The 72089-nt window shown below is 39.2% G+C and overlaps 2 protein-coding genes and 1 long non-coding RNA gene across 4 annotated transcripts; 1 reads left to right on the top strand and 2 right to left on the bottom strand.

Moving 5' to 3' along the window:
• Positions 1–2511: 2511 nt before the first annotated feature.
• Positions 2512–4324, bottom strand: LOC104238546 (uncharacterized). The gene is made up of 3 exons (XM_009792932.1): positions 4019–4324; positions 3136–3753; positions 2512–2730 (listed from the first exon to the last, which is right to left on the bottom strand). Exons 1-3 carry the CDS (start codon positions 4322–4324, stop codon positions 2512–2514), a joined length of 1143 nt encoding a protein of 380 aa, XP_009791234.1.
• A 16288-nt stretch (positions 4325–20612) lies between these two features.
• Positions 20613–29542, top strand: LOC104238544 (probable WRKY transcription factor 26). 2 transcript variants are annotated; one of them, XM_009792929.2, is made up of 5 exons: positions 20613–20841; positions 21023–21173; positions 22011–22684; positions 28373–28531; positions 28819–29542. In XM_009792929.2, exons 2-5 carry the CDS (start codon positions 21075–21077, stop codon positions 29387–29389), a joined length of 1503 nt encoding a protein of 500 aa, XP_009791231.2. In that variant the 5' UTR covers positions 20613–20841; positions 21023–21074; the 3' UTR covers positions 29390–29542. The 2 variants fall into 2 exon arrangements, with proteins under 2 accessions (XP_009791231.2, XP_009791230.2); XM_009792928.2 differs by having other exon boundaries at positions 21018–21173.
• Positions 23560–26740, bottom strand: LOC104238543 (uncharacterized). Its single transcript, XR_713904.2, has 3 exons — positions 26567–26740; positions 24267–24386; positions 23560–24196 (listed from the first exon to the last, which is right to left on the bottom strand). It is a non-coding gene; the product is annotated as an uncharacterized lncRNA (long non-coding RNA).
• Positions 29543–72089: the final 42547 nt, after the last annotated feature.

Here is a 72089-nt window from a genome sequence, read left to right as displayed (position 1 = left end):
TCTTGTGTCCCTTTGAGATACCTCAAGATTCTCTTGGCCGCCTTCAGATGAGTCTCCTTTGGATTAGATTGAAACCTGGCACACAGTCCCACACTAAAAACGATATCTGGTCTACTTGTTGTGAGATATAAGAGTGACCCATTGATAGCTCTATACATGGTCTCATTCATAGGAGAACCAGGTTCATCCATGTCGAGATGAGTGGCAGTGGCAATAGGGGTATCAGTGACCTTTGAATTTTCCATCTCAAATCTCTTTAGAAGCTCTTTGATGTACTTCTGTTGACTTATGTGCTCCTTTGAGTTTGCTTAACTTGCAGACCTAAGAAGAAATTTAATTCCCCCATAATGCTCATCTCAAACTCGCTTCCCATGAGCTTTGAAAATTCTTCACACAGAGAGTCATTTGTTGCACCAAAGATGATGTCGTCAACATAGACTTGCACAATGAGCAGGTTCCTCCCCTGTTTCTTTAGAAATAAGGTGTTGTCAATTTTTCCTCTTATAAAGCCATTTTCTAGGGGAAATTTGGACAACGTTTCATACCATGCGCGAGGAGCTTACTTCAGCCCATACAAAACCTTTTCAAGTGTAAAGACATGTTCAAGATGCTCATGGCATTCGAAGCGAGGAGGTTGTTTGACGAAAACTTCTTATTTTAGAAAACCATTCAGAAATGCACTTTTGACATCCATTTGGAACAGTTTGAATTCCATATGAGATGCAAATGCAATAAGGATTCTAATAGTGTCCAATCGAGCAACTAGACCAAAGGTTTTATCATATTCAATTCCTTCTTCTTGATTGTATCCTTGAACTACTAGCCTTGTATTATTCCTTGTCGTGTTTCCAAACTCATCCAGTTTGTTTCTAAATATCCACCTGGTTCATATAACAGTTCTGTCAGTAGGTCAAGGAACCAGGTGCCATACGTTGTTCCTCTTGAATTGATGGAGTTTATCTTGCATGGCAGTGATCCAGTCAGCATCTTTCAATGCTTTCTTGATATTTTTTGTCTCAATTTGAGAGAGAAAGGCTGAGAAGGCAAGTGAGTTTCTTGACTTTGATCTAGTTTGAGTCCCTGAGTCAAGAGGCGTGATCACATTCTGAAGAGGATGTGAGCTCTTATGCTTCCAGTTGGACACCCGAATCTCATTATGAGAGGATCTAGGTTCTTCTGGATATGATTCATAAGTCCTGCTTATCACCTCAGCATCTAGGGTTCCTTGCACAACATCCACAACTCTATTCTCTGCTTCAGTTATTGTGATTGAGGAACCATGTTCCTCCACATCAGCTGGAGATTTAGCTGTGCCATTTTCATTTGATTCCTTGACCTGACTCATTATGTCGGCCTTTCCATTTGCCATATCAGTGACTTCACCAGGGACATTTGATAGCTCTCCATATTGATTAGCCTTATCATGGGCAACTCTTCCAAAAAGGTGGTATGATTCGTCAAAGATCACATGTATGCTTTCTTCAATATATTGAGTTCTTTTGTTGTACACCTTGTAAGCTTTGCTTTGTGATGAATATCTAAGTAATATTCCTTCATCACTTTTGGAATCAAATTTTCCCAGATCTTCCTTACCATTGTTGAGGACAAAAAATCTACAACTAAATGTCTTTAAGTGTGTTATCTTAGGCTTTCTCTCGTTTAGTAGTTCATACAGGGTTTTGTTCAGGAGAGACCTGATCATGCACCTATTCACCAAGTAGCATGCAATGTTGACTGCCTCTGCCCAGAAACCTTTTGCAACATCACTGTCAATCAGCATTGTCCTAGCCATGTCTTCAAGAGTCCTATTTTTCCTCTCTACAATACCATTTTGCTGAGGTGCTTTTGGAGCTGAATAATGACTTGCACCATTTTCAGCATAAAACTCGTCGAACTTTGCATTGTCAAATTCTGTGCCATGATCAGATCTTATATTCACAATATTATGGCTCATTTTTACTTGGATCTTCTTCACAAAAGCACCAAACACTAGAAAAGTCTCATCTTCGGTTCTGAGGAACAAGGTCCATGTAAATCTGGAGTAGTCATCCACTATGATGAAAATATACTTCTTTCCTCCTTTATTTGGCACTCTCATAGGTCCACATAGATCCATATGGAGGAGATCAAGTGGCCTTGAGGTGCTTAATTCCTTTTTGGGCTTGAAGGAGGACCTGATCTGCTTCCTTTTACACATGCATCACACACCTTGTGATCTTTGAAGCTTGACTTAGGCAGTCCACGAACCAGGTCCTTCTTGACCAATTTGTTCAGCAAAGTAAAACTTGCATGGCCCAACCTTCTATGACACGGTTAAACATCATCATCCACAACACTCAGACATGTGAGATCCCCATTATGTAGGGACTCAAAATCAGCAACATAGATGTTTTTGTATCTTTTTGCCATCAGGATCACTTCACTAGTCACAAGGTTTGTGACTGTGCAGATTTTGACACAAATTCCACCTTTGTTTCCTTTGTTGTAAATTTGATAAATACTTAGTAGGCTTTACTTCCACCCATTCACATAGTACATGTTCTCGATTGACTGAGTGAGAGACTTCCCAATTCTTCCTACTCCCAGAATGTATCCTATTTTGCCATTGCCAAAGGATACACTCCCTCCTTGCAGGTATTTGAGTGAAAGGAAATCATTAGTTCTTCCATTCATATTCTTTGAGCAGCCACTATCTATATACCATCTTTGGCTGCTTCCCTTCACTGGTCCCTGCACAAGAGAATCAAAGATTAGACTTAGGAACCCAAACAAGTTTGGGTCCCTTGTAATGAGGAAAAAGGTGAATCAAAGTTTTTTTTTTGTCCAAGTAGGCATCGTATATTTTTTATATGAGGGACCAGGTTCTTTAGAAGTAGTTATTTTTTCAGCAAAAACTTTATTTTTTTGTTGGACTGAAATCTGGCTTTACATGTTTCTTTAAAATGCCCAGTGTTACCACAGTGAGCGCAGAGCCAGTTATCGAGGACAGTAACATACTTGCTATGTAGGTTGTAAGGAGTTTTTTTTACTTTGGAACCCGATTCCCTGCCTGTTCCCCCCATGATTCTTATACATAGCAGTGATTGCATCAGAGGACCAGGTCCATTTAAGAGATTTTTCTAGGTCATCCTTCACTTTGCCTAGATCTTCCTGAAGTTGTCTGTTTCTCTCAAATTCAGCACACAGACTAGATTTCACTGATTTTAACTCATTTTCAAGCCTAAGGTGTCCCTCACTTGTAACTTCTTTTCCCTTTTGAGTGGTCTCATGCCTACTTTTCCTTCTTAGTTCCTTAATTGTTTCCTTTAGGTCTACAACTACGGCTAGTAAGTCATCTCTCTCATGCTCTATGTTTGTAATTCTCTTATCTAAGGTATCTTTTTCCTTTTTTAAACTCTCATAGGTCTTTTTTAGATCAACCACAACAACTACTAGATCATCTCTCTCATTTTCTATTTCTCTTAGTTCCATAGTTAGAGCATTCTTATCGTTAATAAGATTGTGATATGCATCAAATAGAACATTACCCAAAGATATAAGCTTCTTTTGAGAATAAGACTTCAAATTTCTTTGAACATCTGGAAAGTTTACTTCATCATCATCGTCATCTTCCTCATCCTCATCTACTTCTACCATTAGGGCAAAAATGGAGTTATACTCAGCTGCTTCACTTTCTACTGCCATCATATAGCTATCACCTTGCTCATCAACTTCTGCAGATTCGTTGGAAGACCCTCCCCATGCAGCAAGAGCCTATTTTACAACATTATTAGCGACATCTTTTCTTTTGAATCTTTTGTTACGAACCGGGTTCCTCTTGGCTGCTATATCTGTATTGTGTTGGTACTGGTCTTGCTTGTGGAGAGGGAAATCCTTGATGAAATGTCATGGCTTCTCGCACTTATGACATAAGTCATAGCCTCTTGGCTTGCTAGGGCTGCCCCTCTTTGGAATACCTCCATTTTTGAGAACCATCTTCTGAATTTTTTTGTTAGATAGGCCATATCAGCATCCTCACCACTTGATCGTTGTTGTCTATCTTGAGGACCATGTTTTTCTCCTTTTTGGGATCTCTTCTCTCATGATCCTTCTTCTTCTTCATCTCATAAGTCTTCAGATTGCGAATAAGTTCATCAATGGTCAGCTTTTGCAGATCCTTTGCCTCCGTGATAACATTAACTTTGCTTTCCCAGGAATCAGGTAATACACTGAGTATTTTCCTAACAGGTTTGTTCCTTGGAATAATCTCTCCTAGAGAATGAAGCTCATTGATGATAGAGGTGAAGCGAGTATGCATGTCTTGAATTGACTCATCATCCTTCATCCTCAAGAGTTCATACTCGGTGGTTAGCATATCAATCTTCGATTGCTTGACTTGAGTTGTCCCTTCGTGTGCTACTTGGAGAGCTTCCTAGATTTCTTTGGCAGATTGACAGGCAGAAATCCTGTTGTATTCGTCTGGTCCAATGAAACAAAAAAGGATCTTTTTTGCTCGTAAATTCTTCTCTATAGACTTGCAGTCAATATCATTGTATTCCTTTCTTGTTTTGGGAATTGTCACTACTGATTCACCAATGGTCTGTGTAGGAACAAAAGGACCATTACAGATAACATCCTAGAGCTTTGAATCTTCAACCATGATGAAGTTGTGCATCCTTATTTTTCACCATCTGTAGTATTGTCCATTAAACCTTGGTGGTATGTACGTAGACTGTCCTTCTTCAAATTTTGGTAGAGCAGCCATGAGGATCCTTTGTACGTGTTAGCCTGATAGAAAGAACCCGCTCTGATACCAATTGATACAAACTAGGGGTCCACCAAACTATATAGAGAACCGTGTTCTCTATTAGTTTCCACAGAATACACACACACATAACAGTAAGTAAATGACACAATATAGTTTTACGTGAAAAACTCCCAACTCACAGGATTAAAAATCACGACCTACACTCATAGGATTTCAACTTCACTACTGAGCAAACTTTAGATTACAAAATATTATAATCTAGGAACTAAACTCTTAATCCCCCACTAACTTGTAATAGCCCTATTACAAGCCCCTTTACAATAACTCAACTAACTCTAACCAAGACACAAATACAAGGTTTATGGTTTTACAAACGGTTTCCTACACAATGCGTCTTAACTAAGCTAAGTAGGAATTATAAGTAAATCACTTTATCAAAGGTGCAACACAACCAAGGACATCTAATGACTCAATAGAGGAAATTGGTCCTTTGTTATGTTGTTCTTTGTTCTTAAAGCCTTGAGAGTCACTTGCAAGATTGACACACTTTAGAGAAAGCTTGATCAATTTTGGAATGTGCAAGTGACTTATTTTTGCTTTGCTTCATGTTAATATTACCTAAGTGATGTCACTTGGATGATGCAATCATATTGGGTACAAAGACATTCCCCATAATGTGACTGCTGCAATATTTGCCTTGTTATGTGCGTGCAGAGGAATAGTTGCAGCAGCTTTACAACTGTGGGGAGTTGACTTAGTACAGTCAGCAAGGGAACTGATATCCATATGTTCCCTCTATTGTTTCTTTGACTCTGAATTGTTGAGACATGTCCCCGACTTGAGACTTGTTGTTCTTGAGCACCTGAGGATGTAAAGCAAGTTCCCCATCTAGTTCTTAAGTTTGTTAGATCATCAAAATATAGCAGGTCACATAACCTATCACTAAATAAAGCATTAAGAAATTAATTTCTGAAACAAAAATATAGTACATTCAAGTGATTATAGGAACCACTTGTTGCTCAAGTGAAAGGCCATGCATGTAGCCCTAGTTGGTACTCCCAGTTGTTAGGCCAAGTTGTTAGCTCCATATCAAAGTTGTGTTAGAAGAGCTTTAATTTGACACTTACATCCACTATATTATCACGACACGTAGTTTATGTGAATCTTAAGAAATTTTATAATTGACTCTACGTAAAGGCGAAAGAAGAAAGAGGTAAAGGTAGACTAAATAGAGGAAGAAACATACAGATAGACAATTGGGCTGATATTTGTAGCATATAGTTACTATTGATAATATATTATGAATTAATTAATATTAGTGGCATTTTTGCTCTGAAATGTCAAACTGGATAATTTTTTTAGAATTTATAGGGAGATGATTGGAAGCAACAGAGAAGAATAGCGGCTAAGCTCACTCTAAAATAAATATATTTAACAAATTGGGATGAGCTTGATTTTGGTACTATAATAAATAAATGAATATTGGTCTAACTCAACACTAAAAACTAACTATTGAGTTGGGGGTTTTAAGACCATATAAAGAGACGGTTCCATCCATAAATGTTGTGTAGGTTTGGCTAAGGATTCCGCAACTTACTTAAATTATCATTTAAACAGAGATTTCAAACGATTTTAATATGTCCCTCTAGATACTAATTCCTAAAGGAATGACTGTATGGAGTAAAATTGGTTGATAACAGGTGGCCAAATGGTAAGATGACACATGGAGCCAAATATAGACAAAAGACAAGTTGGAAAACAACTAGTACCGAATGCGGTCTGTGTGACCGATACCGGATGGATTCTGACGGGAACGTAGTCAACATTAGAAGTTCAAAGACTTTCCATCGAATATCATTCAATGTGGGAATATTCACTAGCATTAAGTAAGCAGCCGTTACAGAGAATATTAACATTCAAGGCATGCCATCACATGCTCATCAATGACCCTTTTATTATCATTTAAAGAGGAGTTTGATCCTAGTATCTTGTTTCACTAGGTAAAACTATAAATAGGGAAGTTCACTAGCTATTGTAGGGACATGAAAAATTGTATGCAAAAGGCTATATTTTACTATTTTGCTCTGAAATTAACAACTTTCTTTCACTTTATCGTTATTTCCATTTGTGCTTTTGGAGAAGCTGAGTTCGGAGCTAGACTTTTCATCTTCTTCAATTTCAATCGTTAAATCTCAAATTTAATCTTATCTCTTTATCATTATTGGATCAAATTAATTCGCTTGTTTATAAACCACATACAAATTTAAATCTACTGATGCAATGCAACATAATCTAATCAAAATAGTCAATCTAGGAGTTGGAAACTCGAGGAAGGTGATAGTTATTTGAGGTATTAACGAGAAGATAGCTCAATGAAGAAGAAATTAGAAAGAATAGAATTGTATTATCTTCAAAAGTAATCCTCAATTACATGTATATCAACTATATATGCTCAGCTGAAGATTCTAGAAGTAGTTATAACCTAACTGACTGTAACTAACATAACTAACTATTGTCACATCAGCCTCCAACTCAGATTCACTGCTCGATCTCTTCTTATGAATTGCTTGATTCTTCTTAACTTGTATCAATACCCTCCCCTAAAGGAAATCCTTGTCCTCAAGGATTGAAGGAGGAAAACCTTGTCTGCAGCTCTTGAAGATACTCCCAAGTGGCATGATCAACATCAAGGCCTGCCCATTTGACCTTAGCTTAACACGCAACTTTATTACCATGTTTGACTAACCTCCTTTCTAGGATGGACTCTGGTTGAGGGCTGTAGGGACTAGACAAATGGAGTATAGGAGGGTGATTGATGATGTTAGACACTTCATGACACCTTTTTAATTAATAAACATAGAAAGTTGGGTGGATAAGGATATCAGCAGGCATGAGTAATTTGTAACCTACTGAGCCAACCTTTGCTGCAATAGGATAAGACCCATAATACTTAGCAGTCAGTTTATTGAAAGGTCTTGTAGCCACTGAAATTTTTCTGTAGGGCTGCAGCTTCAAATAAACCCAATCTCCTACTTCAAACAATCTCTCAGACCTGTATTGGTTAGCAGTATCCTTCATCCTTTGTTGAGCTCTACACAAGTGGAACTTCAACAGTTGTATTACGACTTCTCTTGCTTCAAGAGATCTGTCAACCATCTCAACATCTGTATCTCCACTCAAATAAGGAAGATGTATGGAAGGTTTTTGACCATACAAAGCTTCATAAGGGGTGCATTTAATAGTGGAGTGATCGGTAGTATTATACCACCACTCTGCTAGACGCAAATATTTTGACCAATCGTTAGGACTATCTGAGCAAAAACATCTCAAATAGGTTTCCAAGGTTCTGTTCTTCACTTCTGATTGGCCATCTGTCTGTGTATGGTATGCTGTGGATCTTTGCAGTTGTACTCCTTGAAGTGAAAAGAGTTCCTGCCATAAGGAACTTAAGAACACTGGATCTATGTCACTGGTCATAGTAAGGGGCATACCATGTTGCTTGAAAATCTAGTCTAGAAAACATTGAGCCACAGTCTGAGCAGTGTAAGGATATTGCAGACTTAAGAAATTCCCAAACTTAGTTAACCTGTCTACTACTACCAGAATCACCTCCTTGTCATGTGACTTTGGAAGGCCTTCAATGAAATCTAGGCAGATATCAGTCCAAACACCTGTAGGAATCGGTAATGGCTGTAGTAGGCCTAGTGAAGCTGCAATATCATATTTATGTCTTGATAAACATCACACTTATTGATAAAATGTTTGACATATGTTATAAGAGATTTCCAATGGAACAAGGACTGTAGCCTCTTAATGGTAGCATCTATCCCAAAATGACCTCCCTGAGTAGTACTATGACAAAGTGTGATTATAGTCTTCCTCAGCTGCTGATCATTGCCTACAACTAACCTGCCCTTCAACCTAAGTTGGTTGTTACACCAAATATAGGATTTGTAAGATTGTGTTTGTAGTTTAGTTATTAACTCCTGCAAAACTGGATCATCTCTCCATGAAGTTCTGATCTGCACATATAGTGAGTCATTAGGAGTGAGCAAGGAGATAACTAAACGCTCAGCAGCAGGTTTTCTTGATAGTGCATCTGCAACCTTGTTCTTAGAACCTTTCTTATATTCAATAGTAAAGTCAAATGTTATCAGCTTAGAAATGCCATCAACTTGGAAGTCAGTATGCACATGTTGATCCAATAAATACTTTAGTGCATTCTGATCTGTCTTAAAAATAAAATGATTTCCCAATAAGTAGTGAGACCACTTAGTAATAGCAAAGATAAGAGCAAGTAACTCTCTGTCATAAACTGACAGAATTTGATGTCTGGGAGCTAAAAATTTGCTTATGTAAGCAATAGGATGTCTTTGTTGCATCAACACAGCCCCAATGCTTTTACCACTAGCATCTGTCTCCACTGTAAAAGGCTTAGAATAATCTGGCATAGCTAACACAGGTGTAGAGACCAAAGCCTGCTTCAAGTTGTTGAAAGTAGTAGTAGCTTCATCAGTCCACCCAAAGCTATCCTTCTTCAATAGATCATAAAGTGGTCTGCATATGGTTCCAAAGCCTTGAATAAACCTTCTATAATAGCTTGCAATACCTAAGAATCCCCTTAACTATTTGATATTCACAGATGTAGGCCATTCTTGTACAACAACAATTTTCCTTGGGTCTGTAGATACACCCTCAGCACTGATAAAATGCCCCAAGTATTCAACCTTAGCCATTCCAAATGCACACTTTGACATCTTGGCATACAATTGATGTTGCTTCATCAATTCAAACACAACCTTTACATTATCCACATGAGCAGTCACACTCTTGCTATATATCAGAATATCATCGAAAATACTAATACTAATTTTCTCAATAATGGTTTAAAGACAACATTCATTAAACTCTGAAATGAGGAGGGTGCATTGGTTAGCCCAAAGGCATTACCAAAAATTCATAATGTCCTTCATAAGTTCTGAATGCAGTCTTGTGAGTATCTCCTTCAGCCATTCTTAGCTGATGATATTCATCTCTAAGGTCTATTTTGGAAAAGATCTCATCACCACTTAGTTCATCAAGTAAGTCTTCAATAATGGAAATAGGAAATTTATCCTTGATAGTCATTTGATTCAAATCTCTATAGTCTACACAAAGTCTCCAACTACCATCTTTCTTTCCCACCAACACTACGGGAGATGCATAGGGGCTGGTGCTCGGTTGTATTACTCTTTGGTCCAACATTTCCTGCACTAGCTTTTCTATTATATCTTTCTTAATCCCCGGGTATCTGTAAGGCCTCTTATTGATAGGATTAGAAGCTTCTTTTAGAGGAATCCTATGATAATAAGAATCCCTGTGAGGAGGTAAAGTAGTAGGTAACTCAAAGATACATGAATACTGCTTTATAAGTGCTACTAAGTCTGGCAAGGTATCAGTACTTGGTATAGCTTGTATACTGTGGCAGTGAATGTTTTCATCCTCACTGGTTACTAAGGACATCATAAAGAATTGAGCCTCTGCTCCTTCCTTTCTTAATAAACTCTTAGCCTTAGTAGATTTGAGTTGGTCATTTGCACCCCTAAGTACATGCCTCTTTCCTAGATACATAAATTCAATGGTTCTCTTTCTGAAATCAAACAATATCCCCCCAAAGTATTCATCTATTGCACACCTAGCAAAATATCTACATTTCCCAATGGTAAGAGTAAGAAGTCGGATGAGAATGTTGTACCTTGTAGTAGCCATTGCAGGTCCTTACAAACTGAAGCAGTCTAGACTCTTCTGCCATAAGGTATACTCACAAACCATTTTTGAATAGAACAAGCTTTGCAGCCTAGCCTTGCAGCTACTTCCTCATCAATAATATTATGAGTACTCCTAGTGTCTATCAACACTTATAATGGCCTCTTTTCATGGTAACCTATAACTCTAATAGTTTGATAACCTGCTACACCTGTAAATGCTTGTAATGATATAGCCATAAACTCATCTGATAGTTCTTGTATCAGACCTTCTTGTTCATCTACTTCTATTCCTTCATCTTCTGTCACCTCTACCAAGTACAATTGTTTGTCTCTGCAGTTGTGGCCCGGTACATACTTATCATCACAGAAAAAACACAATCCCTTTGCTATCTTCTCATCCATTTCAGTTGCACTCAATCTTCTTCCAAGAGTCCTAGTGTTCTAGTTAAAAGTATGTTCAAAAGGCTTTTTATTTGTGAAGTTTGGTAAGGGATTCTTTTGGTTATTGATATTCTAAACGTCAATACCACACAAGAGGGGGTGATTTGTGTGGTACCCAATTTTCGCTCTAGAAGAACCTGATTCTTCTAGGTGTTCTAACTACTACTGTTTGCGGGATAAAAAATACATAAAATAAAGAACACAAAGATTTTTACGTGGAAAATACCTGGCTCAAAAGGTAAAAAAACCACGACCTACTACTCAGTAGGATTTTTCCTAACACTTCACTAAATCACTGAGCCAAAACAGCATTTACAAAACTCTTTGTAAATCTAAGGATTACCTCTAATCCCGTTGTAGCAACCGACTTCTAACTGTTGCGACAACTTCAAGTTAACTCTAACTTGAATACTCAAAATACCTATTACAATTGCTTCTAGATAAAGCTGAAAGGTACAATATGAAAACACCTACTACAATTGAACTAGAAATAAAGAAAGACACATAAAACTCTTTATGGAGCTGGTTCTTTAATCTGGTTCATGTAGCTTTAGGTTTGCACACTTGAATTACACACGAACTGCTTGCAAAAAGCCTTGCTATTTTGCCCCAATTCACGTTTAACTTCTACGTTTTGTGCAACACTGTAATGTGAGAACATCCTGCAATTTATAGAGTTAGTAGATGAAGAAATAACTAGAGTTCTGATGCAACTCTTCCTTGGTGGAAGAGTTCTAGTTGATTTCAACTTCTAACTCCTTCCCTATCTTGGATAGTGTTCTCTTTGATTAAGGAGTCCTTCTCTTTATCAATTATGCAACCTTTTCGATCAGGAGATATTAAATACACCAAGTTAAGCTTATCTCCTTCACGTGCAACTCACATGCTCGAATCTGGCCATTTTGTGCACCTGAGGGATGGACCTGGTTCATCCCGAGTTCCTTTGTCAGTCTTCAAAACTAACCTTTACTTGGGCCAACAAATTTCCCCTTTTTGATGATGACAAACTCTGTGCTTTTCATAAGCTTAGGCCTTGTTTCAACTCAGCTCAACATCAACATAATGTTAGAAATATTTTTTCTTTTTATCACTTATCATCAAGGACCAAGTACATTAGGTTATAAACATCACTTGTTTAAAGCACAACCTTTTCCCCCCCTTTTGGCATCATCAAAAATTTGCATAAAAAATGTGAGATAACCAGATTTTAAAGCTTACTCATGGCCACTGAGGCTACTTCAAATGCAATCATGGATTAATCATCATAGATCAAGCTAATAATTTTTACCATCAAAGAAATATAAACAAACAGTTAGAGCAAAAGACAATGAATTTTATTAATGATTGATAAGATTCTACCACAAAGCATAAGAAGAAATAAAAATACTAAAAACATGAGCAAAAGAAACAAAAATTCCGAACTGGGTCACTGGTTAATCTACACTAGGCTAGGAGGCTTAAGGCTGGGAAGAACTAGGTGCTTGGTTTTTAGCTTGGAGGAGTTTCAGCACATCTTGAAGAATGTTATCATTTTTCTCTTTTTCTCTTGCCAGCTCAGTTCTGAGAGCATCTCTCTTAGTCTCCATCTCAACCAACCTCTTCTTCAGCCTTTCAATCTCAGTATCCTTAGCCCCACTTTCTTGCACCAAGGCTCTGACCTTGCTATTCACTGGTACCTTTTTGGATGAACTAGGTTTTTTAGGAGTGACATTGACTTCATATCGCAAGCAAGCAGAGTATTAATCCAAAAATGATCCATGCTTGTACTAACCTCCCACCTTTTCATTGGTAAATTGAAATGTGCAAGCACAGTTGTGAGAATGAAGCCATAAGGAATGGTATGAGTTCTAGTTCCATTGATAACTCTATCAAGAAACTGGATTATAGCTTTCAGTCACTTTCTTCAGCAGGTCTGTGAGGGTTTCCTCTATAGATGAACCGGGTTCATCTCCCCAAACAACCATTGCACCTGCGTTTTTAGTTAAACTTATAGGAGTGGTGAAGAATCAACCACTCTTGTCCCCTTTCCCCTCACAGTACTCCTAGCACCCTTGCTCTCCTTTTTTTTTATTTTTACCACCAACTTCTCTAGATTTTGTAGTCTCAACACCTGCTATAGATCCTACAAATCTATTTTCCAAATTTGCAGCAATTTTAGAAATTGTCTCAAGAGAAACTTTAAAATCAGAAGATACCTATTCAGTTTCGAAAAAACCACTCTCTTCCCCCTGAGTAGCAGACTTAAAAGAATCTAGGTAGTTTAATACGATCAGGAGTCTTGAACATAACTGGTTCACTTGTAACAGATAAGTTCGCAAGAACTTTGGTATTTGGTAGGACTCTTCTCATGATCCAAATATAGTTATTTCAAATTATGCAGAGTGTAGAAAACATACCGTGTTATCTTGATGAACCAGGTTCTTCACTGATAACTCTCTTGTGTAAGTCTAAATTTGCCAAAATAGAGAAAATATCATTAGAGATTAATGAGTCATTTTAACACATGGCACAAGAGTATACTATGGAAAGTATGAGACTGAGCAAGATTTAATCTAACTATACACAATTTACAGACTTTCTAGCCAAATATATATTTTTTATTTTTTTTCATTTTTTTTGTTTAACCTTAAATCAGTTCTTTTAGGTGATCTTAATCATCCCTAATTTCAACCTGTTCCTCTCAAAGTGATCTCTATATAAGGCTTTTGTGAAGATGTCAACAATTTGTTTGTCAGTAGCACAAAACTCTACAGTGATCAAGCCTTTCTCATAGTTGTCCCTCTAAAAAAATGGTGTCTAACATCAATGTACTTAGTTCTCTTATGATGAATCGGATTCTTAGTCATACTAATAGCACTAGTGTTATCATAGAAAATAGGGACGCAACCAACTTCAATACCAAAATCCATCAACTGTTTCTTGATTCACAACAATTGAGCACAATCATGAAGCAGCAGCAACATACTCAGCTTCAGCAGTAGATAAGGCCACTGAATTTTGCTTTTTAGTAGCCCATGACACAAGACATGAACCAAGGAAGTCTACCATACCTGAGGTGCTCTTCCTATCCATAAGGAAACCTGCATAGTCAACATCAACATATCCCACTAGGTTAAAGTTACTACCTTTTGGATATCAAAGGCAAAGGTCAGTAGTGCCTTTCAAGTATCTCAATATTCTCTTGATAGCAGCCAAGTGGGATTCCTTTGGATTTGCTTAAAATCGAGCACAAAGCCCTACACTGAAAACAATGTCAGGTCTGCTAGCAGTAAGATACAAAATAGAACCAATCATTCCCCTATACAACTTCTGATCAATAGATGAACCAGGTTCATCTATATCCAATTTTGTGGATGTTGCAATAGGAGTGCCAATTTCTTTGGGTGTTCCTTCCTAGTATTGTTACTGAGGAATAGGTTCATGGACAGGTTCCCTTGAGGTTTGAGAATCAGTTCCTCTCTAGTCAGTTCCCCCTGTCATATTGCCCTGGGTGGAAGGACTTGTTCCATCACTTTTTCCTTCATGCGATACATCTTCAAGATAGACTGTGGTTTCACCATTTGAATTTCTTATCAGCCCAATCTCTTCATTATCTTGTTCCTGCCTCTCAGAAAGAATGTTAGTTTTTTTTTTAAAATAACATTTACATTTTTCTACACATATAGTTCTTTTACTGTATATCTTATAAGCTTTACTATGTGAAGAATATCCCGAGAATACTCCCTCATCACTTCTAGGATCACACTTACCTAGGGAGTCTTTGCCATTGTTGTGCACAAAGTACTTGCATCTAAATGCCCTAAGATGAGATATATTTAGCTTTCTCCCTTTAAGTGACTCATAGGGAATATTCTTAACAAGATGTCTAGTCATGCAACTATTTATGATGTAGAATGCAAAAATTCAGCAAATTTAGCATTTTCAAATTCAGTTCCATGATCAGACCTAATTGATGCAAGTTGATTACATAGTTATTTCTGAGTTTTTCTAACAAAAGAAGTAATATGTCAAATGCTTCATCTTTAGATGTTAAAAACAATGTCTAAGAAAATCTAGAGTAATCATCAACAAGCACCATCACATATCTTTTACCACCTCTGCTTAATGTTCTCATTGTAGAGATCCATATGGACCAGTTCCATCGTTCTGGTGGTGCTTACTACTTTCTTGCATTTAAAAGAGCATCTTACATGCTTCCCCCTTGAACAAGCCTCACAAACTTTGTCTTCCTTGAACTTGATGTTAGGCAGCCCTATCACCAGGTCCTTGGAGACTAATTTGTTGAGTTGACTCAGACTTGCATGTCCAAGTCTCTTGTGCCAAAGGAGGGGATCATTGTCCAATATACTTAAGCAGGTGAGTTCATTTTCTAAAAGTGTGGACAAATCTACAATGTATCTATTGTTTACTTTTTTTTCCTGCAAAACAATCTTGTCAGTGGTAAGATCAATAGCAAAACATTTGGTAGAGGTGAATGCTACCAAGTTACCTCTATCATATAATTGTGATACACTGATTAGACTGTACTTTAGGCAATCTATCAAGTAGACATTCTCAATAAAGTGAGAATCAGTCTTACCTACCTTTCCAACCTCAATGATCTCACCTTTCTTCCTATTTCCAAAGGAGACATTACCTCCTTTGAAGTCCTCAAGTGAAAGGAACTGGTTCTTACTTCTTGTCATATGTTTTGAGCAGCCACTATCCATGTACCATATTTGGCTGTTTCCCTTCACTTTGACCCGCAAAAGGAAATCAGGGGTTAGTCTTAGGAACCCAAACTAGTTTGGGTCCCTTTCTATAGGCAAAAGGGTGAATCAGATTATTTTTAGCCCAATCTGACAGTCTATTTTTCCCTTGAACAAATTATTTATTCTTTTGACTAGCCTTTTCTTTTGAAATACATTCAGATTTATAGTGACTAGTTTTACCACAATGTTTGCAAATTATGTTCTCAGGAAGTGTGAGGTACTTGCTTTTGGGATCCCACTTAGGTGCAGAGGTCCCGTAACCAAGTCCTCTCTTATTACTACTATGGTGCTCATGTAGCCATGAAAGTGCATTGGAGGACCTATTCCATTTACAGGTTCTATCTAGCTCGTGCTTAACCTTGTTTAGATCCTCCTTAAGGACTCTTATCTGCTCATCTCTTTTGTACAACTCATCTTTCATTTTTCCTACATTTTCTTCTAAAGTGAGTTATGTGTGATCAACTTTCTTTTTACTAGTTTCTAATTTCAATTTTAGATTTTCAGATCTAAGCTCTAGGATAGTGGTGTCAAGTTCATGAACCTGATTCTTTAGCTCAGCATTTTTACTTTCACTTTCACTAGTCCTAAGTTCCAGATTTTTGCACTTAGCTTTCAAAATCACACACTCATTAGACAACTGTTCCTTTTCATTAATTAGATCCTCAGATTCATAAATGAAATTCAGGAGTAACTCAGATAGCCTTTCTTTAGATAAAAACTTAATCTTGTCTTTAATATAAATTATACTTACCTCAGATTCCTCATCGAATTCTCCAATTGCCATAAGTGCTTGTTCATCTCCATCTTCACCCTCGAAGTCCTCATCTGAGCTTTCTCCCCAGGCAGCAACCATAGTCTTTGTTCTTCTTGGGTTGAACATGTTCCTTCATTCAGCTCTTTCCTTCTTCCATTCAATTTCCCATTGAGGGCAGTTTTTGATGTGGTGATCAGTCTTCCCACACTTGTAACACCCCTCATTGTTTTATTTTTCAAGAACCCTTGGTTTGTTGTATCTTCCACTTCTGGAAGGACCCTTTCCTCTCATTAGGTACTTCTTGAAGTCCTTTGTAATCATGGTCATTTCATCCTCCTCTAGATCAACACCTTCAGTGATTCTGAATGCCATGCTCCTTTCCTTCTTGGATGCATCCATCTTCTTGGTTTGCCTTCTAAGTTCATAGGCAGTGAGATTTCCAATTAGCACATCCAACATAAGAGTGGGAATATTCTTTGATTCCTGAATGACAGTGATTTTGCTTTCCCAAGTGACTGGCAGAACCTTTGTCAAAATTTTCTCAACTTTGTCCTCTTCAGGAATAATCCTTCCAAGAGACTTAAGTTCATTTGTCAGTGTGGTGAACCTTGTATACATCTCCTCGATGGTTTCCCTTCCTCCATGGTGAAATTCTCATATTGAGAATATAGCAGTATTCCTCTAGACCTCTTCACTTGAGGTATTCCTTCATGAGCCACTTGCAAAGTATCCCAGATTTCCTTAGCAGTGTACAACTTTGAATTCTACTGTACTCGTTTGGACCCAGTCCACACACAAGCCATTTCTTGACCTTGGCATTCTTCTCCCATTTCTTCAAATCTTCAGCAGTGCAGTCAGCTCTTGTCTTTCGCACATCCTCTCCTTCAGCATTCTTCTTTGTAGTTGCCAGAGGACCATCTGTGACTATGTCCCAGAGTTTATAGTCTTCTCCTATGATGTGATCTCTCATCCTATTCTTTCACTAAGAATAGTAGTGGCCATTAGAGAGTGGAGGCCTATCAGTGGATTGCCCTTCCTAGTTTCCAGGTGGTGCACTCATTTTGATCTTTTTTAAGGTGTTAGTCTCTTCAAGGATAACCCGCTCTGATACCAATTGATGTTCTAAACGTCAATACAACACAAGAGGGGGGTGATTTGTGTAGTACCCAATTTTCGCTCTAGAAGAACCTGGTTCTTCTAGGTGTTCTAATTACTACTATTTGCGGAATAAAAAATACATAAAATAAAGAATACAGAGATTTTTACGTGGAAAACACCTGGCTCAAAAGGTGAAAAAACCACGACCTACTACTCAGTAGGATTTTCCCCAACACTTCACTAAATCACTAAGTCAAAACAGAATTTACAAAACTCTTTGTAAACCTAAGGATTACCTCTAATCCCGTTGTAGCAACCAGCCTCTAACTGTTGCGACAACTTTAAGTTAACTCTAACTTGAATACTCAAAATACCTATTACAATTGCTTCTAGATAAAGCTGAAAGGTACAATATGAAAACACCTACTACAATTGAACTAGAAATAAAGAAAGACACATAAAACTCTTTATGGAGCTGGTTCTTCAATCTGGTTCATGTAGCTTCAGGTTTGCACACTTGAATTACACACGAACTGCTTGCAAAAGGCCTTGCTATTTTGCTCCCAATTCACGTTTAACTTCTGCATTTTTTTGCAACACTGTAATGTGAGAACATCCTGCAATTTATAGAGTTAGTAGATGAAGAAATAATTAGAGTTCTGATGCAAGTCTTCCTTGGTGGAAGAGTTCTAGTTGATTTCAACTTCTAACTCCTTCCCTATCTTGGATAGTGTTCTCTTTGATTAAAGAGTCCTTCTCCTTATCAATTATGCAACCTTTTCGATCAGAAGATATTAAATACACCAAGTTAAACTTATCTCCTTCACATGCAACCCACATGCTCAAATCTGGCCGTTTTTGTGCACCTGAGGGATGGACCTGGTTCATCCTGAGTTCCTTTGTCAGTCTTCAAAACTAACCTTTACTTGGGCCAACAGTTATACTAAGTTTTATTATGATTAGGGGTATGTAGTAGGGCAGTGTGGGTTCTCATGTTAGGCTTGAGACCTCAGGATTGGGCTTGAGCCTCAAATACTTCTTGCTGCAACCTAGCAATTCTATAGGCTTGCAGAAGTGTTCTAGGTGACTGAATTCTCACAGCCTTGTTCAATTCTAGATTAAGGCCGCCTAAGAAGCAACTAATTACATTTTTATTAGATAGATTAACCCCAGTCAACAATCTATCAAATTCAGTTTGATAGTCCTTAACACTGCTAGTCTGCTGGAAATTCTTTAAGGCTTCCATATGATCTTCAAACCCTTTCCCAAACCTTTTATTCAAGGCTACCACATACTCAGTCCAGGTAGGTTCTAAATGAAAGGTTTGATATTAACTATCAATAGCTTCTCCATCAAAATGAATAGAAGCCACCTTAACCCTCTGATCAAAAGCTACTTCATCCATAGAAAAGAATTGATCGACCTTGTACAACCAAGTCTTCAAATCATGGCCAGAAAATCGAGGAAATTCTAGCTTAGAGTATCGAGTAAAAAAGTTACCATTAGAAGTTGCACCTTGATGAACTTCTCTGATTCTTCTTTCTTGTTGAATCTCCGTTGAACCAGCTCTACCAGTAGCAGATTCTGCCTTAACTGGTTCCTTTTCCTTCCATTTTTGATTCATGGATTCCATGGTTTCCTTCAATTCTAGTAGTTCCTTATCAGTTTGTACATTATGCTCATTTATAATCATCATTCCATCCATCAACTTCTGCAACTGATCTTGAATATCTGTTAATTTGTCCTCCATTTCTTCAACAGGATTCTCTGAATTTTTGTTGCGAGTCATGATCGAAAATGCCAAGGACAGGAAGCTCTGATACCAATTGATGCAATGTAATAGAATCTAATGAAAAATAGTCAATCTAGGAGTTGAAAACTCGAAGAAGGTGATAGCTATTTCAGGGATTAACGAGAAGATAGCTCAATGAAGAAGAAATTAAAAAGAATAGAATTGTATTATCTTCAAAAGTAATCTTCAATTATATGTATATCAACTATATAAGCTCAGCTAAAGATTCTAGAAGTAGTTATCAACTAACAACTTGTAACTAACTCCTAACTGACTGTAACTAGCATAACTAACTATTGCCATGTCAGCCTCCAACTCAGCTTCACTCATACTGCTCACTGCTCGATCTCTTCTTCTGAGTTGGTTGATTCTTCTTAACTTGTATCAACTTGTATCATGTACCGTATTGCGGGTAAATAATGACAACACAACATTGAACGCCATGCACAATCTTAAACTTGAGAAAATAAAAAGGCATAAATTTAAAGAATCTAGATTACGAAAGAAAGGAAGAAGCATATATGCTCCTTGCACTCTGAAAAAAAGAAGTAAAAATATAATTTCAAACTAATTTTCTCTGAGTGCGGTATTAGTTCATGTAGATTTAAACGGGCTTTTAGGTTAAGTTAATCGGTTTGCCCTCGCAACAATAGTAAGCTAGCGATTAAGTTTGATATTGATATGTAAGGAATTTGCTTACTATAGGCTTGATCCATGCAAAACTAAAGATGTTATATACCCGACTCCTTGAAATTCTATAAAAAAAAAAAAATCCTTGTTTTTTCAAGATTTAGAAAATTATTGGAGCTCTTTTGATCTAAGTACTCTAATGTCAATTCGGTTGGTCGTTCCTTTTCCTACGAGTTCCCTGCCAAAATCCTTAATCTTGTTTATTCTTAACCTTAACAATCGTAGCCGCTGATTTAGATCACTTAATGGGAATTGCAAAACTTAACCGTTTCGCTAACTGCATCCAAACCAAGAGTCGACAAATATAATCTTATATAACAACTAGCGACTTTATCGATCTGTTATCCTTATTTACCTTTACTTTAGATAACAACTAGTAGATCGTAATGAAATACCTAACTTAATTTTTATTTTTTTAAGATAAGAAAGGAGTAGATACTAAAACGTGGCCATATGGTCCCTATATTACGCAACCTTCTAAAACCTTCTTTCTCACTTTTCTCGGCTAACCAAAGACGTTCCCTATTTTTATGCTAACCAAATACTTAAAAACTCATACCTAGTAGTTTTTCCTTTACAATAAACTAAAAATAATTCACTTTTCACTCACTCTAGTTATTGGAAATTTAGACTTCAACCAAAGCTTGAGTGTTGAGACTCAAGAAACTGCTCTTAATTAAAGGTGGGAAGTGAATAAATGACTAGTGAAAGTTCGATTGCTCTTAATTAATTATTTGAGGGAGAAATGATAAGCCTAGCATTGGTGAATGCTAGGCAGCCAAATGCGGTTTTAAGGCAATGAGTTCATACAACAAATTAAGGTACTTAAGAAACCATTTAACATTATTCGACTTTAGCAATGTATCATGTGTTGTGAGAATGAATATAAATTGACTACGTTCTATGTTGCTATCAATCTACTAATATACTTTTCTTTTATCTGAGCTTGAAACCTTTATTGTAGAAAACTCTCAATAATTTTTTTTTGGAATTGAAGCGCAGTTATTGTTGAACGTTACTTTCAGAAAGTTGCTAGCCTGGGTTACCTGTAGCCATGTCGTCACTCCCTTGTCGGCCGGCTGTCCTAACGATACCTCCCGGCATTAGTCCGGCAGCATTGCTTGATTCTCCGGTGATGTTTCCAAATTCAGTGGTATTGCCTTTTTTTTCCCTCGTTAAATTCAAATTGGAAATTAGCTTTTTTCTTTTCGAAAATTTGAAATTAGTTCAGCTAAAACAAAAATGAAATGGACAATAAGAACTAATTAAGTTCCTTGTACATGAATAGTCCTGAAAGAAAGGGAAAAGAAAGGAAAATGGAAAAGAAATTACGCATGCATGCTAGTCAACATCATATAGTTAGAATATTTGTTTGAAAGTAGTCTGAGCAATTTAACATTGTGCTGATGTTCTAGAAAATTTATTCCTAATATTTTTTTTTAATGTGATTTTTGAGTAATTTTGTGCTACCCCACTCCCTCCCTCCATCCCCCAACAAAGTAAATTCATAAGATAAGTCTTGCCTTTTGAAATAACTAAAGAAGTTCCTTTTTTTCACCTAAAAATTGAGATAAAGTATTATGGTCACTCCTCCATAAATTCACATATTGGTTTGGATAAAAAGCTACATATGTCGAGAAGAGGTCAATTGAATATGTATATATGTCAAATACTGCATTAATGCATATATATTAAATCTTGACACCCTAAATGAAATTCCTGACTTTGCCATTATACGTGACCACTCTCACTCTCATCCTTATTCCAGTCTAATATGATAAAACAATTGCACACTCTTTAAATGGATCGACTATCTTAATCCAATCTGATTTTGTTCTTTCCTATTAGAAATGGTCTAGGTTCTCAATGTTTTACTTATTATCAACTATATATCTCATTGATATGTTGCAATGTGTACCACATGCATGGAACTTTAGCTTAGTATATATATGTATTGGTATGTAAGTTTTTGTATTCCCCTCAATTGCAGACACCTACTGAAACAAATGTACAACAAACTTTGAACAGCATTGAGTTAACAAATAAACAAATCCCTCAGCAAGAAGAATTTACCAAGAAACAAAACCAATTTGAACAGAAGGGTGTTTTTATTTCTAACATTATTCCTAGCAGTTCAGATGATGGATTCACATGGAGAAAGTACGGACAAAAGCGCGTAAAAGGGAGTAATTTTCCAAGAAGTTACTATAAATGTACTCAGCAAAGTTGTCCTGTTAGGAAAAAAGTAGAGTGTGCACCAAATGGACAGGTTATAGAAATTGTCTACAATGGTGCTCATAATCACCCAAAAACTCAATCTATTCGACAACCAAGTATGGATAATTCTTATGCTGTTAGGGACGTGAAGGAAATAGGCCAAGAAAATGCATCAGTTTGGAGAAATCAGCAATTTGAGTGTAATAAGAATATTACAAATCACAGTGCTAATGGTCTAAAAAGAACATCCTCTGCATCTGTCTTGACTGAAGTTTCTGATCCAATGTCAACCAATCCAAAATCCATGAATGTGTTTGAATCAGCTGGAACTCCTGAGCTTTCTTCTACACTTACTAGTTATGATGGCGACGATGGAGATTGGGCCACTCAAGAAGGTACTTTCCTTGGTGATGATGTCAATGAGTATGAATTAGAGACAAAAAGAAGGTACCTTTTTCCTCCCACTATTCTTCTTTCGCTTTATCTATTTTTGAAATGAGTTTAAAAGGAGTTTTATACCACCAGATCGTTTAAAAGATAACTACACACAACCGTCTATGAAAAAATGGGATCACTAACCTAGAAAATAAGGCAGGTACTAGCCATAACATGTCAAAATACACTAATAGTAGTTAAAAAAGTTTTAGAGGAGGGTTATTGTGCGAGCGTTTACAACACTAATCGTTTAACACTACTAAAAATCAGGTGATTCCCGACCGAAATCGGTCGGAAATTGATAATTTTCGACCAAATTCCGACCCTTTTTAATTGGAAGGAAAAACAATGGTCGCAAATGCAGACCGACCGCAATTGGTCGCAAATTTCCGACCGAAATCGGTCGGAAAATATTGGTCGAAAATGTCCGACCGCAATCGGTCGATAAAATCCAATGCGCTGACTGGCAGTCAAACTTTATTTTCCGACCGAAATCGATCGGAAATTATTAAATATTTTTTTTAATTTTCAAATTTCCGACTGAAATCAATCAGAAATTATTATTATTTATTTATTTTTAATTTTAGTTTTCCGACCGAATTCGGTCGAAACTTTTAAAAAATAATAATATTATCTAATTAAATAATTATTTGTAAATTGTTAATTTATTTAAAAAATAAATATAAATTTATAATTTCTGGGCAAAAAAAATAATTTCCAACCGTACTCGGTCGGAAAACTGGGTAAAAACTAGGCAGAAAATGGTTGTTTTTAAGCTACACTACCTGCCAATTTAAACCAATATACATCCTATAATGGCAGCTTACATTGCTGCCATTCAACCATGAAAACTCAATAAAATAACTAATAACCACCAACAACAACAATTAACCAACAACTAATAACCACAACCACAACAACTAATAACCACAACAACAACTACTAAAGTGTTCAATAACAATATAATCATCATTCAAATAACCAACAACAAAATACTGACAAGTTCACAACTTTGTTTAACAATACACAACATTCAATGAGTTTTTTATGTAGCATCATCTTCATCTTCGGTCCTAGGACCTTCATCGCCGGCAGGTGGGGAAGGAGGAGGAGACCGGGGAATGGGGAAAGCACCATAAGCAAGAAGATTGGCCAGCTTACCTTGAAGGAGATCAAATTGTTTGTCCCTCCTTTCTAGCTGACCTTGAAGGGTATCAAAATTCTTCTTTTCTCTAGCCTTGGTCTCTTCAAGCTCTGCTGTCAGCTTTGCGATCTTCTCTTCCATAGACGATATAGCCGAACTATCAATTGCCTCGCCTTAGGCGGAAGTCCCTATACCTTGTAATCCAGTCCTATAGCGCCGAAACGATTTATCTGAAAGTCGTATGCTATCCCCTTTTTAGGACCACCGACAGTACTCAACCATATCCTCTTCTCTTCTTCATCTGAAATGGGCGGTCGCTCGCGTTGCTCATTTAGTGGCAAGCTCTGAGTGTACTCCTCCAAATTGATCTTGTAGCGACCCTTTATTTAGAAGATAGAAAATTACTAACTATATAATATTATAAACATTTATAGTAGTTATGAAACTTACATGTGTAGTCTCTGCCCGGTCCTCGACCCATCTAGTTTGATCTGCCGGTGCCTTCTTCTTCCGGATGTGAGTCTCCATGAAGAACTCATCATGACTCATCTTCCTCCCCAATTTTTTTTCCTACAAATATAATAAACGTGTTTACGAAAACTATAGCTATACTCGCATTTTGTTGTAAAAGCAGAGTAATTTAAGAGATAGGAATTTTAAGTAACTAGATCCTTGAGAGAAACATAGAATAAAAAATATGACATGAAGGTGGGATTATATGGAGTCCACTTGAGCTTTACTGAAAAAAACTTTGGTTTTTGATAGCCTAGAGCTGGTTAGTCTATATAATGTTTGGCCATACAACTCCAAGGTTGTGTTCTAGTTCCAATATTCTCTAATTAGTTTGTGTTATATGTTAACCATTACTATGTTCTTTCCCCTTCTAAAATTGTGGTCTTCATAATCTAGGAATAAGAGGTAAGTAATGCATCGACTTCACAACAACATTCTTCCCGCTGGAAATCCGCTTAAAACGAGGTTTTTCACAAAATTTACAACTTTCTAAATCTGCATCACCCTTATAATACAACATGCAACCATCTTCATAACATTCAATTCTCATAGACGAGAGTCCTAATTTAAAAACCAATCTTTTAGCCTTATAGAAATCTTCAGGTATGTTGAAATCTGAGTCAACTAGTTCACTCATAAGGCCAATGAAAGAATCCATTCCTGTTTGAGAAATATTGGTATCTGATTTGATACTTAATAATCTAACCGCAACAGACTGAGAGTGCATACTCCCTTGTTTTAGTGGACGACTAGCAGCCTCTAACTGTTCATAAAAATATTTTGCTTCTTCATTAGGAGGTTGTTCAACACTTTCGTTGGTTTCAAAATCGAAGTGCATCCCTAGAGCATCCACAACCATTTCATGGTATCTCGGATGTTGAACATTATTCCCCACCAACCTACTACTTTGACCAACTACATTATGAAATACACCATCAGTACCATCAATCTCTCCATGACTAGTCCACACAAAGTAATTATCCTTAAACCCTTTTTGATAAAGATGAGTCTTAACATCCTCTGGTCCAAAATAATACAAACACTTGCACTTCACACAAGGACTCCTAATCAACCCTCCAATCCGAAACGGTTCAAGTGACATTGCATGCGTAATAAATTCTTCAACCCCTTCTATAAATTCCTCCCTCAAAAACCAACGATTAGGATAATTCCTATTATACATCCAACTACGATAATCCATTTACATAAAGAACGAATAAATTACATGTTGTATTGATCATAATTCAAATTAATGGTGCGGACAAACGATTAAAGAGAAGACAAATACTTTATTTGGTTGGAATATTACATGTCTTTCAACAAAACAATGATAGTTGACACTTGAAAGCAACACAACTTGTATGAGAACGACACAATTAAGCAAATACAAGCAGAACAGAGAAAGAAAAAAGTAAATATGAATTTGTTATTAACACAAGGGTAGTAAGATATGAATTTGTTATTAACACAAGAGTAGTAAGATGTGAATTTGTTTATTTGACAGAACACCGTAATACTAAACTACATATCCATTCAATCAAAATTCTATCCAAATTACACTAACAGACCTTATTTTATTACTTGAAAAAAGAAAATAATTTTCAGCAAAACTCCTGCAGTTTAAAGAGGAGTAAAAGCACAAACATGTACATCAATCTACAATCAATTAATATTTAAAAAAAGAACCTAAGTAATTAACCCCCAGCATATCAAAATAACCATCAAAAGAAACACAATCGTTGCCAAAAAACAGCGCATTTGTTTGCAATGCTCTAATTCTATCAATCAATTAAGACCTTATTTGAAATTGATCTTCATGGACTATTTAGGTCCTCATCATAACACTCAACTGTAAGTGGTCAAGCATATTTTCCAAGTTGGGTAAATTAGTTAGCTAATACTCTAGTGCAAGTTCTTAAGCATATTTCCTATGTGGGAAGCAGTGAGACGGAACATACATAAACAACAGATCAAAATTTTATTTCAAAAAATAATGAGCAAATGAGCATGTACAAATGACAATGTACTAGGCACCGTTACAAAATATAGAAAGAAAGGATTGAACTTTGTAGAGACCTCAATCCTAGCTAGTTCGTAAAAGAGAAATCAGAATAACAAGAGGCTCCGTAAAAGACCTAACTAGGGTTCCGTTTTTCTCTAGACTGAAACGGCCCAAAACAGATCCAGAAAATGCATCTCTAAAATAGTTAGAGAGGTGGAAGAAAAAGAAAACTTACCAGAGATGGAGAGGAGCCTGAGTACCTACGCTGGCCGCTTGGATTTCCGACGACGATGACGATGGCCGCTTGGATGAATGCCGACGATGATGGTGAAGCCTGTGATTAGCGGCAGAAGCAGAGAGGCAGAGAACGAAAGAGAAAGGAAAATTGTTAAGTTAGGGCCTTTTGCCTGACATTCCATTACTAAAACAAACTTATTTTTTAAAATAATTGTAAAACTTAATGATTAAATTCTAAAATAATTCTCTCACTTATAAATATTATATTGTATAACAGAAATCATAATGCACAATTAATAAAATTCTAACTAACAAATTAGCATGAATCAATATCAAATTTATAATTATTTAGAATTTAACACGTAATTATATAAACAAAAATTAATGACCCATAATTTTCAATTTATAAGCTAGTTAATTGTTGTTGTTGTACACTAATATTACTTAACGATACCACTAATAAACCTCCACTTACTTTAATTATCAAACTAAAGATAAACAATCACACACATTTCTCACAAATATCATTAATACACTTCCATTTAGTGTATAATTATCAATATATCGGCTAATCAATAACTAACGTTACTTATATAAGGATACCACTAGTTCATTGATTGTTAATGTTACTTAAGGATACCATTAATGCAGTTCTACTTACAATAATTATCAATTTAAGATATATATATATATACACACACACTATACATTTAGGTAGTGTGATTGCGAATTTAGAATAAATCATCGGCAAATCCACTTATGCTTATTGTAATTATCAATTTATATAAGCTAATTGTCACTAATACACTTCTACGTAATAAAATTATCATTTTAAGGTCGAATCAAACCTAACATTACTTAAGGATACTACTAAAGTACTTATACTTAGTGTAATGTCAATCTATAAGCTAATTACAACTAATACACTTACTAATTACTATAAGCGACAGAAAAAAGTCCGTCGGTACTGTTGCGTCGGTAAACAACTGTTTTTTAGTAGTGTGTATAGTATATATAGTATAGTATAGCATATATATTTATATATTACTTAAGGATACTACTATATCACTAACACACTTCTACGTAATATAATTATCAATTTACGGTCGAATCAAACCTAACATTACTTAAGGATACTACTATATCAAATATATATATAGTATATCGAATATAGCTTATATTTATATATATAAGTTATAGTAAATATTGTTTATTTACATACACAATATAATTAAATTTATATATAAGCATTTTTCCGACCGAATTCGATTGGAAATATTCAATTATAATTTTTTCGGTTGGTTAATTAAATATATTAAAAAAAAATCAAAGTTTCCGAATTCGGTCGGAAACTTGGAAATATTCTAATAAATAATTATTTATGTACAATGTTGACCAAATATTTGACCACTTTCCGACCGAATTCGGTCGGAAATATTGAGTTATAATTATTTCGGTTTTTTGTCTTGCGCGGGAAACAAAAAATACAAAAAACAATTTGGAAATATTTTAATAAATAATTATTTTTTACATTATATACAAGGTTGACCAAAAATTTGACCAGTTCCCGATCGAATTCGGTCGGAAATTTGAAAATATTCTAATAAATAATTATTTTTTACATTATATACAAGTTTGACCAAATATTTGATAAATTTTCCGACCGAAATCGGTCGGAAAGTTTATTTTTTTGCTATTAGTCACTTTTGTTGTCTTTTACGACCAAATACTCTTATTTCCGACCGATATACGGAAATCACGTGATGTCTAGTAGTGTAAGTTGTGGAATTACCTTTGACTTCAGGAAGAAAAAAAGTTATTCAGCCGAACCGAGTTTACTATCAAGAACAGTGAGAGAACCAAAAGTAGTCCTCCAGGTAGAGAGTGACATCGATATTCTTGAAGATGGCTATCGCTGGAGAAAATATGGCCAAAAAGTTGTCAAAGGGAACCCAAACCCCAGGTATCTATTTATAAGATAACATGTCAAATGCATAGTTGTAGTTCCCTCGACAGCTTTCTTTTGATTCTATTCTCTTAACTTCTGGAAGGGGCCTTGACATAACTGGTAAAGTTGCTGCCATGTGACCAGGAGGTCAAGGGTTCAAGCCATGGAAACAGCCTCTTGCAGAAATGTAGGATATGGCTGCGTACAATAGACTCTAGTGGTCCGGCCCTTCCCTTAATGCACCGGGCTGCCTCTTAACTCAGTTGAAATTTATAAAGAAATGTTTCACGTGTCCTGTGTAGGAGCTACTATAAATGTACCAATGCTGGATGCATAGTGAGAAAGCACGTGGAAAGGGCTTCAGATAACTTAAAATCAGTAATCACAACATATGAGGGAAAACACAACCATGAAGTGCCTTCAACAAACAAGACAAATGGTGTTCCCGGACACATTCGTTCAGCATCCACGTTGAACGGGCAACCTAATTGCATGACATCTCGAAAAAGTGTCAAAGGTTCAAATTGCAGAATGCAAGTTCAAGATCTTCCATTTCCATTCGAACGAAAACCTTTCGTTGGAAGTGAATATTTAAGGCCAAGTTTTGTTGGAAGTTACCTCGGAGACTTGAGTTTTGGAGCTTGTTCATTGCAACTTCCGAATTTTCCATTGCCATTGCCATTGCCATCGCGAATGAGTTTTCCTGCAAGATTAAACGAGCCTCCTCTTGGTGACTTTCATTTGAATAACCATCACTTACTGCCAAATGGCGCATCCAATTCTTTTCTTGCAGTTGGGAATATGCAACATATTAACGATGACAACAATAATTCAAGTCTCCTTAAAGCCAAAGAGGAGATTCAGTGGACCTAGCTCTGTCTTCTGATACATCGTTCAATATAGATTTTATTCTAGATTTTATTCTAGTAGATGCATCTGCACTCATTGCTTTCGACTTAAATAGTACATATATAGTACCAGGTTTGGGAATATATGTATTTATCCTATCAGGGTGTCATTAGCCAATCCTATGACACAACAAATATAACTTACAATAGAGTGGCCAGGCATACGAAGGAGAATTTGTATCTAAACATAAAACAAACCTATCACATGCACTAATGCACCACATGTATACAAAAGAAAGGCAATAACTGTGCATATTGTTGCTACCGCACGCACACACAAGTATATGTGATCGACAAATAATAAAATAATAAGTCGAGTGTCGAACTCACAGAGACTTGTGTCAATTACTCACTAATTTCACCAAGATTGTTATTCAGTCGAGTAAATCAGAGTTTAAAAGTGTAATTATACTAAGCAATGAATATAACAAGTAGCTAATTAGTCAAGCAGAAAATGGTTGTTACGTATTAAGTAGAGATGAACATTACAGGGTTGTGATCGATTTGCCAATCCTATTGCGCTCAAATTAACTCTCCCTTTCATACAATTCGCTTATGGTTGCTAATTAATCGAGTAATTGCTCTCGTAGTTGTCACGACCCAAAACTCGACCCGTCTTGATGATGCCTATCGTGAAACTAGGCCAGCCTCAACTCAACAATCAACCCGATAATAATAAGTTTGAAAACATTTACGGAAACTTTTAACAGTTAAAGAACTATTTGAATCATAAGAAATTCCAAGAATAAATACAATCCAGCCCAAATCTGGGGTGTCACTGAGTGCATGAGCGTCTAAGAAAAAATACATAGTCTATTATAATGTCTAAGGGAGCAACTGAAATACAATTGGAAAGTAAGGTGGAGAGCCAAGGTCTGCAAACGTCGTGCAGATACCTCAATAATCTCCTAAGTCAGAAGCCTCGATCAACCACCGCCACTGGCTCCAAAGTGCCTGAATCTGCACACTAGGTGCAGGGGTAACGTGAGTACACCAACTCAGTAAATAACAAGTCCAACCTTTGGACTGATAGGTAGTGACAAACTTAACATCCTCAAAGATAACAGAAATAATGAACAGAAACTTAGGCATGCTTTCAATTAAATAAGCAACTCGAACAGTAAAACAGAGCAAGTATGAACAAGGTAAAGGACTGTGACTCTACTACATCTACATGTCAATGCACATAATGTACGAAATGCACCATGCTGAGTGCCTCATGTGCCCACAATCTCAAATGATCGTCCAGTCAGTACTGTATATGGATCGTACGACCCAGGGAAGATCCATCCCGGAATACATACATCTTTGACAATAGTCACTCGGTACTGAGAAAGGCCATTCCAGCCTAGAGAGAAGATCCATCTCCAGATAATATCAATAACAACCTCACAACCACTCGGTACTGTGTATGGCTCACAAGGCCCAGGGAAGATCCATCTCGGAATATATACACATTACTGACAACAGTCATCTAGTATCGAGGAAGGCCATTCCAACCTATAGAGAAGATCCATCTCCAAATATAAATACTTCGGATAAGATCCATGTCCAGGGAAGATCCATCCCTCAATATCATCAACTGCGCTCACTGGGGGTGTAAAGGCTCTGGAGTGGCTTCTCTTAGCCCAAGCGCTATAACAAGCCAACAAAGGCATGTTCAATATCTCGTTGTGGTATGCAGCCCGATCCCATACTGTCACTCAATATTAGGCTCTCGGCCTCACTCAGTCATCACTCTCCAGTCTCACACACACGGGCTCAAAATGTCATGATGCTAGCCCGAACAATGATATGATATGTCAAATAACAATAATCGAGACTGAGGCATGATATAATATGCATGAACAGGACTGAGTACAAAATATCAATGAAGCTAATGATATGACAATAAGAAACGACCTCTCGGGACTCAACAGTATTGGCGTGAAGCCTTAACATGATTATTAACATGATTTACATCTCATTAACTTAATCACATAGTTATAACAATGATATCCACAAGAAAGAGTCACTAAGCGGTGCCATAGAGTGATCCAGGACGCGACACGGTGCATGCCCGCACGTCCATCACTTGGCATCTGCGTCACCTCAATAGTAATCATAGAACACATAGTTCGGGGTTTCGAACCCTCAGAACCAAGTTTGGAAGCGTTACTTACCTCAAGTCAAGCCAAACTCTAGCCCGCGATGCCCTTGCCTCTCGATTCGGCCTCCAAATGCCTCAAATCTAACCAAAATTCAGAACCATAACATCAATATATGCTAAGGGAACAAAGCCCACGCGAAAATAATCAAATTACATCAAGAATCCCAAAATTGGTCAAACCCGACCCCCGGTCCCACATCTCGTAATCCGATGAAAATCACATCAATAGAATCTTTATCCTCCCATGAGCCTATACATACCAAGAACATCAAAATCGGACCTCAAATGGCCTCTCAAATCACCACTCAAAGCTCTCCAAAACTCAAGCCCTAATCTCCCAATTCCTTCTCTAATTACTCCATTAATTTCTTGCTTATACCATGGAATAATTGCCATAAACATAAGATACAAGGTCCAAGTGGCTTACCTCACTAAAAACACTTAAATTCCTCCTAGAAATCTAAGTCTCCAAGCTTCAACTCAGTCAAAAAAGGTGGATAAAAGACTTAAATTCGCAAAGTGAGGTTTATATAGATTCTGCCCAGCGATTTCGCACCTGCGGTCCATTTCCCGCACTTGCGGGACCGCTTCTGCGCTCCATCCAATTGCTTCTGCGGTTTTCACTTAATTCTTCTTAACCGTATCTGCGATCCCTACCCGTACCTGCGGTCACGCAGGTGCATTCCTTCCTTCGCACCTGCGGCTCCTGCCCTTTTCACTTGTGGACGCATCTGCGGCTGCTTCCTCGCTCCTGCGGACAATGCACCAGTGGTCCCTAACTGCGGGTGCGGTTATAACAGAACCAACAACTTCAGCTTCAGCTTCCAAATTTTTAAACTTTCCGATAACCATCCGAAATCATCCCGAGGTCCTCGGGACCTCATTCAAAAATACGAACAAGTCACATATCACTATTCAAAATTATTCCAACCTTCAGAACACTCAAAACAACATCGAAACACCAAATCACCCTCGGATTCAAGCTTAAGGATTCTAAAACTTCCGAATTCCGCAACCGATCCAAAAACCTATCAAACCTTGTCCGATTGACCTGAAAATTTGCACACACGTCACAAATGACACGAAGGACTTACTCCAATGGTCGGAATTCCATTCTGACCCCGATATCAAAATTTCCACTACCATTCGGAAACTCCAAATTTTCAATTTCGCCAATTCAAGCCTAAATCTACCACGGATCTCCAAAATGCATTCCGATCACGCTCCTAAGTCCCAAATAACCTAACGAAGCTATCCGAATCATAAAAATCCAAATCCAAGATCGAATACTACGAAGTCAAAACTTGGTCAAACCTTTCAAATTTAAAGCTTCAAGCTGAGAATTGTTCTTCCAAATCTATTCCGATTATCCTGAAAACCAAAACCGACGACTTACATGAGTCATAATACATCATACGGGGCTAGTCATGCTCGAGAACTGGCGAGCGAAGTGTCAATGCTCAAAATGACCGGTCGGGTCGTTACATCCTCCCGCACTTAAACATACGTTCATCCTCGAACGTGCCCAAAGTTGTTTCAAAAGCCATCAAATCATCATGTAACCTCACTATGCACATACTCGGGGGTGATCCCACGTCACCTCACCCATATAGGTCTGATAGCACAACATAACTAAAATTTTGCATTCCAACCAAGCCCATAAACCTTAGAACCAAATTTCCACTTCTGAAATTATCCATAGGATCAGAATCTCACATCTATACACTGAATAAGTCCGAACAAGCTGTATCAAACCATATCCATACCCAAGAAGCAATTACATGATATACCACATAACTCAGACACTTGTAGCGATAACTTCTAATCACAACAGTTGCTCAAAACATCCGAATAGCGATAATAAATCTCTTATCAAATAAATCCCCATTACAACACTTTCGTATATTGCCAATGATGAATGAAACACGCAGAAAGTCATAACCATTCCTCAGATTAACCATTCATGAAGCACCCTCTCCTTTGGTAAGGACCATAGTAAATTTCTAAGCCGAACATCGATATTATCCTTCCAACATGCAAAAATTGAATCTGATAGTATTCTTTCTAGATCCCAACGACCTCATCTCATCTATTACGGCTACTCTAATGACATGACACATTGATACAATCTCAAGCCACAATCCGTGCAACCCGTGCACCAATAAGCAACAGTCCAAATATACTCAAATCATGGAAAGTGACTTAAATGAGAGAGTTGTACCACAAGCTTACTAGTACTACCACAACATGATGCTAAGAATTCATCACATACCGTAGAACCAAAACACACGAATCTAACCCGGAGGATCATACTTCCACATAACTTCGCTGCAATACGCGACCCTATCAAAATACTATCCCACATGAAACATCTCACGTCACCATACTCAAATTCAACTACCACACACAATTTGATGTCTAGTACCAAAAGCAAATCATATAACCACGGAGAAGCAACAGACATGATATCATGCAAACCCGAAACGACATAGCCAATAAGCCATCCACTGAGAAATACCCAATACTCTTCCCGATTGAATTCCACTATGAGACCCCAATAGAACCGCAACATATGTGCCTATAACGAACAAATCATAACGCCTCACAACACGGAAGGTAACTCATAGATCACCCTAGAACACTAATAAGCTCCATAACAATTGAATCAACACATCCCTCAACAATAGCAACTCGGAGTCAACAAAGCCGACTCGATGTAGAACACACATCCATATAGGCCTACCAATGAACCCCTTATCAAGGAGTTCCTGAAGCTACCCCTTTAACTCCGTCGGTGCCATATGATATGGTGCTCTACACCAAATTGATACCGAAATCCACAACCCTATCCGGCAACATGCCTGGCAGAAGGAAACACATCCGGAAAATCCCTCACCACCGGAACTGAATTAATAGTAGAAGTCTCTATACTGACATCCTTCATGAAGGCCAAATAAAAAAAAAGAGGCAACCCTTCCCAACCATCTACTGGGTCTTCAAAAATAAAATCACCCTATTGGGAACATAATCTATCGAACCTCGCCACTCAATCTGTGGCATCCCCGGCATAGCCAACGTCGCCGGTTTAGCGCAATAGTCCAGAATAACAAGACATGGAGACAACCAGTCCATACCCAACATCACATCAAAATCTAACATACTAAGCAACAAAGGATCCACTCGGGTCTCCAAACACCCCAATAATCACCACCCAAGGCTGATACACGCGGTCCACAACCACGATATAACCTATTTATGAGAACTCCCAGTCTCCAAATCCATATCGCACACGAATCACCATATCCGATCCCAACTCCACTGCCCGAATATACACACCTTTAATACCCAATCATTCCATGAGGGACACTCCTAAAATTCTTCTGTGCCATCAAGCCAACTCGAATATCGACAGTCGATTAAACAAGAGAGTGCCGCAATACCAATGATGTATTATTAACTCAATCACATTGCCCTTTCCGAAATGTATGCCATTTTCAAGCCACACCAATTAGCAATATCATTTGCCAAATCATCTGAAACTGCATGCGCTGCCTAAGAATTTATGACCTTCCTTTCATAACTGAACCGTGACCTTACACATGCAAATCTTGACCCTATGAAACATACCGCATATACCATACCATCCTAGGACAAACATGAGAACTTCATATCCATTCTGAGCCACCAGCAACTACGTACTCAACTAGCCGAGAACTTTTCATTTGATCCCATCTAGAAGAAAATCACTATTCATCACATGCTCCTCACACCATATACATCTATAGCCATGGTAGAAACCATCAAGAATTCCTCGAATCCCACTTGCACAAAACCAAATCATCAGAACTGAATTCTTCTAACTCAACCAAGCCACGCAATTCACCAAAAACCCAAGAGAATTGCCACGAAGCACCTGTAGAAACTCAGTACCTCATAAGCACCCAAAGAACTAATCATATCCCTTACTATGCCGATCCGTCCTACTACCAAGATGTCCTATTTATCGAAGTTACTTCTAAATTTCTTTCAAATTGATATTTCCCTTACCATAATACCGCAATCCTCACCCTGACTCACCACACGAGACTCAAGCATGAAATCGCACCGTCTAAGTCTTATAAGCCACTGAATACTCTCTTAAATATTCCTAAATGTACCATGTTCAAAATACTTACCCTGAAGAGACTTCCTGCGAATCTAAATCCATTACCTTCATCTTCCTGATACTAATGTGTAGAATCCATAATGATATGGAAATGCCACAAGTCTTGAAACTCTCCAATGTAAACCTCAATTTTTGGCCAAATACACCTCTTGAAGATCTCCAATTATTACATATAAATCTTGAACCCATTAAAACCATTCTTGGGAGTCATCTACTCTACTCATGTTTCGATTACACTGATCCAATGAAATGAACGACCTGTGCCCTAGTAGAACAACAACACCTATGGAAGTAACCCCACCTTAATGCAACCAAATAAATTCCTGCTCTATGTGCCATATATCCTTCACCATTAACAACTCAAGTCATTTTGTGATTCTCATTCACCCATAAAGCATGACATATTAAAATTTCATTTACTCGAGCAATCCTCGATCTCAACCCCTGCAAGCCACAACTGATTCACTAATATACCTTGTCACACCTCCTTTTTCCGCCCCCGCGAGGGGCGAAGGGAGTTTTTCCAATTAAAGGACAATCGAAACAGGATTCGTTTGTTTATTTTAGAGTCGCCACTTGAGAGATTTAGGGTGTCCCAAGTCACCAATTTAATCCCGAATCGAGGAAAAAAATGACTCCATATTACAGTCTGCGCACCAGAAATCTGGAAAAGGAATTCTGTTAACCCGGGAGAAGGTGTTAGGCATTCCTGAGTTCCGTGGTTCTAGCACGGTCGCTCAACTGTCATATTCGGCTTGATTATCTGATTTTATACAAATATGAACTTATGTGCAAATTTTAACTTTTTACCGATTTCATAATTATTATTTAAAAGAATATGAACATTGTTTAAAACACGTCTTTGGATTACGTCACATGAAATGCACCCGCAATCCGGAACACATTTTTGTTCAATGTTTGGGGATTTGGATTTGGGTCGCATGAAATGCACACCCGAGTCTAAGGAGGTAAGATTAATTAGATCGTGCCTAATGAGTCTAACATGTTATTATTTTGGGGAAGGCCGTGAAATTTTCTAAACGGCCTATCTCGCAAACTAAGTATTTTAATATATACATTTAACGAGGGCCCCGCAGCTTGTGCATTTTATTTAGCGAGGCTAGTTGCATTTGTTATTCGTTTAAAGAATTTGCAACGGCGTGGAAATGCGTCTCGAACCACATCACAATCAATGCACCCGCGATTAAAGACATATTTCAACGTCATTGAGATTTGGATTTGGGTCGCATGAAATGCACACCCGAGTTTAAGGAAATGAATTATTAAAGGCGCGCCCTAAAGAAACTAGCGTGTTGTTATTTTGGGTAAGGCCATGGAGCTCACTAAGCGGCCTATCCCGAGTTCTAAGTAATTAACACCTATATTTTGTGAGGGCCCCGCAATTTCTGCATTTTCTTTGGACGAGGCTCATCTCCTTTTATTTAAAGGCAAACCTAAGAGCAAACTATGATTTCCTATCTTTGTTTGTCTCTAATAAAATGAAAAACCCTACTATATTTACATATTTATGAGTCATGATAGTTAAGTTTCAAACATGACTTATTGAAAGAGGGACGATATTCCGTTTGGCAGCTAAGGGGGGCCCGAGCCTAATGAAGTTGAATTCAGCCTGGGCCACTCTTATTCCAATTTGGGCCTATTTAACTCATCTGACGGGTGTTTACCATTTACAAACAAACAAGGGGAAAACAAAACTGAAATGTGATATACTGTTTACCTTAGTCAAACCATATTCTTAACAAACTTAGAATAAATCATTTGTTTTTGAAGAAAGAACTATTGAGTACCTACATGCTTCTTGATAAAACAGTAAAGAACTAACAGGACATGGCTACTATAACATTAATTACTTTCACTTATAAACAACACATAATGTCTTTCAACTAAATGTTACGCATAAAGGTTCAGTTACAACACAACTAATTACATGGCTCTGTTAGGAAAAATAAACTATCATGCAGGCAACCTATTCTTTCAATACATTTCTCAAATTAATTCGAAGTAACTTCAACATCTTCCAACTTTCTTTGTATTCATGCCTCAAGTTTCAGCTTACATTGATAGTTTATCAGTTGTGTACCTGTTACAGGAAAGCAAAAGAAGAAGGAGGATGATCAGCCGAAACAGTGTACAACAACACAGCAACAGCAGCAACAGGGATAGCCCAACAATAGACCAAAATTCAGCAGCAACTTAAGTGAAAAACCCAGCAGAAAACTCAGAAGAAACCAGCAGCAAACAACCAGTGGACTTTCAATCCAAAAGAGAACCAAAACACTTAGGTGGAGCACTTTTCAGCAAGTAAAGGACCAGGGAAGATAGCTGAAAACCAACAGTGTGCCCACCCAAACCAGACCAGAGCAGAGAAAGAAACAGGTGCAGAAAACACAGTGATTTCTGTTTGTTCTGTGCAAAAAAAAAAAACCAGCACTCTTTTTAACTCTGATGTGTAATCTTTTCTTTTTATCCTTTTCTCTCTAACACTTAATAATCTTCCAAACCTATGCTCTCGATACTAAACTGACCTCTCAAAGTTAGAACACCTTCTCTTTTTTTGTTCTAAATAAACCTATTTATAGGCAGAAAATGGCTGGCCCCCCAGGCTGCCTTGATCCCTTTTGCCTTCCACTCTGCCCATGACTCCTTTAAACTAATCACAACTCCCCAATGCCCATCCTCTTGACAGCCTACCAGCATGTGTTTTCTGCCCAAAGGTATGGGCAGGCTATAATATTTAATCAAACCCCCATGCTACCAAGTTTGGTTCCCCACTATTGTATTAGTTTAATCCTATTTCAGTACCCTATTGTCATTAAAATAAGCTTAATGAGTGACCCTCTAAGCAGACCCCATCCTTAACAGCCTGTTAGTATGTTGTTAGATTCCGAGGATTACCCCTTAAACCTGGCATATTACTGCACTATCCTAACTTTAATAGTCAGTATATAAACTCTCTTGAACTTTAGCTAATAATCACTGACTACTTAGCTAATCAGCTTAAACTCAAAACTGATTTTAGGTTGGTTTGTCAGATTTTCTGTAACTATATTTAGTTCCTAAACTAGTTCAAACAAAGATTCAAACACCATCAACAAGGAAGTCAATCAAAAAATGGTATAAGTTGGTCATATTGGGAACCAATCTTGCCCAACTCACAGCCAAATAATGCAAAAGACAACAACCCATTGGCTAAACGAGTAGCCCAATTCACAGACAAAACTGAACATATTTCGAAGGTTCATTATATGCTAGCATATAGATTTAGATGAGCTATTGTCCTGGCACGTATACATGGAGGGTGTTAATAAACTACTGTCCTGATTTCATCTAATTTCAAGCACATTAATTGACGACACTTGTTTAAGCGACTATACAAACTATAATATACAACAGGTAATCAAATAAACACCAAAACAAACTTAACACTAACTCAGGGTTTACAGTATTGACAGAAAAATCGAAACCAAAACAAACTAAACATGAAAAAAAACAGGTAGAATCTAAAAGAGAGAAAAAAAAAGAAAAATTACCTCGGGGATTTGAAATCAAAAAACTGACTCCAACTCGGACTCAGACTCGACCACTTTGGGGTTGAATGGACTTTAATCGAAGTGTTCTCAACTGAGAACACCTCGGTTAAAGTCTATTAGACCCCGATCCTTTGTTGATTTGGACAGACACCCATAAATCTGAGTTCTAGGGTTCTTGGTGGTCTGATTTGGGAATCGTTCAGTTCTGGTCAGATTCGAACGAAACCAAGGTCACTCAGGGGGTGAGGGAGGTCAGGAGGTATCATGGTGTGAGTTTGGGGTTGGTGGGTGTAGATCTGCTTATTGCTCGAATCTTCAATTGAATATTCGAGAAGTTGCAGGGTGATTCGAGGTAAACGGTTGGTGGATTCGTGTTCAGGGTGGTTGGGTGTATCATGGGTGTTGTTTTGGGGGCCATCGAAGTCCGGGTGTCCGGGTTTACGGTGGGGGAAACCTAAGGCTGCTAGGGTTTGAGAGGAGGGGGTTCTGGGGACGATGGTGAATAGTGGGTGAAAGGTGGGGTTTGGTTTGGGGGCGTAAGGTGTGATGGGAAGCTTATATACGGAGGGGGGTGGTTTGATCCTGGCCGTTGGACAAAGAGTGATCAATGGCCAGGATCCCTTGGCTAATGTAGAACGGCATCGTTCCACTTAAGAGAGGATCGGGTTGGTCCGGGATCAAATGGATCGGGCATATGGGGATGTTCTGAGGCCGTTGGATGGGGGCTAGATGGACGGCTGGGATGACTGCCCTCGAAGCGACATAGTTCTGGTATCAGACTGCGTCGGTTGATGGGCGCAGGAGACGGGTCTTCTGGGCTGACTGACTTGGGCCGATTTTTGTTGCTATTTGGGCTTGATTTTCACCTCAATTTTGGGCTCAAATCCGGGTATTCTTTACTATTTTCAACTCTTTTTTTCTACTTTCAATAGTAATCAACAAAATTCTAAAAATAAATTTGTAAAACCCAAAATTAGCCTACAACAATGTTACACCTTAACAACAATTAACACACAAGGTCAAACATTAAAAAAAGAATAAAATTACACCACAGCACACATAAATGACAAAACACAACAAAAATGCATATTTTTGTAATTTTCTTTCTTTTAAAATAAAACATGGTTTAATCGACTCCACAATGCGCAATTAGATCCTGAATGCAGGCAACATATATTTATACGCGTATATATATATTTATACCCATCACAACAAACGGCAAGCATTTACGGACCAAATAATTACCAAAATGTCACGTAAATTCTAAAAATCGTACATAGATGGATTTTATTTTATTTTTTGATTTCTTTTGGAGTAATTTCCGTGAAGCAAAATTCACGTGCTCACAGCTGCCCCTCTTTTCCCGGGAGCACAAAGAGCTTTCGCGCAAAGATAAAGTGAGCGGATACGAGCGATTTTTGCCATGTTGGAGTACCCTGTGTGAAGCATTTTTTGAAAAAGATTTAACCGAACCTTTGCTTCAAAGGTCTCCTACATATCTCTGGCTAAAAGGGAATCAGGTTAATGTAGTTCGAGAAGTTTCGGTAGCTGGGACTACCATGTGACTGTAATGTTCGTTGTTGTTGTATGATGTTACTGCTGCTGTATGCTGTTATTGCTGCTCTAACGGTCTCCTTATTACATCGTTCTAAAAAGAAAACAAGAAGCTAGACTAGACTGCAACTTGTTTTTGTTGCCTTGCTTTCTTGTCGGCTTGTGTTTCCTCCGGTGCTCTTATTCCGTGAATTTGGGGATGACACTGGCCTTTTTCTTTTCTGAATACCAGTTTTCATCATTTTGTTCGGTCCGCTGGGGACATGGCTTTCTTCATCAAGCTTTTCGGCGGTTCCTCCAGGGATACGGCTTTCTTCATCAGATTTGTCATGTTGGGCATAATTTGATGTTCACACGCCGCTTCTTTCAAGACGCGTCTTTTCTTCCTTTTGACTCAGGCGCTTGAATTTGTGCTGGGACCTCTTGTTGCAACCTTCTGCTTCCCGGTGCTGGGGATTTTTATTGTTTCCTGCTGTAACCTTCCGCCTTCCGGTGGGTTACTGATTTCAAGATCTGCAGTACAAGACTCAAAAGTATTCCTCTCATTATACAGGTGGGCGCCTGAACGCCAAAATATAAAATGTATGCCCGCATTATACTGGTGGGCGACCTGGAACAGGAAATAAAAAGACAGAAATGTATTCCCGCATTATATTGGTGGGCGACCTAGAACATGAATGTAAAGACAGAAATGTATTCCCACATTATACTAGTGGGCGACCTAGAACAAAAATATATTCCCGCATTATACTGGTGGGCGACCTAGAACAAAATGCATTCCCGCATTATACTGGTGGGCGACCTAGAACATGAATGTAAAGACAGAAATGTATTCCTGCATTATACTGGTTGGCGACCTAGAACAAAAATGTATTCCCGCATTATACTGGTGGGCGACCTAGAATAAAAATGTATTCCCACATTATACTGGTGGACGACCTAGAACAAAAATGTGTTCCCACATTATACTGGTGGGCGACCTAGAACAAAAATGAAAAGACAGAAATGTATTCCCGCATTATACTGGTGGGCGACCTAGAACAAAAATGTATTCCCGCATTAAACTGGTGGGCGACCTAGAACAAAAATGTGTTCCCGCATTATACTGGTGGGCGACCTAGAACAAAAATGAAAAGATAGAAATGTATTCCCGCATTATACTGGTGGGCGACCTAGAACAAAAATATATTCCCGCATTATACTGGCGGGCGACCTAGAACAAAAATGTATTCCCGTATTATACTGGTGGGCGACCTAGAACAAAAATGAAAAGACAGAAATGTATTCCCACATTATACTGGTGGGCGACCTAGAACAAAAATGAAAAGACAGAAATGTATTCCCGCATTATACTGGTGGGCGACCTAGAACATGAAATGAAAAGACAGAAATGTATTCCCGCATTATACTGGTGGGCGACCTAGAACAAAAATGTATTCCCGCATTATACTGGTGGGCGACCTAGAACAAAAATGTATTCCCGCATTATACTGGTGGGCGACCTAGAACAAAAATGAAAAGACAGAAATGTATTCCCGCATTATACTGGTGGGCGACCTAGAATAAAAAGACAGAAATGTATTCCCGCATTATACTGGTGGGCGACCTAGAACAAAAATGTATTCCCGTATTATACTGGTGGGCGACCTAGAACAAAAATGAAAAGAAAGAAATGTATTCCCGCATTATACTGGTGGGCGACCTAGAACATGAATGTATTCCCACATTATACTGGTGGGCGACCTAGAACAAAATTAAAATACAGAAATGTATTTTCTTCCTCGTTCCTCCAAGAAAATCTTTGAACAACGGCAGAAAATTTGTTGCCCCGGTTTTGGTGACCTTTCTTATGGTGTGTTTTTCCGCCATCAACGGACTTTATATTTCCTATAGAAATCAAAGAGAATCTTATTAGTTTTAACATGGTGAGTGATCGTGTCACTCCTGCTGGGGTATGATTGTTCTTTTCCTTTTCCTTGCTTTGCGCTCCCAAAACTGGTTTGGGGGTAAAGTTGCTTGCTGGGGTGACATGCCTGCTGGGGATGGTCTTCCATTTATCCCTTCCCTGCTTTCTCGTTTCAGAACAAGCTATGGGAATCCTCTTTAATCCCAAAACCACTCTCCTAAAAGTTTATTTCCTCCCAGAACTTGCAGCGGATTATTCTCCATGCCTGTGGTGTCAGACCACATCGGACCTTGGTCCGTGATTCATCGACGTTTTGTGGGGGGAATCTTCTTGGAACTTGGTCCATAAGTCCCTCAACCGTCGTTTTTCCGTTTTTCTTCGCGTCACCCTTAACTTCCTAAACAATTTGTCCTTTGGTTTTGCAACAAACGCCTTTTGTCTTATTGCCTCAGCTTTGGCCTGTCCTATTCGCATTTTGCTTTGCACCACTTCGGCCCCTGGTAGTAAACTCTGAAAAATCCTTTTCAAAACAAAGAAATGAAAAGATAGAAAAAGAGAAAAATCTTTCTGAACGAATGCTGGGGGAAAAAAAAGAAAAGAACTTATCCGGATGGTATGACTGGTCCTTATGATCATGTCGTGCACCATGAATTCCTGACCCAGTCTATTTGTACCAATCAACCTGCCTGATGGCCTTACTTGCTGGGGATAAATAGGTGTCCATCTCTTCGCAAATGCTGTCTTGTCGCCTTACAGTGCCCTTCGAGGGGTTTTCACTAATAAGACTCGCTCTTTTCGCTCAGCTCCCGGTGCCCTACGGTGCCTGTGAAGGTTTTCACCGATAAGGCTCTTTCGTTTTATATCTCTCATCTTTCGTCACCTTATGGTGCCCGCTAAGGTTTTCACCGATAAGACTCTCTCATTTTGCCCTGCAACGGGGAATTGGGGTGCTTCCGTCATGGCTCTTTCTTTCGGAGGTTCTTTCTGGCTATCACTTTATGATCCCCTTCTTTGCTGGGGGTCAGCGTATTATTCTCGGCTCCCATTGGCCTAACTTGGCACTTCTTGGATACTGATCGGGAGGTCTTTTGGGATATCGATGTTGGTTTTGTATGTCAAAACGTAACTTTGATGGGTGAAATGTTACAACTCTTGGAATCAAACCCTTTTCGGAGATTCAAAAACAGAACTCCTGCCCCAGTTCTCTTTCTTGGGGAATTTTATTATTTACACTATGTTGAGCTATGCGCATGATGCACACTATGACCGAGCCGTGAGGCGCCTACGTATCCTTTTTTGAGGAATCAGGTCAAACGTAGTTCCCAAGGTTTTTTTTAGGAACTCCTTCCCCAGTTCTCTTTTTTTTACAATTTATTTTGTGATTTTTATCTCTTTTTTTCATTTTTCTTTTAATTTCTCTTCTTCTACTTTTTCATATCTTTTCCTATTTAGTAATTCCAAAAGAGGGGTATGAAAGAATAACTTAAGGCTCAAAAGGGGGGGGGGGAGCAAGGGTTACAAGTGTTTGGATAGAAGAAAGAATTGCCTCCGTCATTTCATTATCCAATAAGTACCAAATACAACCAAACGAACCAAACTGCCATAATCAAAGAAATTACGCATAATATCTTTTGACCGCATCAGAATTGATAGCCATGTCGACACATCTTCCCTCGATATCTGTTAGGCACAAAGCACCGTTGGACAACACTCTGGTCACGATATAAGGCCCTTGCCAATTTTGGGCGAACTTGCCTTTTGCTTTGGCCTGATGTGGGAGGATCCGTTTCAATACCTGCTGCCCTACTTCAAATTTTCTGGGCTGCACATTCTTATTGTATACTCTTGCCATTCTTTTCTGATACAGCTGACCATGACACACTGCTGCCAATCTTTTTCCGTCTATCAAGCTCAACTGTTCCAGTCGAGCTTTGACCCATTCATCATCATTAATCTCGGCTTCAGCGACAATCCGGGGGGACGGAATTTCGACCTCCGCTGGTATTACTGCCTCAGTTTCGTATACCAACAAATAAGGGATTGCACCTATGGAAGTCCGGACCGTAGTGCGATAACCCAACAAGGCAAAGGGTAATTTCTCGTGCCATTGTCTAGATCCTTCCACTATCTTCTGCAGTATCTTCTTGATGTTCTTATTGGCTGCTTCGACCGCTCCATTCGCCTTGGGACGATATGGGGTGGAATTGCGGTGTGTAATCTTAAATTGTTGGCATACCTCTCTCATCAAATTGCTGTTAAGATTTGCACCATTATCCGTGATAATCACTTTTGGGACCCCAAATCTGCAGATGATATGGGAATGAACAAAATCTATCACTGCCTTCTTGGTTACCGACTTGAAGGTTTTGGCTTCAACCCACTTGGTGAAGTAGTCGATGGTCACCAGAATGAACCTATGGCTGTTGGCTGCTGCCGGCTCGATAGACCCAATGACATCCATGCCCCATGCGATAAATGCCAGGGGGCTGACATCGTATTCAACTCTGTTGACGGAGAATGAATCAGATCTCCATGCATCTGACACTGATGGCATTTCCTCACGAAAGTGATACAGTCATGCTCCAAGGTGAGCCAATAGTACCCTGCTCGAAGGATCTTCTTTGCCAAAACATATCCGCTCATATGTGGCCCGCAAACTCCAGCATGTACTTCTGCCATAACCGTCGTGGCTTGACCGGCGTCTATACATCTTAACAATCCCAAGTCCGGTGTTCTTCTGTACAACACCCCTCCGCTGAGGAAGAAACCATTTGATAAACGCTGAAGGCTCTTTTTTGGTCTCCAGTGGCTTGTTCCGGATATATTCCCAATGTTGAGGTACTTCTTTATATCATGAAACCAAGGCTTGCCATCTACTTTCTCTTCTACCGCGTTGCAATAAGCATGCTGATCACGAACCTGAATGTGCAACGGGTCAACATACATTTTGTCGGGATGGTGTAACATTAATGCTAAGGTGGCCAATACATCGGCAACCTCGTTATGGACTCTTGGGATATGTTTGAATTCCACTGATCGAAATCGCTTGCTCAGATCGCGCAAACATTGTCGATAGGGTATGAGTTTCAAATCCTGTGTTTCCCACTCACCCTGAATCTGATGTACCAAGATGTCCGAGTCTCCCAAGACCAGAACGTCTTGGACATCCATGTCCGCAACTAATCACAGACCCAAAATGCAGGCTTCGTACTCAGCCATATTATGGTGCAATAGAAGCGTAGTTGAGCTGTAACAGGATAGTGACGTCCTGTTTCGGAAATGAGTACTGCTCCTATTCCAACCCCTTTCGCGTTCGTGGCTCCATCGAAGAAAAGCTTCAAACCCGTTTCCCCGGGTAATTCCAGCTCACCTGTATGCATCACTTCTTCATCGGGAAAATACGTTCTTAAAGGCTCGTAGTTTTCATCAATAGGATTCTCTGCCAAATGGTCGGCCAACGCTTGGGCTTTCATGGCCGTCCTCGTCACATAGACGATATCAAACTCTGTGAGCAAAATTTGCCATTTTGCTAATCTCCCTGTAGGCATAGGTTTCTGAAAAATGTACTTCAATGGGTCCAAACGGGATATGAGATAAGTAGTATACGAGGACATGTAGTGCTTCAACTTCTGAGCCACCCAAGTTAAGGCGCAACATGTTTTCTTGAGTTGAGGGTACTTGACCTCGTACACTGTGAACTTCTTGCTAAGATAATAAATGGCCTGCTCCTTCCTTCCTGTGACATCATGTTGCCCCAGTACACAACCAAATGAATTCTCTAGGACCGTCAGATAAAGAATTAATGGCCTCCATGGCTCAGGTGGAACCAACACAGGTGGATTGGACAAATACCCTTTGATTTGGTCGAAAGCCTCTTGACACTCCGCTGTCCAGTCTACCGCAACATCTTTTTTCAGCAGTCGAAATATGGGTTCACAAGTCGCCGTGAGTTGGGCGATGAACCTGCTGATATAATTTAGCCTCCCCAATAGACTCATTACCTCCGTTTTGTTCTTTGGCGGCGGCAAATCTCGGATGGATTTGATCTTGGATGGGTCTAACTCAATACCCCGTCGACTGACGATGAATCCTAACAGCTTTCCCGATGGAACCCCGAAGTCGCATTTGGCCGGGTTGAGCTTGATATCATACCTTCGGAGTCTTTGAAAAAATCTCCTTAGGTTTGCTACATGGTCTCCCTGTTGCCGAGACTTTATGATCATATCATCTACGTATACCTCAATTTCTTTGTGTATCATATCGTGAAACACAGTAGTCATTGCTCGCATGTACATTGCCCCAGCATTCTTCAGTCCGAATGGCATGACCCGATAGCAGTAAGTTCCCCATGGTGTAATGAAAGCTGTCTTTTCTGCATCTTCTTCGTCCATTAAGATCTGATGATATCCTGCATAGCAGTCAACAAAAGATCCGATCTCGCGCCCGGCGCAATTATCGATCAGGATATGTATGTTGGGCAATGGAAAGTTATCCTTGGGACTTGCTTTGTTGAGATTGCGGTAGTCGATGCACACCCTGATTTTCCCGTCCTTCTTCGGAACTGGTACCACATTGGCCAACCACTCGGGATATCGAGTGACCCGAATGACCTTCGCTTGAAGCTGCTTAATCACCTCTTCTTTGATCTTTACACTCATTTCTGTTTTAAATTTCCTTAGCTTCTGCTTGACCGGAGGGTATGCCGGGTCAGTGGGCAATTTGTGAACCACTAGATTGGTGCTTAATCCCGGCATATCATCATATGACCATGCAAAAACATCTTTGAATTCCACGAGGGTTTTGATCAATTCTTCCCTGACGTTTGGCTCAATGTGGATGCTGATTTTGGTTTCTCTGACATTATCCGCGTCCCCTAGATTCACAGCCTCAGTGTCATTTAGGTTAGGCTTGGGTTTCTCTTCAAATTGGCACAGTTCTCGGTTTATCTCTTCGAAGGCTTCATCCTCGTCATATTCAGACTCATTGTCACAAACGACCTCTTGTATCATTAAGTCGGACTCGGATTGATTTATTAGACTAGGTCGAAGATCTGCTGTGCATGCCATGTCATTAGAACCAGTAAAAGAGAACTGTTCAGAAAGAAAAAGAACAAAACAAAATTAAAATGAGACAAAAGAAGAGAACTTTATTAAACTTGCGAGATAACAGGGTTCACACTTTTACAAAACAAAATAAAATTTGGATTACACCCTGGAATAATCCGAACAAGAAAAGCAAAAATCAAAGCCTACTACCAGGACTCCCCCCGGATAGGTAGAGGAGTAACCGTCCAATTGTTGGTTTTGGCCTCAGGCCCCACAAACTGTATGTTTGCTCTGCTGGAACTCTCTCCAACTTCTACCATATTGACATCAGCGAATAGCCTCTCGAAACTCCGATTCAGGTCCCCGTCCATCCCAATCAATGTTCCGAGAATTTTTGGGACCGGTGACCCCTTTGCTCTAACAAAAGATCTTGAGAGACGTGGCACAGGTTTGGGAAGAAACCAGACTTTTTTCTTCATTTTTCGCGCTCGCTTTACGTCTGCCGCAGTTGGTTTGAACCCCAATCCAAAGGTCTCCAAATTCTTGGGCAAAGAGACAGGTTGAACAATCCCCTGAAGCTCAACTCCCAGGCCTTTTCCGGGTACAAACCCATTACCCAGCATTTCCGAAACCATCATGACCGTTGCGGAAGCTACCCTAGGGTGCTGAATGATCTCACCCTCAGAAACCTTGTTTGCCGATATCGCATCGAACATCTGGTAAACCCAGGGACCCTTGTCATCAACGGTCTCTATGAAAGGCACAATGGCGCCACCCATGGTGCACGCAGTGTCCTCGCCATGCAGTATGACCTCTTGTCTATCCCACTCGAACTTGACCATTTGGTGCAAGGTGGAAGGCACTGCTTTGGCTGCGTGGATCCATGGTCGTCCCAACAGAAGGTTATAAGATATCGAGGCATCTAATACCTGGAACTCCATGGTAAACTGGACTGGACCGATGGTCAATTCGAGTATAATATCCCCCACGGTGGCTGTTCCATTCCTGTCAAATCCTCGGACGCAGATGCTATTCTTGTGGATTCTTCCGTGGTCAATCTTTAACTGGTTCAGGGTGGACAATGGACAAATATTGGCACTTGAGCCGTTATCCACCAATGCCCGAGTAACTGCCGAATCTTCGCATTTGACAGTTAGGTAGAGAGCTTTGTTATGCTCCGTGCCTTCCACTGGCAGATCATCATCTGAGAATGCTACCCTGTTTACCTCGAAAATTTTGTTGGCAATCATTTCTAGGTGATTTACAGAAATCTCGTTGGGCATATGAGCTTCATTCAGTATCTTCATTAGGGCCCGACGATGTTCGTCAGAGTGGATTAGTAAGGATAGCAGCGAGATCTGGGCCGGTGTTTTCCTCAACTGTTTGACCACGGAATAATCCTGCACTTTCATCTTCCTCAAGAATTCCTCAGCTTCTTCTTCGGACACATGTTTCTTTGTTGTAGCTGGGTTGGGTCTTCTCAACTCCACCGGAGCAAAACACCGTCCTGATCGAGTCAAACCTTGCGCTTCACAACTATCCTCCTCCACTTGCTTCCCTTTGTGCAGTACCACTGCCTTTTCATACTTCCAAGGCATGGCCTTGCTATCAGTCATCGGCAATTGGACTACCAGCTTTATGGTGACCAGCCCTCTGCAGACCCTTTTTATGACAACCACAGGTGTGGGTGGTATCCCTGATATTACCAATTTGGCTGGCTCCGGTTTCTCCGTTGCGGTGGACGGACTCTTTCCTAATATCACCACCGGTTTGATGCCTTCCCCCTGCAACTGTACCCCTGGTCCTCCAACGGTCGACCCTTCTTTCGGAGCGGCTTGAATGGTCATCACTGTCTGTGATGGCTTCTTTGGCTCCCCTTCATCGTATACCAACTCGATCATGTGAGCTTCGTGGTGTATTGGCAACGGGTTTTGGTTGATGTTGGGCTTCTCCGACGTCTGGACTTCAATCTTATCGGCATCAATAAGATCTTGTATTGCATGCCTTAACTTCCAACACTTTTCGGTATCATGCCACAGCATCCCTGAGCAGTACTCACAGCTTATTGATCGGTCTAAATTTTGGGGTGGAGGATTTGGTCCTCGAGTCTCGACAGGACTAACCAAACCCAATTGCCTCAATTTGTGGAACAAGGCGGTGTAGGTTTCTCCCAACTCAGTAAAAACTCTATGTCCCTGTAGCCTGTCTTTCCTAGCAACCTGATTTCCCCGAAAGCCTGCCCCTGGAGGGTTTCTATATGCCCTCGGTGGAGGATAGGTGTTTTGTGGTGGTGCATGTGTGTTCTGGGGAGCCGGCGCGCGCCATTGCGGGTGAACCGGAGGCTGAGTGTATGTTTGGGCTTGGTGCACGGAGAAGTGTGGTTCTTGAGGTGGACAGTAGTGCTATGGTGGGCTGTATGGGTAGTTTGGCCTGTGGGGTCTGGTTGGTTGTAGTATGGTTTGCCGGACCTGGACCAACTGCTTGCCTCAATCGTGGCAATGTCTTCTTTCTTCCTCCTTCCCAGCGCACCTCTCGTGCCGCTCTGAATAGCCTGGGTCGTTGCCTTGAGCGTCGAGTAATTCAGGATTTTGTCAGACCTCAGACCCTCTTCTATCATGACCCCTATCTTCACTACTTCATTGAAGGATTTTCCAACCGTCGTCACCAAGTGACCAAAGTAAGTTGGATCCAGTGTTTGCAAGAAGTAGTCCACCATTTCTCCCTCTCTCATGGGAGGATCAACTCTGGCTGCTTGTTCTCTCCAGCGGAAACCAAACTCACGAAAACTTTCCCCAGGCTTATTTTCGGTCCTCAGCAATGTGAGGCGGTCAGGGACTATCTCGAGATTGTATTGAAAGTGACCCGCGAAAGCCTGCGCCAGATCATCCCAAGTGTACCATCTGCTAGAATCCTGCCTAGTATACCATTCCAGTGCCGATCCACTCAAGCTTTAGCCGAAATAAGCTATCAGTAGCTCGTCTTTGCCTCCTGCCCCTCTCATTTTGCTACAAAAACCCCGCAAATGGGCCATGGGATCACCGTGCCCTTCATACAAATCAAACTTAGGCATCTTGAACCCAGCTGGGAGTTGGACATCCGGGAAAGGGGCATAGATCCTTGTAGGCCACACTGACCTGGTTGCCCAATCCGTGCAGGTTCCTGAAGGATTGATCCAGGCTTTTGAACTTCCTCATCACCTCATCTTGTTCTGGGACCTTAACCGGCTTCTCAATCTCCGCCGGTACCTCCAAGTGCGGATTGTAGGTATGGGGTTCTGGTGCATTGAATGTGGGTTCAGGGGGATATATTGCGTATCGTGAGCCTGAAACAACGGCTCGCTGGTCGATCTTTGCAGGGTGGCTGATGTGGGTCCCATAAAAGTGGGGACGTTTTGTATTGGGAGAGGTTGATGGGGTGGTGGAGCTTGGGAATCATGGGGGCTTCTCTCCTGATGATAACGGTGATTTGGGAGGCTTGTTGAAGGGCTGGAGTGGGGGTATTCTGGCATGTGTCCCAGTGGCTCAGGGCTCTTTTGTGCTTTGGCTAGAGCTAATTGCATTGCATTCATCTCTATTCCCATCCTTTCTATCTTCTCCATCGCTTCTTTTAACAACTGGCTCAACGGCCTCTCTTCCTCGGTACTATTTTCTGAAGTAGTCATGCTTGTTGTTACCGGTCCTTTGGATCTGGTTTGGTAAGGGTGTGTTGCCAGAATGCTTTAACAACTAACTGTCTGTATTTTTGTGAAAAACAACAAACTTGTTAGCGTTAGAGTTTAACAGATTTGATAACAATACATTGGGGATGCAATGCTCCTAGGCAGTTAACCGCTTCTAACATGTTTTGCTTCAAACAACATGCGTCATCCCGGCTTGCTTATTTGTCCCTTTAAAGTACTTTGGGAACCCCTGTATTTTATTCTATTTTTGTATTTTCTTCTTCTTTCTTTTCTCTCCCTTTCTATTAATGGCGGTCGAATCTTACGTGGATTGCCTACGTATCACGTCCTCGCGTGAATCAGACTGGGCGTAGCTCTGCCACAAAGTAAAGACACACAAAAATTCTTTTGGAATCAATTCATTCATCACCAAAATTTGCTATTACAAATTACTTCAAACAAGGAACAGCAATCGTACAGACCCCAAAGTTCTTAACCCGACTTGATTAAAAGAAAAGAAAATAACATATGGGAAGACAACAAAGCCAATTAAACATGACTCGAACAAAAGATTAAAATTCCAACTTAGGGGCCCGCGAGGCATCATTCGGCCTTTCCGCGGCCCTTGGTGTAAGGTCTTTCTGCAAGCTCTTCAACTCATTCATGATCCGGTGGACGCAGCCCATGATGGAAACAAGGAGGGTTTTCCGAGGTATTTGCTCACATGCTAGGCATCTCATGTAGATGTAGTGCCCAATCTCATCAATCCTTCCTCGAATGTTGTCCCTTTCAACGAACAATTGCTCTATTCGCCGGTTTTTTAATCCAGTGCTTGAGCATTATCGGTAAGTCAATCCTGGAACATCTCCATTTGTCTTTCCATTCTGGTCATTGCATCGTAACAGCGTCTTCTGTCGGCTTGGACATCTCGTGCTTGTTTGAAGATCCGCTCCTGAAGAGTGGAGTTCGTTTTCCTTAATATCCCGATGCTCATTTCATAATCCCTTATGACTTGTTGCAGACGCTGCCTCCGGGCCATTGTACCTTTTGACCATCTGACCCTCATCCTGGCTATGCAAGCTTCTGATCTCTCTAATTCTTCCCGGCTTTTGCTGACCTGATTTCTCAGATCTGCTATCAATCTTTCGTCGGAGCGACGTTTCTGTCAGTCGCTGTTACTCTTACTGACTTGGCGAATGCGGGCTTTCAGAGTCTGGTTCTCTTTGGCTAATTTGTTCTTTTTACCCTGCTCAGAGGTGACTTGCACATTGTTCTCAAATGTAAACCTTTCGATTTGTCGCTTTAGTGTCCCGATTTCAGCTCGGTAGCCTTCCTCCCTCCTTAACCAGCCCCACTGCTCCTGCGAATCATCCGTGAATTGTTGGACGTGGGCTCTTTTAGCAGGTCTCTGACAAATCTGGAACCTTCTTTCGAACCAAGCATCGTACTTTGGGTCTACCTCACCTTTAGCCAGTTCTCGAACCATGGTCTTGGGTTCCAAGAATCTACATTCGTGCCACAGCTTTCTAATCTTTCCTTCGGGAAATACGACTCCCGGGCTCAGCTCAATGGCGTGCTCGCTTAGATCTTCATCAGTAGGAATTACTTGAAACCTACCTAGCTGGCGCAATACCCGATGAGGAGCATATGGTTGGATGCTGCGAAGTCCCATTAAGAGAACATGACATTCTTCAGCTGCCATGTGTGAGCACGTGATTTTTGCCTTACGAAAACTACTCCAAAATAAATCAAAAAATAAAATAAATTTCTTTTACTGTGTAATTCTTGAATTTGCGTGGTGTTAAATATTTGTGTTATGTCCGTAAATGTTTACTTTGTCATAATAAAATGAAAATTAAAATAAAATACATGTTGCATGCATATAGGATTTAATTATGCATTTGAAAGATAATTTAAATAAAATCACAAAAAATATGCATTCGTTCTATTTTTAAATATGTTACTGTATGATTAATGTTTTGACTATGTGTTAAATAGTTGTTATAAAGTAATTAATATTTTGTGTAAGGTTAAAATTGTTTTATAATTTTATTTAGGATTTTTTAATGATAAATAATAAAACAAAAGAAAATAAAATAAGTTGTAAATAAAAAATTGGACCTGGATTAAAATCCAGGCCCAAATCAAATTACCCCCCCACCCACAGCCCAATCCAAATAACCTGTCCGAATCCAAGTTGAGTTCGAGTCCATATGAAGTTTGAAGATTCAGAGGTATTTTTTCTATTTCTTTTGTGTATTCTACGTGTATTTTATGTTTGTTTCATTAGTCTGTGTAATTTTCCCATCTTTTATTGTTATACTGTCTCATACTCGTCTATATGATCAAAATATGAAACTGTTTCTGTTGGTTGTGATTATTTACAATGTGAGTAATCGACTCGATTAAATTCGTCGATTAGTTATATTATGAATTCTCATTTATGATAATACTGATTGAAACAATCTGTTTCTGTTTTTATGGACTGTTTGTTGACAGATGTTATAGATAATCATTTTTAATTAATACTCGTCAGTTAAATCATCCTGGTTTATATGAATCTGTCAAAATAAGTGTTGTATATATGTTATTGTCTGAACATTAAGTTTCAGGGCATTGTCAATATATTGACAATGCTCCTGTGTTTGTTTGATTTTAGTTCAAAGTTGAAGTTCAGTATAATTTGTTATGTTGAAATTCAGTATAATGTTGTTGAGATGTTAGGTAAATTCAATTTCACAATTGTTGGGTAGATACAACTGTGTTAGGAACTTAAGAGAATTGGTATTAGCTGTTTTAAATCAGGTTGATAATTAGGTTTGAACAGATTTTTAAATCTGTTTCATAATAGATTCTGATCTTGTATTAATGGGCAGTAATAACAGTAGGATTTCAGGGCATTTCTGGGAATGAAACAGTAAAAAATAGTGTTAGTGCTAGTGTGCTGGAAGTGGAGTGTTAGTGGTTGTTAATCTAATAGGATAATAGGAAACCAAAGGAAGTGGAGGGGCTGAAAATAAAGTAAAGGTATCCTTAGTGCTGTTTGAATAAGAAAAAGCAGTTCAGTGGCAGATTTTCTTAGATAACAAAAAGGGGGTCCAGGCAGCACTTAAAAAGAAAGGGACAGACCTGTATAAATACAGGAAGCAAACAGATTTTTAGGGGCAGATTTTAAAGAGAGAAAAATGGAGTGTGAAATTGAGGAGGAAAAATTAGATTTTAAGGTCAGATTGTAAAGAGAAAGGAATAAGTTTTAAGGATTAGATTTTAAAACTGAAGAGGAAGGCTTTCAGACAGAAAGGAAAGAAGAGAAGAAAACATAAACAGAAAAAAATTAGAAATAGGAATCCGAAACAGGAAGAAACTGAAAATCTGAAAAAATGTTATCCTTCTAGAATTTGTCCGTTGTTTGTTTTTTGTGTGGATATTATTCAGTCTGAATCTGAAATCTTTCCCTCAAGTGTCTGTCACTATTCATCTAGGTTAACGGGTCTTGTTCAGACTTGCTGTGTTATTGGTATATTCTGCTGGTTTTGTTACTGCTGCAACTGCTGAAAATTTACTTCTTCTACCTTCATTTTCAGGTACATATCTCTTAAATTCTATGTTGGAAAGAGATTCAACATGACAAATAAATAAAGTTTGAATTGTAATACTATCTTCTATTCATTTAAGTTCTTTAGTTAAAAATTTCAGCTTTGGTTTCATGTTGGTTAACCAGTAGTGAGTTCGACTCGATGGCTACAAGTTAATTGTCTTATTTTGAAATTCATATAAAACTTTGTAATAATGTTATCCATGTCAAAATTTCATTAGTTTAGTTATCTTTGAGTTGTGTAAATAGGAAGCATGGCAGAAAGTTGGCTTTTATTTACACTTTATGGTATTGTTAGCTAGGTATAGTATAATATGGAAATATCAAGGAAAAATACGCTATTGGTTTATTTTGTTAGTAAGTTAGTTGTTGTTTAAAGCTAGATGATGTTGGTTGCAATTTGCTATCTTTTGGCACAACCTTGGTTGTGTTATAATCAATAGTTGAAAGACGCGTTAGTATAATCCGCTATGTTCACAATGTCAAATATGATGAGTAATATTGTATGCAATATCTTTTTATTAAGTCAACAGGAAGATTTGTTTTCTTTCCTAATAATAAAGGGCCTAGGAACTTATACAATGTGAAAGATAATGCTTAGTAATAATTCATATAGATTGAGAATCAAATTGGTTTGATTATATATATCTATCCCAACTCAATCATAAGCATAATTAATTAAAATAATTTCGCCTATTAGATTAAAAACGAGTATATGAGAATAAGTTGAGATGTACATGCACAGATTGCAACACTTTAAATCAATGGTAAGTAAAAAATAGAATTTGCACTAAATAAAAATAATGAAAATTCTTGGAAAATATTTCTTCCCTTTATGAATCATTTGTTTTTAAGTTTCATATGCAATTCATTCTTTGGTAGATATATAATGTTGTATTTGCCGAAAATAGTGTTAATCATATTTTTATTCTTTTCTTTGAATTTGAATAGTCTGGATAAATATAATTTATACGCGGGAATTATAATCGACGGGCAACATTTAATAAATTGTGAATTCTTTTCAAGAGTTCAAGGGTATCTTAAATGGATATTTCTCATGATATAATAAACAATTTGGGGAAAGTCCATAATATTACTAACAAAGATTTTGCGCAATCAGGGGATGCGTTCGCGCACCCTGATTATATTTTTTTTTAAAAAGCAAAAATTCGGATTATGCGTACGCGCAATTTCGAGTGAATATTTAATAAAAAACGAATTTCTTTGGAAAACATTAAATTTATTTCATAAAACCCGAGATGTGCAGTTCATTATTTAAATAAAAAGGGTGATGATGTTCCTGATTTTGTTTTAAATTTCGAACATATATTTTTTATAAAAACTATAACATGGACAATTTTATTGTGTACATGTACGCGTGGCATGATCCCCGATAATTATAAAAAGTATATAATACGAATATACGTACGCGTAATTCGTCCATATAATTGTAAACAATAAGTAAAAAAGCGGTAGTAAAATCATGCAATAAAAACGTATTTAGTAAAATCAAGATAATTAAGCCAATAATAAAAACAGTTAAGCGACCGTGCTAGAACCACGGAATTCGGAAATGCCTAACACCTTCTTCCGGATTAACAGAATTCCTTACTCAGGATTTCTGGTTCGCAGAATAATAAACAGAGTCATATTCTCCTCGATTCAGGGATTAAAATTGGTGACTTGGGACGCCTTAAAATTCCCAGGTGGCGACTCTGAAATAATTAAATAAATCCCGTTTCGACTGTCCTTCAATTGGAGAAAACTCCCCACGCGCCCCGCGGGCGCGGTAAAAAGGAGGTGCGACAGCTCTGGCGACTCTGCTGGGGATTGGAGTGCTAACTATAACCCAGAACCATTGGTTCAGGGTTTAAAGAATTTGAGCTTAAAATATCTGTGTTAGTTGGCTTTATTTATTATCTGATTTTTTTACATGATATATGCCCAATGTGCTAAATGACACTTTTACCGCTTTAATATTATTTGAATTATGAATATATACAACTGCTACGAAACCCCCTTCTTTCTGAGTCTTCTAAATTTATGGTGCACACGTGCGCGTGGCCCACCTTTCTGTTAAAGTCATACCAAATAAGACGAAGTTGGGACAAGTAACTAGGCCGGGTAGACTTTCGTGCTCCCGGTACGTTGCCCCCGCTTCGGCTCAAACTGTCCGTTTGGGTAAGCCAGGTTTAGAACAATCAACCTCAGGTTTTTCACTTAGAATAACTCAGCCATGTACCGGATCCCTAGTAGGAACGTATATTTGCATCATGTACATTTGGCCTTGGAGACTCAACACAGGGGTTGGGTCTGTCTAGGACAGGTGAACCCGAAATAAAAAGACCATCATGATGCATCCTACTTGCTACTTGTGCATTCATTTGCCTCGAACATGCTTGTTGACCAGCTTAAATGAAATCATGGTGAGAAGAGAGGAATAAAATGGGTTGTTTTAAAAATTTCAAAAAAAAAAGAAAAATAGTTTTAAATCTTGAAATAAAGGTATTTAATAAATAATTTTTTTTTTGAAAATGATTTTGTTTTAGTATATATTTTCAAAATGAGTCTTGACTTTATCAATTTAAATTTCAGATATAAAATGAGCACCACACAAAGCCCCTCATCCACGAGTACAGAAGAATTTATATTTCAGCTTCAAATGTGGTGGTATGATTTAGGCGAAGATGGTCAAAAATGGGTCGTCAAGCATTTGGGAAATCTCACGGACATTATGAAAGTTAAACCCCGTGATGATCTGATTGCGGCGTTAGTAACTTTTTGGGACCCTGTTCACAATGTCTTTCGTTTCTCTGACTTCGAGCTTACTCCTACATTAGAGGAGATAGCTGGATATGCTGGTTTTGACGGAAGTCTAAGAAATCAAAGCTTGATATTCACAAAGGCTCCTTCGGTACATCGATTCTTCGGTCTTCTGAACATCAGCAGTCAAATCAGGAAAAACAATGTCATCAATGGATGTTGTTCCTTCAACTTTTTGTATTCAAGGTTCGGAAAGTCAGATGGGTTCGAAATTCATGAGAAAGGCCTTACTAACAAGCAAAACAAAGACACTTGGCAGATTCACCGTCGCTTTGCCTTCATGGTGGCTTTTCTAGGAGTCATGGTCTTCCCAAACAAAGAGCGAACAATTGATATTCGCACCGCGAAAGTTGTGCAAATCCTCACCACCAAAGAAAATCACACCCTTATCCCCATCATTCTATCAGATATTTATCGGGCTTTGACTTTATGTAAATCAGGAGCAAAAGTCTTCGAAGGATGCAAAATTTTGTTGCAAATGTGGGTGATGGAACATCTCCAACAACAGCCCAAGATCATACAGTATGGGTCAAACAATGATAATTGCATCGAGAGCTATGAAGAAAGAACAAAAAATTATCAGGCTCCAGAAGGGATAGAAGCATGGGTATCTCATCTAAAGGCTTTAACGACAAATCAGATTGAATGGACTTTGGGATGGCTCCCGATGAGGGAAGTAATACACATGTCAACCTCAAATAGTTATCTACTACTATTGGGATTGAGAAGCATTCAGCCGTATGCGCCACTAAGAGTCCTAAGGCAATTAGGGAGATATCAAGTAGTTCCTGATGATGAAGATTTGAGTATGCAAGTAATCGAATTACACCCAGAAGCCACTATTCCCGAGGCTCTACTTCAGCAGATGTGGAATGGATGTCGATACTTGAAAAGTGATACTCAAGTCCCAGACACTACAAAGGGTGAGATAAATCCTGGATATGCAAGGTGGTTTGAAAAACGGTCTCGCGTGGATGATGTACCAGAGCCTGAGCTAAGAAGGCCAACAAAAAGACCCCATGTTCAAAACTTCAATGATAAAATCCAAGAGCGGTTGATCTGGGGAGAAAAGGAAAAAGGGTACAAAGCAACTATCCATGCCCTAAAAGAAAATCTGAGAAGCCTCAGTTTGGAGAAAGATTTGCAAGCACAAGAAGCCGAAGGCGAGAAGAAGAGTCTAGCTTGTGAGAATGAAAATCTTCATGCTCGATTCCAAAGAATGAAAAGAGTTTCTGAGACACCAAAGAGGAGCTGGAAGGATCAAAAAACCATCGCCAATCTTTTTGAAAGAATGCAAGATTATGATTCTATTCTTGCGGAAAACGAAAGGGCATTGAGCAAAGCAAAAGAAAGGATCCAGCAATTAAACAAAGAAGCCAGATCTAATAAGGAACGCCAAGATAGGCAATCCGAAAAAGACAAGGCACAATTCAAGAAGGAAAAAGACTATTGGATGCGATCAGAAGACCAGCTTCGTGCACAACTAGAAGAGGCAAGAAGATGCAACAGAGAACATCAACAAGCAGACCTCGACAGGGAAAGATCGCAAGCAAGATTAGAGCAGGCCAGACTCCGAGCTCTGTTAGAATCAGCTCTAGATCGTGAAAACCGTGTCAGAGATATAGCCACCACTCGTCAGCAGCAATTGCAAGACCAAGACCAACGTCTCCAAGGTTTCAGGGCACAAATCCACGACCTGGCAGTCTTCACATCTCAAAGTTATGTAAACTGCCAAGGAATGGATTATGAAAGGTTTACAGAGCATGCGCCCACTTTTGCTCGTCATCTAGCAATGGAGTTGGAAAGGATGTATCGTACGCTGGGAGGTCATCCAGGTCAAGCTCCACATTGAGCAAATAGTCTAATAATATACAACACAAGTGGAAAGTGGGGCACGTTGTGAGATGTTAAGAATTGTATCTTTTATTTTGATTTAAGTGTGTGTGTTTCAAGACATTTTCTTAAAAGTTTTCAAATGTAATTCCATCTTTGTATAATGAATAAAAGTGATTGCCTTTAGTCCGAACTACGCAAGGTCTGATTCATGTAATGGCATGATACGTAGGCAATCTCTACAAGATTCGACCACCACGATAAAAGACATATATAATAAATAAAAGTGAATAACAATAAAAATTTCAAGAAAGCTGGGACGACACAAGCAGCCGAGCAAATGCATAATAGAAAGGGATTATTTGTCTAGGAGCATTGCATCTCAACGTGTGATTATATATGTGTTAAACTCTCAAAACTAACAAGTTTGTTCATTTTCAGAATTCAAGCAGTTAGTTTCTCTAAAGAGTATACTGGCATATTATCACTATCACACAAGATCAAAAGGACCAATACCCGAAAGTATGTCTATCCCAGATGTTGACACAGGTATGGAGCTAGAGGAGATGGATGTCGGGAAAATGAAAGAAGAGATGTTTAAACTCAAGCAGCAAATGGCTGAGATGTACCAAGCCTGGTCTACAGGACAGTTACCCCCATCTTACCCAAATAACCCTGCTCCATCAATGACCCAAACTCAGGATAATATTACCACTGAATTATCCCCAAACTTCCCCATTTACCAGCATTACCGAGGCACCACCTCTCAGACACCACAGTCTCCACCTCCGAAACCAGTTCCATACTTTCCTACACCTATAACTCCTGTTTTTGTAGCACCTCCCCCTGCTACATTTCACAAATCTCCTAGTGAGCCTACATTCCAGGCCCAGGACAACCAATATTACCCCCGGAGCCTACCCTCAAAGCCTCCGAAATTAATTCAACTGCTCCTCATTTTGATCTCCCAACCGAAATTGACAAGCCAGCCAAAAATGCTGAGCAAGAAGAGATGTTCAGGAAGGTCAAGAGTTTAGAACAATCGTTCAGAGACATGCGAGGATTAGGAGGGCAAGTCAGTGTAGCATACAAAGATTTGTGCTTATTCCCCAATGTACAATTACCAGTTGGCTTCAAGATGCCCAAATTTGACCTATACAACGGGCACGGTGACCCAGTAGCCCACTTAAGGGGTTTCTGTAGCAAGATGCGAGGAGCTGGGGGAAAGGATGAATTATTGATGGCTTACTTCAGTCAAAGTTTAAGCGGATCAGCTTTGGAGTGGTATACACGCCAGGACCATGGGAGATGGTACACCTGGGATGACCTGGCACAGGCATTCGCATACCATTTCCAATACAATCTGGAAATCATCCCAGATCGATTATCTTTGACAAAATTTGAGAAGAAACACAATGAAAGTTTCAGAGAGTATGGTTTTCGGTGGAGAGAACAGGCAGCAAGAGTGGATCCTCCTATGAAGGAGAGCGAAATGGTAGACTACTTCCTCCAAGCCTTGGAGCCAACTTACTATGCCCATCTGGTTTCAGCGGTTGGAAAATCATTCAACGAAGTGGTGAAGATGGGAGGTATGGTGGAAGAAGGTCTCAAAACAAATAAAATTATGAGCTATTCAGCAATTAAGGCAACTACTCAAGCTATTCAAGGCGGGGTAGGAGGAATCGGAAGAAAGAAGAGGGAGGAAGCAGCGGTAGTTGATTCAGGAATTTGGTCGGGACCCAGAGGTTCACCGCTTTACTATAATCAACAACGACCTCGCCAATCAGCTTACCACCATGATTCATCCCAACACTACTATCACCCTTCGGAGCCTCATTTCTCCATTAACCATGCTCAAGCATACAATCAGCCACCTGTTCACACCAATTGGCGTGCTCCTGCCACACCAAGTACTTACCCACGAGCCTATCCCGGACCAGGTTTCAGGCCGAGGCCAGCGTTCAGGGGGGAAAGAGAACAGAAAAAGAAAACTTACACTCCATTGGGAGAGTCTTACACTAGTCTGTTCCACAGGCTGAGACAGCTGGACATGCTGAGACCAATACAATCCAAGCTACCCAATCCTCCTCCAAAGAATCTGGATTACACCATTAGCTGTGAATATTGCTCAGGTGCACCAGGCCATGATACGGAGAAATGCTGGCATTTAAAAAATGCAATACAAGAGCTGATTGATACTAATAAAATCGAGGTTCAAACCCCCGAAGCTCCCAATATCAATAGAAATCCAATGCGAGCCCATCAAGAGGCCAATATGATAGAAATCATACAAGCTGATGGGGAGACAAAGAAGCCGTCACAAATTGTCATGATGATCAAGTCTCATGAAGCCAAACCAGATAAGCAGTTAACAGAGGAGAAGCCGGTACCTAAACAGAGCAGAAATGGCGATGAATCATCTGTGGTAGACAAGGAGGGATCATCGAGCAAAGTTGCCCCAAAACAAGAAAGGCGAAAAGTGATAGTACCAGGGGTTGCTAACAAACCTATTGTATTCGTGGAAGGAGCCCGTACAGATCGGGTCATTATCACACCTGTGACCCAGCTGCCAGTCATCAACAACAAAGCCATCCCATGGAACTATGAACGGGTGACTGTAATGTACAAGGGAAAAGAAGTCAAGGAAGAAGTGTGTGAGGTGCAAGGCTTGACTCGTTCGGGAAGATGTTTTACGCCCGAAGAGTTAAGAAAAACTAAAAATAATCCAACACCAATAAAGAGAGCTGTGACGGAAGAAGAGGCGGAAGAGTTTTTAAGAAAAATGAAACTCCATGATTATTCTGTTGTGGATCAATTGAAGAAGACGCCCGCTCAAATTTCATTGTTGTCATTACTGATCCATTCAGAGGAGCACCGTCTGGCTTTAATGAAAATCCTGAATGAGGCTCATGTTCCTGAAAAGATCTCTGTAAATCATTTGGGAAGAATAGCCAACAGAATCTTTGAGACAAACAGAATTACATTTGCTGATGATGAATTACCTGTGGAAGGTACCGAGCATAACAGAGCTCTTTACCTCACCGTGAAATGTGAAAACTCCGTAGTAACCCGGGTATTGGTTGACAATGGGTCAAGTGCAAACATATGCCCTCTCTCCACTTTAAGCAAATTAAAAATTAAAGAGGAGAGGATCCAGAAGAATAGTATCTGCGTACGGGGGTTTGACGGTGGAAGCAGAGATTCATTTGGCGACATAGTGTTGGAACTAACAATAGGGCCAGTTGAATTCACAATGGAATTTCAAGTGTTGGACATAACTGTCTCTTACAACTTGTTGTTGGGCCGACCATGGATCCATGCTGCTAAAGCAGTCCCGTCAACACTACATCAGGTTGTCAAGTTTGAATGGGATCATCAAGAAATAGTTGTGCATGGGGAAGAAAGTTTAAATGCTCGCAGCAGTACCATTGTACCAGTCGAGGGAACAGAAAATGACCAGGGACCATGGGTATACCAAGTGTCCAACACAGTGTCGGTGGAGAAAATTCCAGAGGGGAAATACCTTCCGAATCCAAAGATATCCTCTGCATCAGTCATGGTAGCTTATGAAATGTTAAAGAATGGTTTTATACCCGGCAAAGGTCTGGGCTTATCTTTGCAAGGAATTATACAACCAGTATCTCTCCCCGAGAACTGGGGAACATTCGGTTTGGGGTTCATACCCACCGTAAATGACGTGATAAAAGCCAGGAAGTTGAAACACCAAGCATGGGTTCTTCCAAAACCAGTCCCACGTCTGTCAAAATCTTTTGTCAAGATCGGCGTTAAAAACCGCCCGATAACAACAATTCCTAAATCCTGGGTCAATCCTGAGGAGGAATTAATTGAAAGATTCGCGAAATTGTTTAATGATGTGAATATGTTGGAAAGCGGAGAAGGGTGTAGCAACGCAGAAGTTCAATTCGTTGGGCCAGAAACAAAGCTTAATAATTGGAAAGCCACTCCTCTCCCCATTCGAAAGGAGTCTTGGTAGTTTATTTTGATTTTCTTTCAAGTTTGTTTGGGTTACTTCAGGGTTGTAATCCCAAAGCTTATCTTACAGTTTGTTTGAAGTGTGCAAACCTTGTTATCTTTCATCATCCAATAAAAAGCAGTTTCCTTTTTATTATCATTCCTGATAGTTTTCTTTTCTTTTTCCTGTACAGTTCTTTTTACGCTGGCTCTAGTGATATGGCATGCATGAGGAATCCTCAGCCCAGTCTTAAAAATCAATCTGGTTCCGAAATATTAATTCAAGAAATATATTGTGATTATGAATCAGAATATGATGAAGATGAGGTTTTTGAAGAGATTAGTAAAGAGTTAATTCACTTTGAGGAAAAAATCAAACCTAACTTGAGTGATACCGAGGACATCAATATAGGGGACACGAGTAATATCCGAGAAACTAAAATAAGTGTCCATCTGGAACCAAAGATCCGAGAGGAGTTAATTAAAGCACTCATAGAATTCAAAGATGTTTTTGCATGGTCATATGACGACATGCCGGGCCTGAGCACTAATTTAGTGGTTCACAAATTGCCCATCGATCCAACGGTGCCTCCTGTTAAGCGAAGGCTGAGAAAATTCAAGCCTGATATAAGTGTGAGAATTAAGGAAGAAATCACCAAACAATTGGAAGCAAAGGTCATTCGAGTCACTCGATATCCTGTTTGGTTAGCTAATATCGTTCCTGTGCCAAAGAAAGACGGCAAAATTAGAGTATGCGTCGACTACCGCAATCTCAACAAAGCCAGTCCGAAGGATAATTTCCCATTACCCAATATCCATATTTTGATCGATAATTGTGCCAAGCATGATATAGGATCTTTCGTGGATTGTTATGCTGGGTATCATCAAATTCTAATGGATGAAGAAGATGCAGAAAAGACGGCATTCATCACACCATGGGGAACTTATTGCTACTGGGTAATGCCATTCGGTTTGAAGAACGTCGGAGCAACCTACATGAGAGCGATGACCACAGTGTTTCATGATATAATACACAAGGAGATTGAGGTATACGTGGACGATGTGATCATAAAATCAAAGCATCAGGCCGACCACGTTGGGGATTTGAGGAAATTCTTCTTAAGACTTCGCAGGTACAACCTCAAGCTTAACCCTGCCAAATGCGCATTTGGAGTTCCATCTGGAAAGTTGCTGGGATTCATAGTCAGTCGGCGAGGCATCGAGCTAGACCCATCAAAAATCAAAGCCATCCAAGAATTGCCACCTCCAAAGAACAAAACTGAAGTAATGAGTTTGTTGGGAAGGTTAAATTACATCAGCAGGTTTATTGCTCAGCTCACAACAACCTGTGAACCAATTTTCAAATTGTTGAAAAAGGATGCTGCGGTCAAATGGACCGATGAGTGTCAAGAAGCGTTCGATAAGATAAAAGGGTACTTGTCAAACCCACCCGTGTTGGTCCCGCCAGAGCCAGGAAGACCTTTGATTCTTTACTTGACAGTCTTGGAAAATTCATTTGGTTGTGTATTGGGGCAACATGACCTCACTGGCAGAAAAGAACAGGCCATCTATTACCTTAGCAAGAAATTCACAGCCTATGAGGTTAAGTATACTCATCTGGAAAAGACATGTTGCGCCCTGACTTGGGTAGCTCAAAAGTTGAAACACTATTTGTCGTCCTATACTACTTACCTCATTTCTCGTCTGGATCCATTGAAATATATTTTTCAAAAGCCTATGCCAACGGGAAGACTTGCAAAGTGGCAGATATTGCTCACAGAATTTGACATCATCTATGTGACTCGGACTGCAATGAAAGCCCAAGCACTGGCTGATCATTTAGCCGAAAACCCGGTCGATGAGGAATACGAGCCGTTGAAAACCTATTTTCCTGATGAAGAAACAATGCATATCGACGAGGTGGAGAGAATTGAAAAACCTGGCTGGAAACTTTTCTTTGATGGAGCCGCTAACATGAAAGGAGTCGGGATATGAGCCGTAATCATTTCTGAAACAGGGCATCACTATCCTGTTACGGCTCAATTGCGATTTTATTGCACCAATAATATGGCAGAATATGAAGCTTGCATTTTGGGGTTAAGGCTAGCCGCAGATATGGGTATCCAAGAAATCTTAGTCATGGGAGATTCGGATCTTTTGGTACATCAAATTCAAGGAGAATGGGAAACTCGAGACTTGAAGCTCATACCATACCGACAATGTCTACATGATCTTTGTCAGCGGTTTCAATCAGTGGTGTTCCAACATATTCCAAGAATCCATAATGAGGTCGCCGATGCATTGGCTACCTTGGCATCAATGTTGCATCATCCGGATAAAGCTTATGTAGATCCAATACATATTCAAGTCCACGATCAGCACGCTTATTGCAATATGGTTGAAGAAGAATTTGATGGTGAACCATGGTTCCACGACATCAAGGAGTATATCAGGATGGGGATATATCCCGCACAAGCCACAGGAGATCAAAAGAGGACCATTAGGCGATTGGCAAATGGATTCTTCTTAAGCGGAGGAGTTTTGTATAAAAGAACACCAGATCTTGGATTATTAAGATGCATAGATGCCAGACAAGCTACAACTGTCATGTCTGAAGTACATTCGGGAGTTTGCGGACCCCACATGAGTGGATATGTGTTGGCAAAGAAAATCCTCCGAGCTGGTTACTATTGGCTTACCATGGAGCGAGATTGTATCAGTTTTGTGCGCAAGTGTCATCAATGCCAGATACACGGAGATTTGATTCATTCTCCACCATCCGAGTTGCACACAATGTCGGCACCATGGCCCTTCGTTGCCTGGGGCATGGATGTGATTGGACCAATTGAGCCGGCAGCATCCAATGGGCACAGGTTCATTCTGGTAGCTATTGATTATTTTACCAAATGGGTTGAGGCCAAGACATTCAAATCAGTGACCAAGAAAGCTGTGGTCGATTTTGTCCACTCAAATATCATATGTCGATTCGGAATCCCAAAGGTGATCATCACAGATAACGGTGCTAATCTTAACAGCAACTTAATGAAGGAAGTATGTCAACAGTTTAAGATTACACATCGCAACTCTACCCCATATCGGCCCAAGGCGAATGGAGCAGTCGAGGCAGCCAACAAAAACATAAAGAAGATACTTCGGAAAATGGTAGAAGGTTCAAGACAATGGCATGAAAAATTACCATTTGCATTATTGGGATACCGCACTACTGTTCGCACTTCAGTAGGAGCAACTCCTTATTTGTTGGTATATGGCACTGAAGTAGTAATTCCTGCAGAAGTTGAGATTCCTTCCCTTCGGATCATCGCTGAAGCAAAGATTGATGATGATGAATGGGTCAAAACCCGTCTGGAACAGTTAAACTTGATTGATGAAAAACGATTGGCCGCAGTATGTCATGGTCAATTATATCAAAGAAGAATAGAAAGAGCATACAACAAAAAGGTGCGTCCACGGAAGTTTGAAGTGGGTCAGCATGTGCTGAAACGTATTCTTCCACATCAGGTTGAGGCAAAAGGCAAATTTGCCCCGAATTGGCAAGGACCATTCATTGTGACCAGAGTATTATCAAATGGTGCACTATGCTTAACAGACATTGAAGGCAAATGCATAGACATGGCAATCAATTCTGACGCGGTAAAGAGATATTATGCATAACTTTTTGAATGTTTGTATTTAGTATTATTTCGAAGATTGGAATGACAAAGGCAATTTATTCTGCTATCCAAACACTATACCATTTGTTTCCCCTTCGAGCCATATTTGTTTCTTTCTTACCCTCTCTTGGAATCAATAAAAAAAATCATCACTATTATCTAGTGAACTATGTTTGACCTGATTCCTCAAAGAAGGATACGTAGGCGCCTCACGGCTCGGTCATAGGGTGCACAACATACACAATGTGCACGAAAAGAAACATTAAGAGACCCCAATCAAGAAACTGGGGCAGGAATTGTATTGGAAATAAGAAAAGATTCCAAGAGTTGTAATTTTAAACCCATACCAAAGCTATTTAGCTTTTAATACCTTTTCCATTTCTAACCCCATACCAAAAAGACCTTTCGATCAATCTTAGAAAAATGCTGAGACAAGCAAATGAAGATGGTTCATAACACTCTGGTACAAACAAGAAAAGAAAGTAAAAATGAGAGAGTCTTATAGGTGAAAACCCACACGGGCACCATAAGGCGACGGAAGTTGAGAGAAAAGTAAAAATGAGAGAGTCTTATTGGTGAAAACCTTCGTAGGCACCATAAGGCGAAAAGGAAGTGAGAAATGAACAAATGAGGAAGGTTTGTCGGTGAAAACTCTTTGAGATATTGCAAGTCCAACAGGTCTGTGAAATGAAAAATGAAGATGGATTACGGAAAATTTGGGGAAAACAAAAATGAGACAATTAAGAGGAGATTGATTAAAAGACTGGGTTGATTAATCCGAAATGCATACCCTGATCATTGGCGTCAGTAACTCCAATCAGATAAGTTTTATTCCTTCTCCGACAGTCATCCAAATTTGGATTTTTCTTTTCATTCTATAAATTGTCGAAATCAGCGCGTTTCATCACTAATAATCTTACTTTTCTAAAGCTTTGAGATAAGTTTTATTCCAAACAAATAAGAAGGAATGTCAAGGTCTACTACCAAGATTCAAGGTTACATGATGCAAAATACGGCCATGAAAGGCAGGAGATAAAAAGATATTGGTGTAAGAAAAGTGAAATCAAAAGTGGATCAGCAAAGTCAGAAGGGACATATGATTACAGTTAAAAGGATTTGAAGGAAAACATACAGAGGGAAATTCTATAGTCAAGGATCAATTACAAGGACAAAACGATCTTTTTCAACCATTCCAAGGCAATAAAAAGAGACGAAGAGAAGCCTCACCATCGGCAAGAATACCCCAGTTAATCACCCTGCTTTAAACTAACGAAGTTTTCTTTGATTTAAAACAGGGGCGAAGATAATATTTGTGTCAGGAAATACCTGGTAAAGCATTAAAGAAGTCAGGCGTCCACCTGGAGAATGAGGATGAGAATTAAAGAAGTCAGGCGTCCACCTGGAGAATGAGGATGAGAAAAGAAGAAGCCAGGCCTCCACCTGGAAAATGAGGATGAGAATTAAAGAAGTCAGGCGTCCACCTGGAGAATGAGGATGAGAATTAAAGAAGTCAAGCATCCACCTGGAAAATGAGGATGAGAATTAAAGAAGTCAGGCATCCACCTGGAAAATGAGGATGAGAATTAAAGAAGTCAGGCGTCCACCTGGAGAATGAGGATGAGAATTAAAGAAGTCAGGCATCCACCTGGAGAATGAGGATGAGAATTAAAGAAGTCAGACGTCCACCTGGAGAATGAGGATGAGAAAAGAAGAAGTCAGGCGTCCACCTGGAGAATGAGGATGAGAAAAGAAGAAGTCAGGCGTCCACCTGGAGAATGAGGATGAGAAAAGAAGAAGTCAGGCGTCCACCTGGAGAATGAGGATGAGAATTAAAGAAGTCAGGCGTCCACCTGGAGAATGAGGATGAGAATTAAAGAAGTCAGGCGTCCACCTGGAGAATGAGGATAAGAATTAAAGAAGTCAGGCGTCCACCTGGAAAATGAGGATGAGAATTAAAGAAGTCAGGCGTCCACCTGGAGAATGAGGATGAGAATTAAAGAAGTCAGGCGTCCACCTGGAGAATGAGGATGAGAAAAGAAGAAGTCAGGCGTCCACCTGGAGAATGAGGATGAGAATTAAAGAAGTCAGGCGTCCACCTGGAGAATGAGGATGAGAAAAGAAGAAGTCAGGCGTCCACCTGGAGAATGAGGATGAGAATTAAAGAAGTCAGGCGTCCACCTGGAGAATGAGGATGAGAAAAGAAGAAGTCAGGCGTCCACCTGGAGAATGAGGATGAGAATTAAAGAAGTCAGGCGTCCACCTGGAGAATGAGGATGAGAATTAAAGAAGTCAGGCGTCCACCTGGAGAATGAGGATGAGAATTAAAGAAGTCAGGCGTCTACCTGGAGAATGAGGATGAGAAAAGAAGAAGTCAGGCGTCCACCTGGAGAATGAGGATGGGAATTAAAGAAATCAGGCGTCCACCTGGAGAATGAGGATGAGAATTAAAGAAGTCAGGCGTCCACCTGGAGAATGAGGAAAAAAAGAAGAAGTCAGGCGTCCACCTGGAGAATGAGGATGAAGAATTGAAGAAATCAGGCGTCCACCTGGAGAATGAGGATGGAGAATTGAAGAAGTCAGGCGTCCACCTGGAGAACGAGGATAAGAATTAAAGAAGTCAGGCGTCCACCTTGAGAATGAGGATGAAGAAGTTAAAAAGAAGTCTGGCGTCCACCTGGAGAATGAGGATGAAGAAAGAAAAGAAGCAGTCAAGGCACCTACCTGGAGAACGAGGGAATGCAATTGAAGTTTTGAAATCAAAAGCCCGCTCATATGATAAAGGAGCACATTTAGAATCAATAAAGCAGAGGAGTCCAACAAAATCCCCAGAAAGAAACAACAAGAGTCCCAAAAGAAATACGGGACACAATGAAAGGGAATACGGAATAAGCCAAATGCCCAAGAGTCACCAAGAAATCAAGACAACAAGAAACGCAAGGGCATAATCTAGATAAGATTTTATAATTCATGTACCATAGTCTAGTTTTGCTTTTTGTATTACCTTGGAAGTAAGGTGTAATAAGGAGGTCAGCAAGCAGTAAAAACAGCACGAAGCAGCAGCAACATCACAGTCCCACGGTAGTCCCAGTTACCCAAAACTTCCCAAACTACATTGACCTGATTCCTTTATAGCCAAGGATATGTAGGAAACCTTTGAAGCAGAGGTTCGGTCAAATCTTTCAAAAAATGCTTCCCACGGAGTATTTGAACGGGCAAAAATCGCTCGTATCCGCTCACTTTATCTTTGCACGAAAACTCTTCGAGTTTCCGCACAAAGAGGGGCAGCTGTGAGCACGTGATTTTTGCCTTACGAAAACTACTCCAAAATAAATCAAAAAATAAAATAAATTTCTTTTACTGTGTAATTCTTGAATTTGCGTGGTGTTAAATATTTGTGTTATGTCCGTAAATGTTTACTTTGTCATAATAAAATAAAAATTAAAATAAAATACATGTTGCATGCATATAGGATTTAATTATGCATTTGAAAGATAATTTAAATAAAATCACAAAAAATATGCATTCGTTCTATTTTTAAATATGTTACTGTATGATTAATGTTTTGACTATGTGTTAAATAGTTGTTATAAAGTAATTAATATTTTGTGTAAGGTTAAAATTATTTTATAATTTTATTTAGGATTTTTTAATGATAAATAATAAAATAAAATAAAATAAGTTGTAAATAAAAAATTGGACCTGGATTAAAATCCAGGCCCAAATCAAATTACCCCCCCCCCCACAGCCCAATCCAAATAACCTGTCCGAATCCAAGTTGAGTTTGAGTCCATATGAAGTTTGAAGATTCAGAGGTATTTTTTCTATTTCTTTTGTGTATTCTACGTGTATTTTATGTTTGTTTCATTAGTCTGTGTAATTTTCCCATCTTTTATTGTTATACTGTCTCATACTCGTCTATATGATCAAAATATGAAACTGTTTCTGTTGGTTGTGATTATTTACAATGTGAGTAATCGACTCGATTAAGTTCGTCGATTAGTTATATTATGAATTCTCATTTATGATAATGCTGATTGAAACAGTCTGTTTCTATTGTTTTAGACTGATTATGGACAAATGTTATAGATAATCATTTTTAATTAATACTCGTTAGTTAAATCATCCTGATTTATATGAATCTGTCAAAATAAGTGTTGTATATATGTTATTGTCTGAACATTAAGTTTCAGGGCATTGTCAATATATTGACAATGCTCCTGTGTTTGTTTGATTTTAGTTCAAAGTTGAAGTTCAGTATAATTTGTTATGTTGAAATTCAGTATAATGTTGTTGAGATGTTAGGTAAATTCAATTTCACAATTGTTGGGTAGATACAACTGTGTTAGGAACTTAAGAGAATTGGTATTAGCTGTTTTAAATCAGGTTGATAATTAGGTTTGAACAGATTTTTAAATCTGTTTCATAATAGATTCTGATCTTGTATTAATGGGCAGTAATAACAGTAGGATTTCAGGGCATTTCTGGGAATGAAACAGTAAAAAATAGTGTTAGTGCTAGTGTGCTGGAAGTGGAGTGTTAGTGGCTGTTAATATAATAGGATAATAGGAAATCAAAGGAAGTGGAGGGGCTGAAAATAAAGTAAAGGTATCCTTAGTGCTGTTTGAATAAGAAAAAGCAGTTCAGTGGCAGATTTTAAGGGAAAATCTGTCTTAGATAACAAAAAGGGGGTCCATGTAGCACTTAAAAAGAAAGGGACAGACCTGTATAAATACAGGAAGCAAA

This window comes from Nicotiana sylvestris, chromosome 5 (assembly GCF_000393655.2).
Source record: "Nicotiana sylvestris chromosome 5, ASM39365v2, whole genome shotgun sequence".
Lineage (NCBI taxonomy): Eukaryota > Viridiplantae > Streptophyta > Magnoliopsida > Solanales > Solanaceae > Nicotiana > Nicotiana sylvestris.
This window is presented reverse-complemented; position numbering and strand designations above follow the sequence as displayed.

What these genes read in the sequence shown, in the direction of transcription:
- LOC104238546 (XM_009792932.1), bottom strand. Translation starts at nt 4,324, where the DNA reads ATGAAGGATGATGAGTCAATTCAAGACATGCATACTCGCTTCACCTCT. An exon ending in TAGACAACAACGATCAAGTG is followed by an intron (nt 3,754 to 4,018) that starts GTGAGGATGCTG and finishes GTTGTAAAATAG; the next exon opens with GCTCTTGCTGCATGGGGAGG. An exon ending in TTCAGGAAGATCTAGGCAAA is followed by an intron (nt 2,731 to 3,135) that starts GTGAAGGATGAC and finishes TCTCTTGTGCAG; the next exon opens with GGACCAGTGAAGGGAAGCAG.
- LOC104238544 (XM_009792929.2), top strand. Translation starts at nt 21,075, where the DNA reads ATGTCGTCACTCCCTTGTCGGCCGGCTGTCCTAACGATACCTCCCGGC. An exon ending in TGATGTTTCCAAATTCAGTG is followed by an intron (nt 21,174 to 22,010) that starts GTATTGCCTTTT and finishes CCTCAATTGCAG; the next exon opens with ACACCTACTGAAACAAATGT. An exon ending in GAATTAGAGACAAAAAGAAG is followed by an intron (nt 22,685 to 28,372) that starts GTACCTTTTTCC and finishes CTTTGACTTCAG; the next exon opens with GAAGAAAAAAAGTTATTCAG.